The sequence below is a fragment of the Biomphalaria glabrata genome, chromosome 2, assembly GCF_947242115.1.
Source record: "Biomphalaria glabrata chromosome 2, xgBioGlab47.1, whole genome shotgun sequence".
Taxonomy (NCBI): Eukaryota; Metazoa; Mollusca; class Gastropoda; family Planorbidae; genus Biomphalaria; species Biomphalaria glabrata.
The window spans coordinates 46,709,600-46,771,116 of record NC_074712.1 but is presented as its reverse complement, the minus strand read 5'-3'; the positions used below and the strand labels follow the sequence as shown (position 1 = coordinate 46,771,116).

The window sequence follows — 61,517 nt, the reverse complement described above, 5'->3', positions numbered from 1 at the left end:
CAAACCAGTAATACAATCACCAATAGACATATTGAGGAAACAGGCTTCATATGGTAATTACGTGTGCTCAAACCTTGCAACCTCCTCCGAATACCGCTAACTCAGGCCACTTCCATTACGTCATGTGAGAGATCATTCTCAAAGCTCAAGTTCATCAAAAGCTATCTCAGGAGCACAATGACACAAGAAAGGCTTATCATGGCTTTAATGTCAGTGAAGTCACCAATACTAGAAAGTATCGATGTAGTTGATGTTATAGATGTCTTTGCTGCACAGAATGCACGACGTGAAGCGATATCAATTGAGATTTGTCACTTGTGCATTATTTAACTAATAAACAAGGCTTTTATTCATTAAAAGAGTCTTGATTACTTTTTGTTAAGTTTACTGATATACTGAACCAATTTGATTTGGGGCTTATATATTTTTGCGTACATTATTCCATGTCATATGTTGAATGTCAAAATGCAAGGGGCCCCCAAAGAGGTCAATCCCCCCGGGCCCCCAAATCCCTAGTTACGCCCCTGTAACAAATATATTTGATAATAAATATGTTGTCAAGGTGTCTACTACGGAACTAGGCTATAGTCATAAATTGATCCCAGTGTACCTACAGTTTAGCTACCGTAGTGTTGTTGTTTTATATTATACTAAAAATTAAATAAATCTAAACAGGTAGGAATGAATCCAGTGGCTACATACATTTAAAATATAAAAAAGATTACATCGGATTGGATGAGCTGGTCTCTGTAAAGAAGAAAAAAGATATCTAGTAAGGGGATGAAAACGAAATGACATTTACAACCGAACACTAATCAGCTTATTAGATTGGTGGTCGTTTCCCAATCGCCCATTTTCATCATTAAAAAAAATGTTTCCAAAATGAGTTCTGTTAAACATCTTTTCCAAATCATTCAACCGAGCGAGGTACCTGGTACTAATTTTCTAATGATAGGCCTTTATATCTTAACCTGGATAAAGATGCGCGAATGAACATTCATAATTGAATAATATAATGCCTACAAGCGGAAATATCCGAAGACTTAGTGAGATTCATAACAAACGAATATTCACATTTGACTAGAGTAACACCTTTAGTAAAATCACTAAATTTAGAAAGCCTTCAGGACAGAAGGCTCAAAAGTAAAGTAGCAATCATTCATAAAACACTGAACCATAATCTTCAAATACAAAATTTAATAAAATACTCTGAAAGACACAAAGATAAAGGCACATTCCTCATCCCATATGCTAGGACAAATTTGTACAAATACTCCTTCTTCCCTAGTGCTATTAGAGCATGGAATGGGTTGCCTGAGCTAGCCAGGAAAACCAGTGACTTGGCAGAATTTAAGTCATTGGTTAATATGCATGACTAAATGCATGACGCGTAGGACGTAATCATCTTCTTTTTTGAAGTAACGTCTGTATTATATAAGATAAGATAAGACCAACGAGGCGAGTCATTATTTTCCCAACGATATACATCAACTGTCAAATTTCTAAGAAAATCGTTAGAGCCGTTTTCAATATCCGTGTCCATGTTTTTTCCCACCTGAAGGTTCTACGAAGGTACAAGTTATAAAGAGGTATTGGAATAAAAGTTGATCATAAACGAAAGAGCTTAGAAAATTTGATTCTGAAGTGGAAAAAAAAAGTGCACATAAATTATCATATAACTTTTTAAAAAACAAAGCTTATCAACATTAGCTTTATTCTGTACACCAGATACACCGCCAGAGATGAAAATCTAAAACTTTTCCTTTTGTTATTGTGGTAATTGCTATTGTTCGCATTGCACTTCACTTGTATAAAATGAAACGCTACTTATTAATTATTGTTTTGAAATTATATTCGACATATATGCATACTAAATAATTTTTTATCTTTAAAAAAAAGGATAGGCCTACATTTTGTTTAAAATGTAAGTAGCTTATAGTATAACAAAAAGTATCTAATTTAGTAAAAAAAAAAAAAATTGTTGACACAAAAAATCTAAAGCCGTAGTCATAAATGTGTTCAAAATATGCTAAATAATCTTCTGCCTTATCAAATAGTTCCCGTGCTGCTTATTGTTGTTTTGTTTTTTTAAGTGGCCCCCGAAAGGGGAAAAGACGTTATTAGTTTTGTGTAGCCTGTCTGTCCGTCCGTCCCGTTTAGATTTCAGAAACTAGAAAAGAAAATGAAAATCAGACATCATGATATTTTAGATCATTCAAAGTTCTGATGCAACGGCTACTTTTTCTTTTCAGAAAGCGACAAATCTAATTTTTAAAGCAATTATGCAAGCAGTTTTTTTTTTCATAAAAATGCACCCATTTTTACAACTATTCACTATTAATAGTAACAAACACTGGATGCGTTTTACCAAGGGAGACTGATATTTAACATTTTTCTAACACATTTATGCAAATGGTTTTAGATTTTTTATAAAAAAAATAATTTTTTTTCCATTGTATTGCTAAGTTATGTAAGTTCTGTCATACTAAATACACAATTCTACTTCTAGAACTCGAGCCTACTGGTAACTTTCTACGCCTAACTTTCGAGACAGAAGACTTCGCAAGTAAGGGCTACTACATCCCTAAATATCACATACGCCTTTATGAACAGGAAATGGAAACTAGAGTGTCGTTGACTGGTGGGATTAGCATTTTTTAAAAGCTTTGACAAGCGTACGTTTGTTTTTCTTAAAGTTCCAAAACTATTAAGAATCCCATAATGTAAATTACTGTATTTAAAGATTTAATGATGTCCTAATATTTCAATTTTGTTATTGGTCTGGATGAATTAAAGAGACCAGCAATGGCAATAATTATGGTACCAGTATACTAAATACGAGCCAAACAAATTATTTTATTTGTCTTCCTAAAGCCCTGGACAAAAACCTGGCGGCTAGAATACATGTCAAGAGCACGTAACTTCTAAGACATGTCGAAACAAGATTCAGCAAGTGTGGGACAGTTTTAAAGACAATGAATGAAACGCGGTTTCTTCTTCCTAACCGCAGCGGGGGCACCGTGAGACAAAGTTGGACAAGAATCGTGCTAAGTATGAACTAACTGGTCGACGGCCTGTCCTGCACTGTGATATTAAGCTTGTTCGGGCCTGTGTAGCCTCCATCACGGTTTGGGCGCCTCATGAACTCCCAAACTCCAATGGCTTTTTTAGACTTGTTTCAGCACTCAAACCATTTTCTTTCTTATTTCTATAGCCTGGATCGTTGATAGCACGTGATGGAAACTCGCAGGCTGCTTAATGGGTGGAATAAGTCAGACACTCCTATGTGACTCGGTACCTTCTGCATTTTTACCAGGGTGCCGTAGCGTTGGCTTTTACTGTGTGACTTTAAAAAAAAAAAAAGGGGGGGGGGGGGGTCGCAAGATTTGGAGCTTTGTTGGACGGATTTCGAGTCAGTGATTCTGATTCTCCGTGTTGCCATCAAGCGCTCCTCGTCAGTGATTTGAATGGCTGACTGATGGCTATGGTTTCTGTCTCAAAACTGTATCGCATTTCTATGTCATCTCCCGTGCGGCGTCTCTTAGCTTGTGCCAGCAACTAGTGACGAGACGATGTAAATGTTTAAAAACATTCTAATTTATGATGCAGTAGGGATGAATTAACAATATTTTGCATAAATACAGTGACCTTTAAAGTCAATACCAAGACACATTGTCATAGAATGTATTTAAACATTTGGGCTAATGAGAAAAAAAAACGCGCTATTGTCATTGCAGTGTACACGATTTATGTAATCTTCATGATCTGTGTAGCTTGGTTTCCATTTCCCTACAAAACGAACAAAGCGATCACTAGTGGAGAAGTAAACAGTTTGAACATTAGGAATAGAGCCCAGTATTTAAAACCTGATTTGTTGGCAAACAAAATGACTTCGCGTCTGCTGCTATTTAAATTTTTTTTTTCAGAGGATTTACTTTTAAACTGGTTTTACAAAAAGGTATCCGGTCAATATTTACTTCGTATCACTTCGATACAGGTCAGCGATCGATAAGCAAACGAACAAAACGGGGTCAAACATTCGATTTTATGGATTTCTTTGCACTAGTTTCCAATTTATTGATTTATCGGTTATGGTTTTGAGAGAATAAATGGAGTAGTTTTGTATTCTCGTTATTTCCTTGGTAAGGGAGAAAATGCTGTAATTAGATGGCTGAATAAAAAAACATGGGTTGCCTAACTTTAATCAAAAGAGGCGCACGACAATAACACCTCATAATAAGAAGAGAGTCTAGTGTAGCTTTGATTGAAAATTAGTAATGAAAAGCACTACCGGTACTTGAACAAAGTTTTGAAATGCAATTCTCAATAGAACCCAATTTGTCATTGTCTACATTCTTGTAACTCTAGGCAAACGAAAGTTCCTTTCCGTCGACCTGTCTTCACAGTTGTTCTGTCTGGGATGGACCCAACTAAATGCAAATAGATCACATCCCTATTTCCAGTGGCTCGAAACCCCAAGACTACAAGCGCTGGCACACCGCCGCCTCGAACGATTGTTTCCATCAGAGCGCCATTGTTACGCTATGTAGCGTAGCCCGGAGGTCAAAAGAACCTAACAAGAACATAGTTTTTCAATGCTGAGAATCAATAACAAGTACCGTACCACTACTGACATCATTTGAACCTTTCTTTTATTACAATGGCAGACCTGCCTACCAAAAAAAGTCCAAATGCGTAACACTTACGGTCAAAATGCGTATTTTGGAACCAGAATGCGTAACACTTACGTGATCCTCTATTTTGTCATATATATATATATATATATATATATATATATATATATATATATATATATATATATATATATATATATATATATATAATATTAGATGTCATGATTAGATCTACAATCTAAATATAGATCAATAGAGATGATATCTAGACTAGATCTGGATCTATGTCTATATAATGAATATAATCTACTCTAGATCTGGGCTCAAAAGTGTTACCGATGCCGTGGATCCGCTAGATCCAAACTTTCGTAGGCCTACCTTCATACTTGATCTATTCTATACTAAGACTAAGAATCTAGTCTAGATCTAGACTAGATGATAGTAGATGTTATCGATCTAGATCTAGTCAATCTAAATTCTAAATCATACTAGATCTATAACTAGTTTGTAGGGTAATGTAGAGAATCATAACGTAATGACTAGCTAGACTCGAGCTAGATCTATTCCTGTATAACAAGTTATCTAGATTCTAGATCTAGAATCCTGATCTAGATCTAGACTAGATATCTACAATGTCACTCAATGTGTTTTTAATCGATAGCTGTTCGATTTTTTTTTCTATACAAATGAATATAAGAATCAGGAATGCACCAACATAATTAATTTCTACTCATGAACTTACAAAAAAAAAAAGTCACGTTGGTCAGCTAACTGACAGTACCAACCTGGTACCAACCCGCCACTTCCTCACTCTCGCGTTCTTTATTTCTAGACATCTAATTGTTAAGTACCAATCAACGTATAGATCTGGGCACATTGTGTTCACCCCACCTTTTCTGTTTCGCCCCTCTCCCCACAGGTGGGCTTAGCGTGACCTCGGTGACCGCTTGTAAGCTAGTCTAGAGAGGAGAAAAAAAAAGCATACGAAATGCGTAACGCGACGGGTTAAATGCGTATTTGCGTACTGGCGGTCATTTTTGGGAGATTTTGCGTAACGAATACGCATTTTGCGTAACGGTAGGCAGGTCTGCAATGGCCCTCATTCACCAAACGTAAACAAACAACATTTTAGCCACGTGACAATATAAATAAAACGGAAAAAACACGTGGCTTAATGTTTGTTTACGATTGGTGAATGAGGTCCATTGATTTAGCTAATGTATATCTAATGCTGGATTGAATTGTATTGCGAAGGCGTTTTGACGATACGCGAAAACCAGAGCCCTTCATTTAGAAGCTACTCCCAGCTTACTTTCAAGAGACAACTTAGTCCAATGCTTCAATTTGCCTAGTTGGCGTTCTGTCTCAAGAATTTTTGTCAGAGCTCAGTCTCTGTACCTCAAGGGATTTTCTTAGTGTTGAACCGGCAAGTTTTTAGCCATGTAGATGCGGTACAACCGGAATTGTACAAGTTTGGCCTAGTTAGATGCGAAAACTAAATATATACCTATTTTTTGTTATGCGTACGGTATTGCACATAATTACGTTATTAGCTTTATTTTCGGGAAAAAAAAGGTGGAATAATTTCTTCTATCGGTATATACTGATATTCTTTTTGATGCTTTAACTTCATTTCCTAACAATATAGATTAGGGTATCAAATATTCTAATAGTTTTATAATAATCATTGGAGTTGATATGTATTTCAACACCTCTTATGCATGGTGCGCTTTTAACAACACTGTATCTCTGGGTTACATTTGCAAGTTTACTTTACAGTTTAAATTGATTTCTTAACTGAACTAACATTTGTACATAGAATATTATTTTACAATGGAAAAATAAAAATCAACACAAAAAAATCACAAGGACACCATTTAATGAATAAAAAAAATTCATTCTTTCAACATTTATCTTCACTATGAAATATTTTTTGTTTTGTTTTCAGCTTTGTTGTCATTGTATACATCAAGAACATTAAGAATTCACCAAAAATATGATGATAGTGTGCCCTCTGATCTAGTGTTAATAGACCTTCTGTTCTTGGCGCTGAACAGCCGTGCGGGAGTGGTTCTTCATTAGGTAGTCTGTAAACTCCTGGTATGGGGCCTTAGTAAACACAGTTTCTTTCCAAAGGTCAGGGGTCAAATATGAATAAGTCTTTGCAATTGCAGAATAAGTTGCCTTAGCTAGAAAAACAAAAAGGAAAATGCACTGACATTAACTGAACAAAGTAGTTAAAACATTTAACACCATAAACTAAATGTATCGTTTCTACATTCAAAACCTTATAATTAACTTATTAGCTACTAATGGGACCAAATGCGCCGCCACAGCACACACACAGCATGACTTGCGTAGCTCTCGTTTTTCTGCGCGATGGGTTGTGTTATTTTGAGCTGGCTGTTTTTTTTTAAAAGTAGAAATATAGATACTTCGTAAAAAAAAAATGATGTTTTTACGTCTTTTGCTTCAGTTTCTATGGGCCTTCAAAGTTTGGTGATTTTTTTCTTTCTCGATTTTCCATAGCTGCCCAGGCCTTTCATTTTTAGACCCATTATCGCAAATAATACACTAAATACAGCTAATAATGAACTTGATATTGACCAAAACATTGATCATTAGAATTTAGCGCTACATTTAGACTTAGATCTACTCCGATTCAGAGAGAGGGTGAAGTAAGCATTAGATCTACCATCTAGTCTAGATCTAGCGTCAATGAATCTTCAACTTCTTTGACTGATATTTTTAACAGTGAATCTTCAACTTCTTTGACTGATATTTTTAACAGTTTTTATTTTCCACATGAAAACTTTTGATGAAATAAATCTAGTTGGGGGTGTTCACAATGTTGGTTTGGACAATGATTTGATTAATTTTACTTTGGTATGCTAGAAGCAGACCTGCCTACCAAAAAAAGTCCAAATGCGTAACGCGGATGGTCAAAATGCGTATTTTGGCACCAGAATGCGTACCACGCGATCCACTATTTTGTCTTATATAATATAATATTAAATCTAGATGTCATGATTAGATCTACAATCTAAATCTAGATCTGGATCTATGTCAATATAATGAATATAATCTACTCTAGGTCCGGGCTTAAGAGTGTTACCGATGCTGTGGATCCGCTACAAACGTAGTAATCATGACATAACGTATGTCTAGCTAGATCTATTCCTGTATAACAAGTTATCTAGATTCTAGATATAGAATCCAGATCTAGTCTAGACTTGATATCTACAATGTCACTCAATGTGTTTTGAATCGATAGCACTTCGATATTTTTTTCTAAAAGTCATGTTGGTGTATCAGCTAACTGAGCGGTACCAGCCCGTCACTCCCTCACTCGTGACCTCCATGACCGCTCGTAAGCTAGTAAAGAGGGGTAAAAAAAAGGATATGAAATGCGTAACGTGACGGGTTAAATGCGTATTTGCGTACTGACAGTCATTTTTGGGAGATTTTGCGTAACGGTAGGCAGGTCTGTAGAAGTAATGAAATCTGAGACACATGCAGAACCACATCAGCATGAGGCCATGATCAGGCAACTAAGGGCCTCACACACTCAAGACATACACAGATAATATATATATAAGCATTATGTTTATTATATAGGCCTACTAAATTCCTACTTATAAACATTACTGGTCTTTGGGTAAATGTTAAAGGTTACCAAAAATTACAGATGTTTTTGGAGTTACCTCCCTTTGCTTAGTATTTAGAGAGATGCTGCGTAGGTATGGGCTTAGTAGCTAATGAGTTAAATTAAGATTTCCTACTAGCTATTGTATGAATGAGTTTTTTTTTTCTCCACTAATTTAACAACATACCAAAGTTTCCAAGAGTTGAGGTAGCCCCACTGGCAGAGGTGTAACAATCTTCAATACCAGCCATGGTAAGTAACTTTTTAGGTACAGGAGCACTTACAATACCTGTTCCTCTAGGAGCAGGTATCAAACGTACCAAAACACTTCCACACTTCCCTGTCACCTAAACAAATAACACAAAAATTTAATAAGAAAAAAAACAACTTTCAAATCAACATTATTATTATGCAATTAATTCTATTTAATTACCTTGCAGGGAACAGTGTGAGGTTTGCCGATCTTATTACCCCAATATCCTCTTCTAACTGGAATAACTGACAACTTGGCCAGAATGATAGCTCCTCGGATGGCAGTGGCCACTTCTTTAGAGCACTTAACACCCAAACCCACATGGCCATTGTAGTCGCCAACAGCTACAAAAGCCTATGAAGCAAAAAACATGCGAAAAATGATTACATACTGGTACATAATTGATTGTCTATCGTATAGATCTTTAACAAACAGCATTTTGATATTGGTACCTTGAACCTGGTTCTCTGACCAGCACGTGTCTGTTTCTGGACAGGCATTATCTTAAGAACTTCATCCTTCAGTGTACCAGGAACAAGGAAGAAATCAATGATTTCACACTCCTGAAAAACAAGTTCATAGTTATAGTACTTTGGAAAAATAATATATATATATATACAGTACACTCAAGGGAAACTACCATGATTTGAAGTTCTGCCTAGGCCTACAACCTAGACTAAGTTTGGCAAAGCAAAAAAAAACCATCTGGAATGTCTTGGCCCACTTTCTGAAGAGATTTGGACACATTTTTACCATTCCAACCATCATAATTACGAGACCTTAAATAAATTACCTCCACTTCTTCTTGTACAATGATTTATGATTTCAACACAATAGGTTTTTATTAAAATTGTTATTGAACTACAGGTACCTAAATAAAATTTAAAAAAAAAAAAACTTTAATAGAGGGAATCACTTCTAGCCTACGCCACTGTAAGCCTACATATTAACATACCAATTATGAATTTTTATGCTTCTAAGCTCCTACCCTGCCAGTTGCAGAGTGGCTTAGTTTAATAATTAACCATTTCACAACTAGTAGCAGCTACTGGCATCCAACTGAGTCACCGGCAATTTCACATTTTGTTTACGCACTCTATTTAAATAATTATTTATACATTTACAAACTCTGTCCTACAAGAGGGATAGCGAATTTCAGTTTTTGATGTTTATTCTGTATCTACTACATTTTTATGATTTTTTGAAAATTAACTTTTTTTTTTGGCTAACCTACAAAAAATGGAACACATTTAGATCTAGTAAATGTTAGGGCTTTAAATGAATATGATTTTATTATTATTATAGCTTTTATTTAGCGCTACTTTCATGCTTATAGCATGCTCAGAGCGCTTCTGGTCCAATCTCATTTGTGGACCAGTGGGGGGAGGGGGTATCTAGGAGTTGGTTTTCCATGCTGCCTTTAGGCGCTCAGTAAACACAACTCTGCCCGAGTCGGGTGTCGAACCTCGAGCCCCCCTTCTAGGTAGCCAAGCCAAGTTCAAGTGCACTTGGCCTCTTGACCACGCTTTCCATATTTAAACACGAATATTAATGTTTCAGCTATAAAACAAGGAAATGATTAGGGTAAGCAATTTAGATTTTAGAGCCATTAGTGACTTGACAGTAGTGAAAGTTAAAAGAATTGCTGCGACATCCAGTATTAATTATGTTAGAGTTAGATCTAGTCAAATTGGAGATTGGAATGCAACTAAATCTGACTTTCTGACAACTGCTTAGTTAGGTACTTCAATAAACTGACCTAGATCCATTTGTTTTCTCCCAAAAAAATGGCTGAAAAGTGTGTCAGCACATTTTACCCCTTTTTTAGGAGTGGATTCATTTCCATCAAAGTTTTAGCATATTGTATTTGATTTGAGGACTAATTATGATTACTTTTTGTAAACATAAGATATCAGATCATTTTTATTTGCTTTTGAAGCCAATCTGTTAAATTTTTCTCAACAAAAGTTTATGTGAAAGTTGACATTTTTACAACTTTTTTCCTATAAAAGTTACAACAATGCTGTTTGCTACAATAATTTATCATATTATGAAATGTGTATATTTCAAATTTCATTAAATTCTCTTAGCGCACTTTAAAGATATTTGATATTAAAATTAACAAAGACAAAGAAGGGTAAAATTTTCTTTTTTAAATAAAATAAAAGTGTTTATGGTTACAACAATCTCACTAATTCTATTGAATTTAGCATGTTAATATATATATGTGTGCTAAGTTTGAACTTTGTGGCTTGGCACACTCTTTAGATATTAATTTTCAAAGTTGATGGTTAAAATCTATTTTTAGTAACAACCAACACTGATTTACTGGAAATGGTCAATTTCTGTCTATCACGAGCTATTTTTAGAAGCACACATTGGAATTTTTCATTTAGATTAACTTTTATAGTGTTTGAATGCTAGATTATGGAGAGGGAATGTGTCTTTATTATAATGACTTTGTAATCTGCAAATTTTAAAGTAAAAGTTTAATTACTTTAAAAAATAATATTAAATATAAAAATTTTTTTTTCATATTTTTAGCTCAGCGAACTAATATTTTTTTTTTCTGTGTGTTGTTTTTTTCTATTAATGTACATGTAAATTATTAGTTAATAAATGAGTACATTATATTTTTAAAATGATGAGCTATTATTGCACAAAAATTCAAGTAAAAAAATCTTTTAATAACTTCTAAAAAAATCGCAAGGTTTCTTTTTTATTTTATTGTCCAAGCAAGAAATTTTTCATTTACAATCTAATTTTTAAAGCATTTAAATTAAGGCATTTTAAAATGATTAATTGCCAGTGCTCTACAAAAAGGTTAAAACTGTTTTTTTATGAAATTTATGAAACTTATAGTCATTAATTTTAGGAACTATTTTTCTGCGCAGTGCTATTTTCATTTATAATTTACAATAATTATCTATCTGATGCATATAAATAGCTATTTAAATATAGTAGAATTATAATTAAACAAAATAAAACACAAAACAGATCTCTGATTTGTTTTATTTGTGATTTTTGGGCTCATATGATGACAAAATCACATATATTTTTATTTTTTGTCGAAGGCTTTTTTTTATATATTAATTAACTTTTTTTCAAAGATTTTATTGCTTGGTCTAATTTTTTAAATTTATTTGAACAGAATACTGGTTAATGCAAAAGAGTGTGAAGTTTCAACCCCATATCTTTAAGACTTTTTATAATACAGTTAATTTAAGTTCAACTGTCAGTTGTTTCGGTCACAGATTTTTTTTTTATTTACAAAGGCTAAAGAAGGCTCATTTTTGGCCACTAAAAATTTAATAGCTTCCCTCACAATTAACTCAACTATATAAAATTGGTATCATTGGAAAGCATTTCTCAAGCTCTATCTAACTAAATAGGTTCCATTGCATTGTGATCATTTTGAAATTTTTATCGAAGTACCTAGCTTAGTGGAAAAGGATAAATTTTAAAACAATAACTATAGCTATTAACCATTAACTCCTGCAGTTAGAAACGTTTTCCTGTTTTTGTCCTAAACCGCTGTAGAATGTTTCTAAAATCCCCTATTCAATATACCAGTACTTGCTTTAAACTTTTTAAAAAGATTTCTTCTACTCTCATTTTGAAGATTACCATTTCTATTTTTAATAAAAATCAGGAATATTTTTATTGTTAAAATAGTTTTTCAGACGTACAGGCCCATAGCCCCAGTATATAAGCCCCCAGGTGGGAAAATGGGTATGTTTTTTTTTAACCTTTTTTATATTCTAATGGTATTAAAATAATTAAAAGTATATATTTTATAAAAAATTGACATCATTTTATTTTTTTAATTATTTTGTTTAATTGTAATAGATCTTAAATTTGATTATTTTTTTCAAAAAATTATTTTTAGATTTTAAATTCGGAGTTATCCCTCTTTGCTTAGGGCATCAGAAGGGTTTTCTTAACCGGAAATAGGAGCTATTGCCAACTATTAGTATTGGGTTAAAACAAAACCACTGTAATATGATACTATTCTATAGAAATTGTAAATCTAACTCATTTGACTAAACCTAATTTTATTTAGGTAGTTCGATAAAAAATTCTAACTCACAATATACTAATAAAACATATGGTTGAAAAGGGCTTGAAAAAATATTTCCAACCATACTAAATTTATCATTGTATGACAAGTGGAAGGGGAGATATTAATTTTTATTTGAGAGGGGAAAATTCATGTTTTTTTAGATCCATGTCATTTCTGTTCACTACCGGAAGTTGAATCAAACTGGGAAATAGGTCAAGAGTATTTTTTTTATTGTGCTGCCAATTGAGCTAATTTTGTAACAAGAATGAACCTCATATTTTTTTTAATTTATTTTTTGAGTTTCCTTTTATTGCATGTAACATGGAATTTATTTTGAATGTATGGATAGGATTATTAATTATATTTAAAGAAAAAAAAGTGAATATATAATAAAACACTTTTTGGATTTGAAAAATTACTTAAGTTTGTTAAAAAGTCATTTTTTAAATTTAAATCTTAAAAGAGAAATAAATAATGTTATTTTAGTGTCTGGTATCTATACTTTTAAAGTATGAATTAATTATTATGCTGAAAATATTATAAAAAAAAATGAAAAGTAATGCTTTGATTTCAAGTAATTTTTGATGCATGAAAATGTAAATAATTTTTACATCTATATCAATTCTATATAAAATCTGCAACACTATTTAATGAAGAACATAATGGGTATCATCAAAATATTAAATACATTCTAAATATTAATGTCTAATGCATGAATATATTTTTTAAAAATGTCTAAGTATTCTATTTTATAGGTTGATTATTAATTAATGTAGATTTATTTTTTGATTCCAACAAATGTTTTTTTTTAATAAACTTTACAATTATCACTCATTAGCAAATCAATCAAATAAAATTAAAATACAATTAGAGAGATGTAAAATAGTATCACAATTAAAGAATAAATATAATCCCAGCATCATCCTCATATTTTTCCCAATAAGATATTGCAAATTTCACAGATTTTGTAAACAATATATTTTCTTCGATCAAAACATGTGTTTGAGGATTTTGCACACCATTGTCTTTCAAAGCAGCTTTTATTTCATTTGCCATTTCATTTCTTTCTCATCTGTCCACTCTCAATTAATTTGAGTTTGATTTAAAAATTGAGTGGAGTTTACTAATAGTATTTATCATGGTTTAATAATTAATTAGAGGACAACCAAAAGCATTATATCAGAGAGGTAAATAGCAACTCTTGCGAATCTAGCAATTTTTAATGGAATGTAAAGGTCCTTGATATCTTTCACCTAAATATGACAAAATTATCATAGTATTGCCTTTAAAATTTAATTAAATTTATTATATTTTTGTATAAAACAATAATAGCTATATAGTATTGTTAATAAAAAAATCTTTAAATTAATAGTATAAAATATAATAATAATAGTAAAATAATTATAATAACTTATCTAGAGTAGTTGATCATTATGTGATGAAAACCAAGATTAAATTATATGAATATTACTAGTGGCACAAACTAATTTAAAAGATAACTAAGAATTTTTGTTTAAAATTATACAGAACTACCCTAATAGATAACATCAAATCCTATATTGTATTGAATTGGAATAATTAGAAAAATATTTAACCTTATGTAAAAATAATTAATTTTATATGTAGATTAATCAATTGCTTTTAAAAAGAAAATATTCAAATCATAGATGGTTATAAATAGGGGGCCGATTGAGAAGGATTTAAATATGTACTGACAGTGAATGATGTATATATGTTCTAACAAAGCTCTTGATTTCATGGATAAAAATATTTCTGCCAACTCTGTCATAAAATATAGTGTTCAGTGCTGAAAATGTCAACTATCGATAATTGGTCACAAATTTGAGTGAATCGAGAGGACTTCACTGTATGTCGTTTTTTTAATTGAATAAGGTCGATAATACGGTTCTAATTTATTAATTATGCATTTTTAAGCAAATGTCCAAATGCCTCTTTTTTCAAAAGCTTGCCTTGTGGACTAATTCATATGACAAACATAAAAACAAAAATATGCAGTCATTTGATCTTCAAACAAATAAAAACAAGCCAACACTGGCGTAATCGGGACATTCCTTTTAAAAATATCAACATTCCAGGTCACATTGAGCACACATTTTGTACAAAAAATTAAGAAATTTTAATTTTACTATGAAATTCAAAATACCATCGTTTTGGACCTAGGCAGACTTTCAAAGGAAAAATGGAATACTACTTCCGGTGTTTATATGCGGATATCGAACTACCTACATTACTATTGATTATTATTATTAAAGACTTTACAAAATACAATAGTTACAATAACATAAAGTGCCTAACTAATCATGATCAGATAATTTAGTTGGACAATTACTGCCTCAGCCTTACCTTAATTGGAAGTGAAAATAAGTAAATTTCTTCTAAAGATTTAATCTTGCCATCCTTAACAAGACGACCAAGTTTAGTTACTGGTACCCATTCCTTGTCTCCTTCCTTAGCGCCACGTCCACGTCCTCTGCCACGTCCGCGGCCTCTACCCCGGCCACGTCCACGGCCTCGTTCTCCAAAGCCACCACGGAATCCACCCCTTGGGCTATCACCGGCTGGTGCTGCTGCTGCGTCCGCCATTGCTGTGAAATAATAGAGAAAAGACAATTTTAAGTAAATTCATTTCAGACTAGATTCTTGAGTATTTAAAATTTAAAATCATCAATAAAAAAAAAATTAGTCGTACAATATTTATTTAAGGATTCGTAATTTTACAACTTTTGTGGTAGTATATTCTAATCTTTAGATAGGCATAGTTAATATTTCTTATATCACGACTCTCACTCTAGCTAGACTAGATAAAATAAAAATCATTAAAAATGGTCGATCTTCGTCGATGGCTGATTCCTTTGAAGTTTGCCATTTGCATTTTTGCCTGATCGAGATCCAACAAATTCTAGATCTAATATAAAAAAGCAGATAATGCTATACCATTTTAGATTTCTATATTTTAACATTTCTAAGAATGCTTTAAAACCTATTAGTTGATGTCTAGCTCAGTAGCTTGCTAGTCAAATTTATATTAAAAATGAAATATCAATGCAACATTTATCTTCACACATTAAAATGAACTAATATACTTATTATTAACGTAATATAATAATGTTCGATCGATGCATATGCTAAACTTATAAATAATTGTTATATTTATTGTTGATTAGTGAAACATTTACGAGGATGAGGTGGATTTAATCAACGCTGAAAAATAATAACGGCCTTACGTGATTGTTAAAGCGATCAAAGAGACTAACTTCCGGTTTTAAAATGATCACGTGACATTACGTTAAAACTACCCAAAATTATAAAAGAGTGAAGATTTCGTTTCCTATTCACAGACCTATATAATATATGTCTATGCTACTATCGATGCGCAGAAGTGCGGTAGAGAATAGGTCAGACCTGTGGCAAGGCTCTGTAAACATGTGGACGAGGAAAAAATCGTTGTATTAGGAATTTGATAGGATTTAACTTTTTCCCCATATGTTCTTAGGTTGCCAACATTGACTCTTTAATTACAAAACTTTACTTTATATCTATAGCTTACGCTGTTCTCAGCGATAGAGAAAGTTATTTAAAAAAAAAAGAGAGAGAGAGATAAAAAGCAAAAATGTCTGAAATAGTCTCCAGGGAATGTGTCAATGTTACTGATTACTTCGCCAGTTTGGTACCAACATTTCAGGAACCTTGTTGAATCTCGTGATAATTTTCACGAAGGATCATTCACAACTCCATTTACTCCCGAGATCATGCCACGTTAGACGACGCAGAGACACATTTCCACAAACGATGCACACTTAAACACTCTAATTCCTGGATGTACATGTGCACCTTCAACTTCGAATGTCTTTTAAAAATTCAGTGTCTCTAAATGTGATCGTGAAACAGTATGAGACAGATAGGGTCATGACGTTGACTTACCCGAGTATACATTAGCATGACCAATTTACGACACGAATTGATGATTAGAAATATGGCACTAGGAATATAAGGACGATGTGGAGATGATTTAGTGAGATAGCAAAGAGTTCTGTCTTGTAATAACTGTCCCAAATGGTATTAATGAATTGAGGATAATGAATTTGAAAAGGGTGGAGGGTAGAAATCATCAGCTATGTTTTTTGAGCTACTTCTTATGCTGTATAATTCATTAGGCTATATTATTATATATATCTCCTCCTTAGTGATCGAAGATGAGCACATTTCTTATGCCCTATGAACTAGAAAAAAAAAAAGCAGGCCGCATACGTGGCATGGGTACTAATCCTGTCATGTACCAGGTTGGTGTAGAGTGTAGAGTCTACTATAAAATGTCTTTTAATCTGAAGTAGTTTTTATTTCCCAAAACTTTTAAGTCAGAATAAGTCTTCTAACATGGCATTCAGCATTTACTGAATCGTGCTGTTGCAAACAAACAGCCTGACTTCACGACAACTTATGCAAAGGGGGAGAGCAAGAGTTTTGTAGAGACCCCTACCATCTTTACCATCTTTAGAAAAAAAACGTAATTATTGAAGAAAGAGAACGTAAACCAACCACCGACGGACTCTGTGGTTATGTCTACGCTAGATGTAGCAAAATGTAGGCCTAGATCACAGCTAGGACTGTGTAGCCACATGACATACTGCACTGCTACTTCGGACTCGAAGACAACTAGGGGCTTATTACTATTTTACTAGAAACGTAGTAATATTCATTCTCAGTCACTGCTAGGGTCGAGATTCGTTAAAGAGAAACAAAAGTCGTTGTAGTCCCTTTTAATACTGAGAAATTTTCTGGTGATGTGTCAAATTAGTTTCCTACAAGACAGGAGTGGGTGCACGGTTCTTGATATTCCCAGCATTGAAGTGACCAGTTATGTGGCGTATTCCTCGCACCAGGGAACGGGCTAGCTAGAGAAGAGGCAGTCGGAGCCGCAGATAACATCCGCCGATTTATTGGAGCTGTCATTTTTTATGCAGAGGACGCCCTCGCATTGCGGCGTAAGGGGCAATGAGGAGGCCGACGTCCTCGCAAGAGAGGTCGCGTTGGCAGCTACGTATCTCGAAGCATCAAGCACGTTTCTACAGTAAACGGCAGAAATCCAAGCACTCATTTATGACAACTGGTTAAAGTCCTGAGAGGTGTCTGGCAGCATATGCGTCACCCAGTTCGAGACAATCCGTGGTGGCGGTTGAGGAGGTCAAGCAATCATTGCGCAGTGTAGAACAGAACACTATCCTGCTGGGGCATACTTTGCCCGGTTCCATACGAACTATGACTCCCGATGCCGTTACTGTGGAGAGAGCGTCGAAACAATGTCGCATATCTTGTACGAGTGTCCCCAGCTCCGAGAGCTAAGGGGGCACGTGTGTGAATAGTCACTCGACTTGCATGTTGAATAGACTTTTTTTTTTCTTCTTATAGTTATCTATTGATATTGATATACACAAGTCTTATCCCCCTTTAGCTAGTTCTGTCTCTAAAAAAAAAACGAAATCCATTAATTATGACTGATGGATTTAATAATTTTTCGATTAATTCATTTTTTGTTAGGGTCAATAAATAATTGATTCGAAAATGGCCTAATATGTACAAGATTTTATTCAGAGATCTACCGTTTTCGCAAGAGGCGTCTGCAACATATCGGCATTTCATTTCATAACACGATTCTTATCGACTTTCTTAGCTTATGACAGAACGATCGAATTTCTCTGAACTCGTCATCGTTGTATTGATGACTTTTACAACCAAAAAAATAAATAAATTGCGACGTCTTAAATTAGGATAATTACGCCCATTACAAATGTAGGCCTATGTGCGCTTCCTTTTTTTTAAACTTGGACTTCATTTGATATGCGTTTTGTGCCGCTTCACCCCTTTTTAATTAGTTTAGTCATGGAACTATACTAATGGAACACCAGCTTCGAGTTTTTTACAAAGCCAAAGAGAGTCGAAGTGCCGTCGCGCATCATTTTTGCGCATGGTGCAATGTGGAGAAATCCATGATGATGCCAAAGAAGATATTTACTCCGTCAGTCCCTTGCAATGGGTGTAAAACTTTCGTACGCTCTATTTGATTAGATGTGTAAAAACTTCATCCATTTTCTGACTATCTGATATAATAGATAAAATTTCCCTGAATAAGAGATCGTCACAAAAGTTATTTTTTTCGACCACCCTATAAAATGCCACATTTTTTCAAAAAAATAGAATCTAAATTCCGAAAATACAATCTTTCAGTGTTTCTGTGTTTGGTTTATTTACACTAAATCTGGATGAAGACCTGTCTACCGTTCCTCTAAATGCGTATTTGTTATGATATACTAAATTGCACGAAATAAAAATAAAAATAGGAGGCCTAATACAGTTTTGACACTCCAAGCTACGCATTTCTAATCGTTTTTTTTTTTATTATTATTATCGAAAGGACTAGGCTATAGGCATACACGTCTCGTGGGAAACAAAGAAAAAGTTCATCTCGGTAATATTGTAGCCTAAATAAAATGACAAAAAAAAACAAAAACAACTATAGCCTAATCTAAAATGAAATAGATCTAGAGCTAGATTTTCTTGGACGAATGATACAAAATAAGTATAAATAATAAGTCATAGTCATATGAATCTGATAGATCTAAAACAAATACTGATAGTCATTCATTAATTAATTATTAGAATTACTGGACTACCAACTGGGTATTTTTATTGCCAAAATACAATGTATTTTATGTGCATTTATTAAAAACAACAACCAAAAATTAAGCGTTCGACGCAACTAGATCTAATATTAATAATATAGATTCTGGTTCTAGATCCAGAAAGCTACTTCTCTAATTCAGTTTTCTAGTTTAATTCTAGTTAGATCTAGATGTCTAGACCAGTAGATCTAAATCTAGCTAGGGTTTTTGTCATGGAATAGATCTATAAACCTGCAGCCGCCTACTGATCACGATATGACAGATACTATTGATGAGATATTCTCTCTACTTCTTAGACTTCTATATTGAATAATATAATATATATAGATCTACATCTAGATCTAGTAGATCACAGTAAAACTCAATGTGTACTTCAAGCTCAACAAGTCTACTCCAAAGTATACTAGTAAAGTCACAAAGTGTAAAGGATCATTATATATTCAAATAAAAAATTTATAGGCCTAAATGAATCGAATAATCAGTCACTGATTTGACTAATCTAAATTGTTATTTTTTAAATGGCAAGTGTTATTGATGACTTCTGACTTGTAAACGAGTTGCAGAGATTCTAGCTTTTATTTTTATGACATGTTACGATATATCAATGATATTTAGATAAATGCAAGTACCTAGAGGAACAGAGAGAAGGACCATTTAATATAAGGCAAAGAAGTAAGATGTTTATAATCCATCAAACTCACAGAGGACTTGTGTCGGCATTTCATGCATTTACAGAAGCTACAAACTATGCTACAAAAATGATAGGCTTGTCTTTGATTCCTAAGACTTATGAGGAATGCTGTTTCCAGAGGCTACTCAGCCCCAGCTGTGACCTACATATTATGCCACACTGAGCACAGGCATAACCATTGTCCACCTGTGGTAGAATCAGTTGTTTTTTTTTTGCCATCTACCCTCGGCAATTAATTTTCATTGGTGTATACCACACCTTTGTAAGTGACCTCCTGCTGTCTCGTTCTGAAGCTGTATGCAACCAGGTGCTCTCTTATTCTATGTCAGTTAAAGTAAGTTGGCGCCTAAGCATTTCTGTGGTACCTCTTTACGTGCATATGACATGTTAGGCAAATGGTTTAGCCTATCGGAATGCCATTTCGGAAAGTATAGGTGCTTAAAATGAAACTCCAAATATCTGGACTTCCAGTTACCAAGAAAATAAGCTTAGGTTTCAAAGAGACGACACTGGCATTTCAGCTAAGACGATCAGTGAAATTAATAGCAACTTTAATTGAAGTCCACCAAACAAGATAAAAAAAAAACAAGTGTGGCTTCAATAGCATTGATGATATTAAATTTACTTTTATCTCATTTACTAGTATTACTATTTCATTGACTATGGTTTTTTATTGTCAAATAGGCATAAGTACATGTAGTAGTTCCTGCAATTTGATGAAAAATAATAATTAAATTGTGTATAGTCTATATACAAATGTTTATAAGAGATCACAGCTTAGCTTAATTTACGTAATATTTTAAAACTATGATTTTGTGTTCTGACTCTACTCTAAATAAATTATATTTTATTTTAAGAATGCAAAATTGGAAATTCTGTTCTGATGAAAAAAAATTATTAAACTAAAGTAGATGTTTATGGTTCTTTTGTATTTATTTTTAAATTATTTATTCATTAAAAATTAATTGCTCATTAACATTTACTTGAAGTAAAGATCAAAAACACAAATTCAATACATGATCCGCTCCCAATTCAAGCAGATCACAGCCCATCACTTAAATGTATTTACTGTCAATTCTACAGACTATTCATTTCAAAATGTTGCTTTAAATTGTTATATGACACAATCAAAGTACTGGTACCTCACATTGATGTAGGACTAAAGCAGCTGAAATAATGACAAATTTTCATTCACTAACTTGTACTGTCATTTATTATCAGACGTGTTAAAACTAATGACCTGTATATATAATTGATTAAGCAGGAGCATCAACAAATCTTGAACAATAATTGTCTACAGAAAAACTTTATTCTTATCCATACAGTATACATTTACAATGTATTTAAACAAGTTAATTTATACAAATCTGTATGGCCTAAAGATTATGGTGTATTTTGAGCATTGTGTGAATACCAAGTTAATTATTACATGAAAATAGTGTACTCATTTTTTAAATATTCTGGGTAATAAAAATTAACAACTAATATGATACAATAAAATTGAAGCATTAGTCAAATAAAAAAAAAAATTCACTCAAGATCTATGTGAACTCTATGCTTGAAAAAAATCATTTTGAAATTAATTTAAAAAAAAATAAATTATGGTTCTTTAGTCAATGGAATGATAGCAGCAATTATTTTACAATTTCATGATTATCCATTAATCTCAATATACTTATAACGGAAAAATAATTCATAAGGTTTAGATACAACCATTGGAAATAATAATTATAATTTTTTTCTTAATTTGCTTAATTCAAATCTAATATAAACAAGATTTCCTCTGTCAAGAAAATTATGAGGGAACAACATGCATGTTCTTCTCAGTAAGTTTTGCAAAGGGAATTAAGAATATATGATGTTGCTTTTTTAGCCAACATTTTAAACCTTCGCACCAGGTTTTAGTTTTAAGGAGAATGCACCATATTTTATGTTTACTTTTGATAGATTCTTATTTTAATTTTAAAAAAGTAAAATTTCCCTTACATATCTTGCAATCTATATAAAGTTTATCAGTTTCTGTGCCCCATGGTTAGCGAGGGTGTCATGTACCCAGCACAACAACCAACCACCTTTTGAAAAAAAATCCCATTTCAGACGTCACAATCTATAGGGCAGATGATGTTAAGGTCATTTGATTCTTTGACCAGTGCATCATGTGGCCAGCACAACAACCAACCATCTTTACTTTCCAAAACAAAAGTCAGCTACCCATTAGAGTTAGGTGGACTCAGGGGCACCCAAAAATCTAAAAAAATTTTAACCCGAGTCTTCACAGAGATTCAAACCCATGACTTAACCATTCAGCCATGGATCCCCAAACTGCCTTTACTTATTCCTTACTATTGCCATGTATCCCTAGCCTTTTGAATTCTGAAATTGAAAACCCCAGTCTTAATTGAACCCAGGAACCCTCAGTTCAGAAGCCAAGTGCTTTACCACTCATTCACTGCACTCCTAATTGTTTTAATGGGGCTCAGATTAATAGTTTTCAAGTACAATATCAAACAGATTTAAAGAAATACTAAATCCAAACCTGTTGGCTGAATGACAGGATATACATAAATATGTATAGAGCTTACAGTATAATATATATATCTTAATTAAAATTGGTCCAAGACTTTTATTTTGCAACATGATGGGATTTTCCTTTCTGGTGGTGCTATGCAGGAGTCCAAGAATCTCATCTTTTCTCATAACAGAAAGTTATCTAGTTATAAAAATAAATAAAAGGATTTTAAAAAAATAAAAATATGTGTGACATATGTGTTGACCATGCTAAATGTATATATGTTATTAAGTATAATTATATAATTTTGCTATTCTAAAAATAGTCTGTACCTAAAAGGAGCTACTGTGTTAATGTGTAGACATGGCCCTGACCTTAATAGTTATGAATTATTACTAAAGGTGAAGGCAGATATTCAGTTAATTTGATGGACATTGCACTCATCTAAAAGCAATTATAACATATATTATGATTTACATTTTCATGGAGAACTAGTTTTTCAAAAATACAAGTACTTCAGCTTATGAGAAAAGTGCATAGGGAAAAATTGCAGTACCTTACCTTTAAGAGGTGCAACCAATCATTGACTTGTCAGGAATGCATGCCTTTTTCTTGCATTTCCAAACATAACTGTAATTATACAATTAGGCATAATGGCTAATTTCTTTTGAAAACATTAAAATTAAAAAATAATATTATTAAATTGAATACATTGTTGTATCAAACATACAAATTATCAGACATAATTTTGCCTAATTTCATCTAACAGTTTATTGTAAAAGAATGGCCTGCACAACAGCCAAGTGTATTAGGCATTCATGAAAGATGAATTTGCTTAAGAGTGTTATAAAAAAAAAACTAGAGAAAAATGTTAAATTCCATCCCCGATATTTGGATGTTGCTTGACCATGAAAATCACACTTCATAAAACATCTTTTAGATAACTAAAATAAAAATTGTATAGTAGTACTTACAATAAATATTGAATGGATGCCAATATTATTAATGTCTGCCCAGAGAGTAGAAATAGTATAAGTATGATCCTTGAGCCATTCTGGTACATCATCAGAACTGGTTGGCATGGTTCTACTTGTTAATAACTGAAACATTACAAACATTTTTTTAAATTTATAATTTATCACAGACTAGAATAGAAATGTTGCCAGGAAAAATACCAATGGTTAGAATGCACCTGATGATACTTTTGTATCCTTAAAATGCACCAAAACTTCATTCATTAAATCTGATAAGAAACATATATGTATCACACAAGTCCAAGTTGATCAGAGTGTCATAGCAAATAATTAACTAGATATGAGAGTTTTATATTAAAGTGCTGAATTTCAGGGGATAGATCCAACTTGACACCACATCATTTATTATTTCATGAACTCATGGGTCTGGGCATGGCATGGAATGGGAACTATTATTTAATGTATGGGGTGTAGGCGAGGCATGGATTGTATAGATTAGATTGGGTAAAACTTCCCATCGAAGGTAACTTTTACTGATAGATCTGGATCAATTATAAATTTATGGGATCTAGGCCTGCATAAATTTTATCTTTTATTTATATATTTTATGTACATAAATAACTAGTCTAGATTCTATAATTATATCTTAATAATAATTTTTGTAGATGTCATATAATATCTAAAATATTAAGTATAGATCAGTAGATTTAGAATTTTAGCTAGTAAATATTTTTATATTCCAAATCTAAACTGGATCTATATATTGTATATCTATCTAGAATTTAGATCAGTAGATTTAGTATTTTAGCTAGTAAAATACTTTTATATTCTAAATCTAAACTGGATCTAGATCTAATTATTCTAGAAGCTTAGATCTAGAAGACTAGTTGTCAAGATTTGACTACACTATGGCTAAGGCTAATGCACTAGCTAAGATAGGCCTACTAGATAGATCAAGAGACAGAGTACTAATAGTAATAGACTCTTGCCTCGTTGGGCCTCTCAAATCAGCTACAGAGGAGACAATTTAGAAGGTGAATTTCGATCCAATTCCAAGATCTACAAACTACAGGTTAGAGTCTAGCTAGAGATGCTAGATTATCTAGTCTAGAAGGCTGATCAATTAAAAATAAAATCAATCATTTCTAAAGTTTGTAAAATTATATTTTATAGATCTAATCTATCTATTTATAATATAGAAATCTATGTCTACTATTTTAATATTTAAAATGATATATGGCTGATGATATTAATTATTTTAATAGAGACATTGACATACTAATCTAGATTATTATTCGAGATGACCTGAGATGATGATAATCAACTGGTAGAGCTATAAGTCAGTATAAACTATAATATAATCACTGCATTCGTTTCATTCACTGTCTGTATCAATAATCATGTGATGTGAAAGTGAAGTCTAGATTTAGATCTAGATTAGATAGAATTGATAGATTATAAATCTACTTTCTACTATTAAAAAGTATTATTATTATAGATCTACATCTACTAATATTAGTACAGGTACTAAATCTACAGGCAATACACTATTGATTATAGTGACTATAATTACCGTCACTATACACTAATATAATACTAGTAAAACAGTTACAGTATAATACATACACTATACAGTCTATAGACTATATAGATAGTCTATAGTCAACTATAGTCATGATCGATAGATCTAGAGTTCTAGACGTAGACTAGATCTATAAACATTCATATTGACCTCATGTATGGTCTAGATCTAGAGAAAATAGAGTGGAAATCATGACTTTATTAGATCTGTTGAGTTATTTTTTAAAAAATATCGGTAATAGATATAAGAGATCTATAGATAAGTTCGGTTTTTTAAAAATGCGCATTCGAAATTTAAAATACCCAGATTTAAGTATTAATATACCCATATTGGTAGGGCCGCGTTAATCATTTATTAGATCTATTAAAGCATGTCTATATAAAAGATATTATTATTTAAAAAATATATTATTATATAAAAGATATAGTTGTGAATATTTACTAAAAAAATTAAAATAATGAATTTTTTACTTTTGCCAATTAACACTCTGGCTGGCAAAAAGGATGACTCCTCAATACTGTGAAAAGACGATATATAACTGCATGAGTTGGTTTGGAATAGTATTTTGTAAGACTAACTTTAAAAAAAAATATCCTTTAAGAGAATAAACGAAAAAAGGTTTGTCAGAAGAAAAGCTGGCTGGACTACGCAAATAATGGACCAGCCTCTCTCTCTTGTTAAGAACATTGGTGACCTGGAAAAGTGGAGGATTTAGTTACGCGGGACAGTTGATAATGATTTAATGTACATAAAATAAAATCCAGATTTTGTGTAAAATACCCAAATGTGAAAGTACTGAAAATAGCTATTTTAATGGGGTGGCCTTCAAAAAATAACTTTTGTGACGATCCCTTATTCAGGAAAATTTTATAAATCACAAAACATTGTGAGAAAATGGATGAAGTTTTTAGAGATCTAATAAAATAAAGCGTAGGAAAGTTTTACTCTCATTGAAGGTCAGTCCAAGTGACTGGAGGAGTAAATTTCTTCTTTTGCATCCTCATGAATTTCTCCATATTGCACCATGCGTGAAAATGATGCGCGACGGCACTCCCCTAGTAAAAACTAGGAGCTGTTGTTCCATTAGTATAGTTCCATGGTTTAGTCATGGAACTATACTAATGGAACACCAGCTTCGAGATTTTATGATCAGAGTGCCGTCGCGCATCTTTTCCGCGCACCATACCAATTTGAAAAATCGATGAGCATGCCAAAGAAGAAATTTACTCCGAGAGCCACTTGGATAGACCTTCATTGAGAGTAAAACTTCCCCACACTATATTTTATTAGATCTGTAAAAACTTTATCCATTTTCTGACTATCTGATAAAATAGATAAAATTCCCCTGAATAAGAGATCGTCACAAAAGATTTTTTTTTAAGGCCACTTCGTTAAAATAGGTGTTTCCAGTACTTCCTCATTTGGGTATTTTACACAAAATCTGGATTTTTTTTTATGTACATGTCATTATTATCATCTGTCCCGCGCAACCAAACCATCCACTTTTCCCGGTCACCAAAGTTCTTAACAAGATATCAAGAGAGAGAGGCTGGTCCATTATTTGAGTAGTCCAATCAGCTTTTTTTGACAACCTTTTTTCGTTCTCTCTCATGAAGGATATTTTTTAAAAATTAGTCTTACAAAATACAATTCCAAACCAACTCATGCAGTTATCGTCTTTTCACAGTATTGAGGAGTCATTCTTTTTGCTAGCCAGAGTGTTAATTGGCAAAAGTAAAAAAATTCATTTGTTTAATTTTTTAAAGTAAATATTGATAACTATATCTTTTATATAATAATATATTTTTAAAATAATAATATCTTTTATACAGACATGCTTTAATAGATCTAATAAATGATTAACTCGGACCTACCAATATGGGTATATTAATACTTAAATCTGGGTATTTAAAATTTCGAATGCGAATTTTTAAAAAACCGAACTTATATATAGATCTAGATCTCTTGTATAATATCTAGAATAATCTAGATCTACAACACCTCTAGACTAAGGTCTAGATTTATTTAACGATTTTTTAAAAAAATCAATAGATCTAATATAGTCTAGTCATGAGATCCATTCTATTTTCTCTAGATCTAGACCATACATGAGATCAATATGAATATTTATATATCTAGATCTAATCTAATCTATCGATCATCTACTAGTATTTTATAGTCTATAGTATAGTACTCTATAGAAATAGAACTATAGTGACTATTCAGTATTATTCAGTATAGTCTAAAGTATAGGATAGCTATACTGTATACAGTATACTGGCTATAGTTAGTATAGTTAATACTTATTAATAGTAGATCTATAATAAGTAATAATACTTTTTAATAGTAGATCTAATTCTATAATCTATCAATTCTATTCTATCTAAATCTAGACTTCATTTTCACATCACATTCACACGATTATTGATACAGACAGTGAATGAAACAAATGCAGTGGTTATACTGATTAAATACTTATAGTGACGATACTACTTATAGATCTACCAGTTGATAATCATCATAGATAATAATCTACATCTATAATCATAGTACCCTTTTTTTAGTCAATATAGTCAAGTCAAGATAGTGGAACGTAAACTCGAAGGTTTAATATAATACGGTATAAGTAGAGTCTATGAGTCTATAAGATCTGATTATTTTGTTACTTAGTATGTGACAGTATGTCAATGTCTCAATTAAAATAAATATCATTTTAAATATTTAAAAAGTAGACATAGATTTTTATTATATTATAAATAGATAGATTAGATCTATATATAATTTTACAAACTTTAGAAATGATTGATTTTATTTTTAATTGATCAGCCTTCTAGACTAGATCTAGCATCTCTAGCTAGACTCTAACATAGTCTATAATAGTACATATTTTGCTATACCCCGTGTTGTCTGTCTTGTCAGTTTATATTGTTCTCTTTCCGCCGTGCACCTATGTCTTTGGCAGTAGATTCCTTTTTTTTTCTCATACCGTATGTTTATGCCTACCGTAGTTTTGTTTTTTTTTTTTGGGGGGGGGGGGGGGGGAATCCAACTATTTTGTTGGGAAGCCGCCTGCAGCCAAAATCTCGCTAATATTTCAGTTAAATTAAGATGACGTTTAAGCTGATATTTAAGGCGCAGTCTTGCCATTGTATGCCCATGATGGAGCGCAGACATATTTTTTTTGAAATATAAAATTGGAATACTTTAATCGATTCACTCAATTATTAAAATAAAAGTTGTCATCAAGTCCGAATCTCAAGAAGGAAAGCAGTTTTTCACGTGAATACGCAGTCTCCGGTGCGACATAAAGTAGCCTACTTAGACACACACATTCAATGGATTTATACAGTGCTTTTTTTGTAAATAAATAGGTGCCGGTATCCAGTGAAGAATTGCCTATTTTTTAACTATTAATAAATGAATAATAAACTTTAAAATACTAGAAAAGTAATTTTTTTTCCCACATTGAAAAAGGTGCCGGTACGCCATACCGGTGCGTACAGTCCCAAAATAAAAGCAATGGATTTATAATAGGCTACCATAATTAAAAAGCAACTACTAGATCTAGATCTACTCTAGATCCTAGGTAGGCCTATGTTAAATATAATACTTAAATTTCTAATTCTGTTTTTACAATAACCGAACTGTAGACTATAGATCTAGTTGATGTCTGGTTTATATGATAGATCTTATTTAAATGGCCTATAATATATATAGATCTATATCTACACTTTCTTAGTTTCTAACTAATTAAACTAATTGCATCTTCTAACTATCTGGATTGTTCAGTTGAATATATGTTAGACAATTTACAATGTAGACATTCCACATTACTTTTCTTGACAACACTTCATATCTGATATAGTATACCAGTTAGATCTATTTAAAAATTACTTGTACTGTTTCAGTTGTTAACAAGTCCAGAACAATGGCAACTTGTTCTAATGATGTACCAGAATTGCTTGTGGATTATGAATCTCCTATTTGGGAAGACTTTGAAAATATTGAAATAGATTCAATGTTTGATTTACCAGTAAGCAAAGTTTACTTCTTTAAGCACAAAAATTGACATTATTACTCTTGTTAAAATTAAAATGTCAAAAAACACATTAAATTGAATATAATAAATGTACTTGTTGAAAATGATTCAGAAAAGAGTGAAAGTTGTTCCCTCACAAATGTTCTTAATAGAGGTAGCCTTATTCACATTAGATCTGATCTAAGTACTTTTTTTGTAAAAATAGAATCAATATTTAGAATTATTTTCCCCAACCCTGTTGAATCATTTTTCAGTTTAGAAAGCTTTATAAAAAGGTGTTTAGACACTAATGATATTGTAAAATGCTTTTTTGATTCCTGCAACCATTCACTTGCTGAACATTCAGAAAAAATGTTTATTTTAAAATTAATTTTAAAACTTTTCTTCAAGATTAGAGTTCACAGAAAGTGCAAATTGTTTTTAGAGAAATATAGAAAACAAAAACAAATATCATCCAAAGAAAAGGGTTTGAGAAAAAAGCTAAAACAAGTGAAAAAATAAGAAACCAGAATGATTCAACATGTTTTTTCATACTTTTATCCTGATGCTAGAGATCTAAACTATTGAGCTATTAAATGTATAAATCAAGATATAACAATTTAAATGTTCACTCTGATATTGTGATTTTTAATTTATTATCAAACTAAGTTAATTTTCATTGTTCAGTGTGTAAAAACTAAGGTCTAAATGGTGGATAATGGCTGTGTCTGCATGTAATGTATAAAAATATACATATCACAAGTGGGTTTGCATAATTATGCCATTATTATTATTATAAATGAAGAAGATCTTTATTTTTTACTACTATTATTTGGCATTGTTGTGGGTGAAAATGATTGTTCATTTTTTATTCCTAGTTATTTCATTCATCAATATTTTCTTTGTTCAATTAATTTCAATCATCTGCAAATGTTATAAATTTGTCCCTTAAATAATGCTTATATGCTTAATGTTTTCCTGCTACATGCACACTATTATTATTAATATTTTTTTTTTATTTTTCTTAATTAATACAATTTAGAGCTAGTAAAATTAGTAACTTATCTAACTGATAAATTGTAAATTAAAACTGTCAATGTCCTTTATGCTTTTGGTGTTTTGAAATGATTGTTAAAACGTTTATTAGGGAATGTATGATGTATGCTTTTTGATGAATCTCATCTTTTTTACTGTAAGAGTATGTACTTTGTTGCCTGCCAATATTAATTAATATTGTTACATTTTTGAGACCTGGTTATAGTATATTCTGGTTATCTTTTATAATGACAGTAAATCAATAAATTGATGGGCTATGATTAGTTAAAATGTATAAATTTTTGTACTAAAATTTGCTTGAGTTTAATCCTTAGTGTACTTTTAATTTTTGTTATAACAAATAATATTAAACAAATTCAAAATTTAACCAAAAAAAAAAAAAAGAAATTGCAAATAAATTTTGATCAGGAAAAATAAACATCTGTCTTGCTCAATTATACTTTTTTTTTAATTACTTGTCATCACACATAATATCAAACTGTGTGTTCTTATTAAAGACAATAACTTTAATTTATAGTTTTGGCACAATCACAAAACCATAGTTAATAATATTAATTTAAACATCAGCTCGACTGATATCTTTTACATGTGAACATAACATTTTTTATATTTCTACTATTAAGAATTTATACATAGTGTCAAGAACTAGTGCATGTACTTGTATGCCAATGTGAAAAAAGAAAACCATATTTAGTCATATAAAATTTAAAGCTAATGTTATATAGGATATGGTATCAGAGAATCTTTTGTATATAAATAAATTTATAGATTATTTTTCTGAAACACAAAAAAGATAAAGAGATACAATTATACTGAAAATCAGTTTGAGTGGTTGCAACTCTGACAAATGTGCATGGGAAAAAAATATGTGTAATGCTTAATGCATATATGGAATTTACTATTTCAACTGATCAAAGTATAATTTTCTGTTCAACCTAATACAAAATCACAGATTATACTATACTGAATTTAAAAATATTTAATTTAAATCGCAATTTATTTTTTTTTCTTTTTTAGTGGACTGCAACTTATGTGGCTATTCATTTCATTGTGGTGGGATTGAACATTTCCTCTTGGCTGAAAAGCCAGTGTAAAGTTTCTCTGAAGCCTAAGTTTATTTTCTTGATATCCAAATGTCCACAGATTTGGATTTTCATTAGTGTGGCCTAAACACCGGTGTCTTCCAAAATGCTCTTCAAGAGGATCCTGACAAAATCTGTTACTCAGAACATATTTGACCCCATTCTCTAAAAGATATCTAGTAGCTTCTGTGAAAGAATTTATAGTCATCACAAGACCCTTGTACGTTTGATGACTAAGAAACATTTTATTTCTCTGACTGGTATTAAATTGTCCTTCTCTCTTCTCTACACAGCTTTTCCACTTATTTAAATAATCCATAAATTCATTGTTTAAAAAATCAAATCTAGGATCATTACAATTTGTATAAGGTAGAAGGTCTGGCTTATGTACAGAATGAGCTTCAGATAGTGATCTGCTATTCATGCAGTCAAAAAACCTATCCATCAATAAAATAAACTTTGCTGTTTCTTGACTTTCTTTTGAGCCATATGCTTGCATAACTGAGCCTACACTTTTGCTAAGAACCTGTGCTGCAAGTTGAACATTCATAATGGAGTGTGATGTTAGATTTATGTGATCTGATGTCAAATGTGTTCTAAATAGTTCTGATGATATATCTCTATTGTACAAGTCAACAATATGGCTCCATAAAATGTGATTTCCGTTGTTCCATAGCAGTCTAGATTTGCCAAAACCTGATTTGAAAATGTTATTTCGAACTGTTTTGAGTAAGTGTGGCACGTCAGATATAAAATAGATAAACCTGTCAGTTGCACAATGATTAATTGTTTTGAAGCAAATATTACTATCAAATTGATTACTATGTAATTGATGTAGTTTAACATTGGCAGAAGCTTTATCACATGTAGAAACAATAACTTTTAGTCCACAATGATTTTCTAAATTTTGGACAGCTTTCCAATAGCAAGTATATAGATCCGAGGGTGTTACAGACTCTGTTCCAAAATAACATAAACTCATTTTAAAAGTGGTACTAATCCCTACAATGTAAAATAAAAGTACATGGGTAGCAAGTTGGTATGATGAGCCGTCTTTTATTTGGTCACTGTTGACAAATCCTACAACTTCTCCACTTCGCTGATCATACACCAGATCACTTTTTATGGCCATTTCGTCATGAAGTAATACAATATAGCGCTCATGTTCAGTAAAATCTTTAGTTGCTTGATTAATTTCATCAATAACATCAGAATTAAAACCAGTTTGAGGTTGAATGGAGTTTGTATAGTCTCTAAGTGTTGCTTCACCTGGTAGTTTGAGTAGACCTGTTTTTCTCAATGTTTGGTAAGCTGTTGGGCTCCTACTATGCAATAAAATTGCCAGTCTTAACATAGTTGGATGCCAACGCATGCCATATGCTTTAGAGTCGAACGCTTTCTTTTGTTCTTCCCAGAATAATTTAGATAATGGATCTGTGATGGCAGCATTGTCCAAAAAATTTTTAATGCCTGAATGTACATCTTCTCTAAGTTCAATGTAATTTTTTTTAAGGCTTTCATTAAAGAATTGTAATTTTTTTGCCAAAATTTTATTTTCTTTCCTACTACTTTTTAGTGTATCTTTTAATTTTGTAGGGCATGTAGAGTTCATAGAACTATTCAACTTCAGTGGAGTTTTCTTGCTTAGCTCTGCTCTAGTCCACTTTTTATGTAGTAAACGCCCAGAATCTTTGCACTTTGTGCAAGCGCCATCAGAAAGGAGCAAACAATGCCGAGATCGGATAGTTGAGAAGTGATAAAAGTTGTTTGTTCCATAATCTGTCTTGTTTAGAATATGCCTAAAATAACTTGTTTGATCTGTTTTTTCCGGAAGACTAGCAAACCCTTGCAAATGTTTTTGCCTTACACCAGGACAAACAGATTTTGATAAAAGAAAATTGAGATATGTTTTTATTTTTACTCCCTCATAACTTTGTGAGAGATGTGGGGCAGGGATACCATAAATATGAACATCTATAACAAAATTATTTTTAAAAAAAACTTTAAATTTTAAAATAGATGTATCATTTTCAATTAGTCCAAATACAACTGAGTTTTCGGAATTCTCTATTAGGCACCATGGAAGAGTTATGACGGTTGCATCTCTTTTTACGTCGGAAAAGGAGTAATATGCAACTCTATTGGCGACGGCAGGTGCTGGGCGCTCCACCTACAATAACATAATAAATCTTGCGTTCAATTTTAATTTCAAACGGAATCATGACAAAAAAAAAAATTTACTCTTATTAAATTTGTATTTTATGGGGAAACAGTGAATGAGTTATCAAATGTCCCCATAATTGGTCTTTCACAAAAGTTAACACATCAATTAAGATTTATGATCAGCTCTTTTAATGCCACACCAAATACACACTAATCGATACAGACATTACAACACATAAGTTCAAAACACTTAACAAATATATGGGATATATGTTTAATACATCTAATGACAGTACTATAATATTTTAACTTTTAAACATATGAACATAAAATACAAACATTTTACATGGAAGTTGACTGATACACACATGTACATCCTGCAACCCTAAACTTAACTGAAAGGACAAACTAATATATGTTTAACATATGTTTAACCTCTCCCTAATCCATTCGCCAGTAACATATATATATATAATAAATTTATAATAACAGGCATGTGTGTAGCCATGTTTTTTGTTGGGAGGGCGGGAGCAAATGAGGGGGGGGGGTTACTTAAAAAAAAAAAAAAAACTTTTGTGCACACACACACAATACAATTTATTATTTTCTTTTTTTTTTCTTTAATTAAAGAGGGGTTTTTTAAACCCAATTCTATCTATAGAATTTTTTAAACTGAAAACCCCACTTACCCCTATACTCATTGGATTTGGTGACTATCTTGCCTTTGTTTTTTTTTGTTTTTTGTAACACATATAATTGAATTTGTGTTCTAGCCTCAATATCCCATCCCCTGGAGGGATTGAGGAAGGTTTTAGACTGGCGGGTTAAATTGAAATACGCTCATGGTTTATCTCACAATTCCATTTGCAATGCTAGGGCAAGTGATAATTAACATTAAAATCTCCCTTCCAATTAAATGAATTTCAACAAAATAATTCACTAATCCCCTTACACTCACATGTCCTTTTTGGTGGGTGAGGTTGAACTCCAAAAAACCCATTCCCCTGTCTATACCAATGAGTAAAAACATTTAGAAGAGACCTTTAAATATTTCTTAACATGGAAGTAACCTATTTTGAAGCCAGTATTGTAAAAAAATAAATAATGTATTTACTGGTGGATTCCTGTGACTGTTTTTCGTATTTGGCAGTGCAATGGTAGGCATCAACTCAGTCGGTATACTCCCAGGTAATAAGAATCTTTTTCCTGTGGTGCCTGTGAAAAGTAGGCTACATTAAAATATAATTAAATAAGTAAATTATGCAAAATGTGGAAATGAAAAAAAACAACAGATCTAGAATACCCAAGGTCAAACATCTTTATTTTGGTTCAAATAATATAAATATTAAACAATTAGAATTACCTGTTCTAATGCAAGACGGTTGAAAATGTAGTGAGCAAATCCTAGCCTTGTTGGGATCAAATTTCTTGTCAGATCTATTTATTGATAATACTAACTGCTTTGCCCATTTATCTCTTTCTATTCCTTTACCCAACTTAGGTAACTTGAAAAACGACACACCTTTGCATCTACTTCTAGTGGAAGAGCAGCCAAGAATAGCACATTTATCACCACCCATTACAAGAGATTCATTTTCAAAACTACTTTAATCTGAAAATTGAAAAAGAAAACAGAAAAAACATTGAAATCAAACATTCAAATAATACTTAGATCAGGATGATACTGAATATCTAGATATCTTATATAGTTGTTTAAATCATAATTATACATGTTTAATGATATTCAGATGGTAGTCTAAAGCCTACAAGCACACACAAAAATAAACTTAATGTGTTAATAGTGTAACTAAACATGAATAATTTGCAGTACATTTGTATAAATAAAATTTAAACCCATCAGCATGAAAATATAACCACATAGTTTGGTATACCCAATTATATACTAAATATATATATCATATAGGCTATTATTACTATTAATTTACGATTAAAGATGTCAAAGATGCACTATTAAAAACAAAATTGATTTACAGTGACTAATTTATAGAATAATATATAACTAGATAAGTTTCATATTATTTATTAAATATTATTCTATCCTTATTATTATGTATACATTAAAGTGTATTTACAACAAGGATGTGTCCTGGGCCCAACCCTCTTTGGAATACTATTAGCACGAAGAAAACAATGTTATGGGACCACCTGCTACAGCACCACCCTCCATCCTCATAGACGATAACAAGCTGGACGCCATTATACACGAATTATGCTATCTGTAATAATACATTCAACCTCAAATCAGTGAACATCAATACTGACAATAGGGAAGACATAGCTCTAGACTGCAACTGATGGAGAGAGACCTAGAAAGCTATGGACTGTGAAAGTACATGGGTCTCAGCTCAGGAAGAAAAACGTACAATCTGAAAAAGGCCAGCTCCTCTACCAACAAAGAAAAAGCCACCTTAATCTGCGCTATCTATGGAGGGGAGTGTCTCTCCAAAATAGGGCTCACAGCCACATGAGGAAATGTGCTATGAGATGAACCATAGTCGTTCTACGACTGAAGGAGACGAATGATTATTCTATCATTATTTTTATGTGTATACATTAAAGTGTATTACAACAATTTGGATTATTTATAATTTACTATAATGATAATTAATCATAAACTAAAACTAATATATATATATGAGGCATCTAATAGGTAATACTAGTAATAGCCTAATTAATAGGGATACTTACTAGATCTATAAACTTATTAAACACTTCAAATTCAATTGTCACTAATTTGTGACAAAAAAGACATATAAGTCTAGATAGAATCTAGAAGTAAGTAGATCTAGATCTCTACTTGAAACTACTTCTACTTCAGTACTTGTGTTGTAACTAAATAAGTTGTTACAATGAACTCAGAATGATGAGAATGTTGCACTTTCATGACTTTTGTCTTTTACTTTTAGTGTTTAAAATCAATAATTATAATATTAAATAATATCATTAAATATCATCATAAGAAGATGATAAATCAATTACACTATTTAGTATTTACACTTGTACGACGTACTAAGTCGTACTATAATGATAATCTAGATCTAGATCTAGATCTATATATAATCTAGATTAGATTAAGAAATGTATATCTCCAAGGACATATACTTTATTAGGTAAATAATTATAAGTCATTTATTAAGTGTAAGTCTAATTGAAAAACAAATATTACATAGATCTAGATTAATCTATAATCTAGATCTAGATCTACACTTCTATATTATCTACATCTATATACAAGTCATAACAATAACACTCGTTGCGTTAAGAACTTTTCGCTTTCGGTTATTGTTTTTTATAAACGCACAGAATATTCAATGTATATTTTGGCATAAAAAATACCTAGATATATTAAATAAAACAATTGGCCTATGCACATATACAAGACTAGATTACTAGATAACCATATCATAAAGCCGCATATATATTTATAAGGTATATTTAGGTCCATAGCCGGATAGAAAACAAAACTGAAGACATTTAATTACATTCTTGTAGATGCACATATAAGCCTAGAAATCTATATGTGGATCTAGTCCTAGACCTAGACCAAATCTATTTTTAGTCCTAAAATAAACAAATTACTGATATCTTCATTTATAATAGATGTAGAATAAAAAAATTAGTATATAAAGCACAGTAAAGAAGTTTATAATATAGGAAAAAAAACTACAATAATAAATGCGTAACGTGGAGGGTCAAAGCTATAATTTATGTGTACTGGCGGTCTTTTTCTAGCGAATTTGAATAAGCAACTACGCATTTATCGGAACGTTAGACATGTCTGCATCCAGATTTAGTGTAAATAAACCAAACAAAAAAACACTGAAAGATTGTATTTTCGGAATTTAGATTCTATTTTTTGGAAAAAAAGTGGCATTTTATAGGGTGATCCAAAAAAATAACTTTTGTGACGATCTCTTATTCAGGGGAATTTTATCTATTTTATCAGATAGTCAGAAAATGGATAAAGTTTTTACAGATCTAATAAAATATAGTGTGGGGAAGTTTTACTCTCAATGAAGGTCAATCCAAGTGGCTCTCGGAGTAAATTTCTTCTTTGGCATGCTCATCGATTTTTCAAATTGGTATGGTGCGCGGAAAAGATGCGCGACGGCACTTCGACTCTCTTTGTCTTTGTAAAAAACTCGAAGCTGGTGTTCCAATGGTTTAGTTTTTGACATGAAAAACGCTTGTCTATGTGTGCAGTGAAAAACTGGAAATTTGTGTTATAAATCAAGTATCTGTATTTTTATTTTTCATTGCATCTTTAAAACACTTCCAGACTCCACTGTGTGAGCTTACAGCGCTTCCCAAGTCCCCAGCTAGTTAAAGGGCAGGGTCGGCCTTAGGCAAACTAGAGGGCCGCCTAGGGACTCTGATTGGTAGGTGCCCGCACAGGACTTATAACAATTTTTTTAAAAGAAGAAATAGTGAAACTTAACCCAATGTTAATGTTAGAGTGCACTAGGTTTTAAAATAAAATGCGTAATTTATTTTCAGCTGTTTAGTTGTTTTTGTTTATTTCAATCGGGCCACCAAATTCAATTCGCCTCCAATTATTTAAGACCAGCCCCGCAATAGGGATGGCGAACGTTTTTTTGGGGAGGGGGGTATAGTAAAGTTTGAGAAAGAGGTCGTTAGAGTATGATTAGAAAATAGAATGGGTATATTGAATCGACAAAGCAGAGGTTAAATATCTAATTAACATGAACGACTAGGTTAACACACTGATACACTTAGGACTATATTTAGGCTACTATATTATGAAATATTATCTGTATAAGATAAGATTCGACAAAGGAGTTAGTCATAATACTGCATAAGCGGATCCAGAACTTTGGAGTGGGGGGGGGGGGCGATTTTTTTCCAAACCCTAACCCTAACGCCCAGTAAACCCTAACCCTACGCATAAACGTGCATACAGAGCGCGCGCGCGCACACAAACACACACGCGCGCACACACACACACACACACGCGCGCGCGCGCGCGCACACACACACACATATATATATGTATATATATATATATAAATATGAGAATAAAAAAAGCAGCATTTCTCAACCTTCGGCGAAAAACAAAACAACTGGGGCAGCGCTATAAGGTTCTCTGGTGAAGTTCGGGGCGAAGCCCCGACGCCATAAGCGTTTTCTTGCTTTTTTCACTGCAGAAACGCATTCTCCTGACAAGTACAGCTCATTATTCATCAATGGAGTTCGGGGCGAAGCCCCGACGCCAAAAGCGTTTTCTTGCTTTTTTCACTGCAGAAACGCACTCTCCTGACAAGTACAGCCCATTATTCATCAATGGAGTACGGGGCGAAGCCCCGACGCCAAAAGCGTTTTCTTGCATTCTTCATTGCAGAAACGCATTCTCCTGACATCTACAACTCATTACCCATAAATGAAGTTCGGGGCGAAGCCCCGACGCCAAAAGCCTTGTCTTGCATTATTCTCTGCACAAACGCATTCTCCTGACATCTACAACTCATTAACCATAAATGAAGTTCGGGGCGAAGCCCCGACGCCAAAAGCGTTTTCTTGCATTCTTCTCTGCAGAAACGCATTCTCATGACATCTACAACTCATTACCCATAAATGAAGTTCGGGGCGAAGCCCCGACGCCAAAAGCGTTTTCTTGCATTATTCATTGCAGAAACGCATTCTCCTGACCTGAAGCTCATTATTCATACTATTAAAAAACGACCTTTTGAATAATGTTGGACTTGAAAAATATTCTAATTTGAATTTATAGGCCCATAATACATTGCAAATAAAACCGATTTGTTCCTTGAAAAGATAGGATACCCCACGTATTTAGATTTTTGCTTTGAGGATCGCCGCCGAAAAAAAAACTTATTCGATAAATAGTATTCATGAAGACTACAGTATAAATTGTGAGTTATAGTCCCAAATTTTTTTAGCAAGAAAAATATCAGATTGAGTAAAGGTTGGGAAAAGGTGACTATGAAAACGTTATTTGAGTTTAGAACTCATCTCAATCATGACTCTTATACTGAAAAATTTCGTTTGAATTCTAACTTTTCCAATGCAAAGTCTTTCTTAAAATACTTATGATAACTTCATGTGAAATTACAAAAACTCTGTCTGGAAATGGGAATGGCGGTAGAGTGAAAACGATTAATCCTCGTTCCTTTACTAATTTCTGCTAAAGATTGCATTTGGCATTAAAGAATAGGTATGGGGCGACTCGATATAAGAATTTAATTTATAGTATATATAAATTATATTAGTGACAGATTTTTTAAATTTTGTAATTTCTTAACTATAATACAAAAAGAAAAAGTATTGATTTGTCCGATGGGGGAAATGCGATTGCATGTATCGCCCCTCCCACCTGGTACAACCCTTTTTCATTTAAATTTACTAATGATACAATTTGAGATTAGAGTGTGGTACGACACATGGGCGTAGACAGGATTTTTTTTCGGGGGGGGGGGGGGGTTTGGGGGGGGTGGATTTTTTTTCTTCCCCCCCCCCCCCCGCGAAAACAAAAATTATATGTATTTATGTGTGTGTGTGTGTACATAATTTTTATTACATTCTGACCCTTCATTCTTTCGGAAGACGTTTATTGTGACCTAGAATAGGTTCTTCCATGAGTGGAAAAATTGTAGATTCCCCGCCATTACTAGCAAAGGGGACTGGGGGAGCGCTAGGAGCTCCCCCAGCGCGGGGCGTAGCCCCGCCCCCAAGCACTATTTCTGGTATTGAAAGCCAACAAAATGCATATTCTGAGGTATCTACACTGCATTTTCCTGCTATTAAAAAATTTTATTTCAAAAACCTAATGTCCTATTCTTACTGCGCCGTTCAGAGCATTTGACGTCAAGCTGTTTCCATAAAAATCTGTCACTGGTAATGTTTGAAGCCTCTTCCCACCTGCCATGAGGACCTCCATGAATGAGTGGCGTCAAGTTGTACTTGGATATCATTGCAACTCTTCTTATGCGTAATTTATTTTGTCGAAGAACATGTCCCGCAAACCTCATGCATCGCTCTCTCACAATCTTACTAATGGGTCGACTCCCAGTTCGGCATAGGATTTCCTTGATTTAGACCCGATCTCTATAACTGACTCCTAAAATCTGTCTTAGCCATCTTTGTTGAGCCACATTTTGTGTTTTTCAATTTCGGCAGATGACTATTCCCTGCAGTTTATTAATGGAGCCCTGCCACTGGTAAAAATGTGTAACCTCTCTTGAATACGCTCTTGGCATTAAGTGACTGTAGTTTGCTTTAGATTTTATATCGAAAATAGAAGTTGGGGGTTTTCCACCTCAAAATGCTCTGTAGGAGGATCTTAAACTCAAAACCATCTGGAGGGGTTTTAAACTTTAAAAAAAAGCCATCTGTGGAAGAGGGGTTTAAACACAAAACCCCCAATTGGATTGGCTACGCTCAAATAATTTTAGTGTGTAATTTGCTTTTTTTTTTATATTGAAGAGGTATTTTTAGCATCAATCCCCTCTGAATGGGGGTTTAAACTCAAACCCCCTTTTGGCAATGCTCATAGCATTTTGAGTCCGTAATTTGCTTTTTTTCTTACACTGAAGATGTATTTTTTATCCTCAAACCCCCCTGGCGGGGGGTTTAAACTCAAATCCCTTTTGGCAACGCTCATAGATTTTAGAGTGAGTAATTTGCTTTTATTTATATTCAAGAGGTACTTTTTAGCTTCAAACTCTACTGGAGGGGAGTTTAAACTCAAAACCCCTTTGACTACACTCATAACATTTTGAGTGTATAATTGGCTTTGTTTTTATTATTAAAGAGGTATTTTTTTACCTTCAAACCCCGCTGAAGTGGGGTTTAAACTCAAATCTGAGTCAAAATCCATTTAGCTACGCTCATAACATTTTGAGTGCGTAATTAGCTTTTTTTTATATTGAAGAGGGGGTTTATCGTAAATTTTATAGGGGGTTTTAAAATCAAAATCTTCCTTAACTGTGCTCTTGGAATTAGTGGATTTTTGTTTGCATTTTTTTTGTTTTGTTTTATAGAAGAGGGGGAGTTAACTGCAAAAAACCCAGGTAGAGGGTTTAAAACTCAAAACCCCTGGTAGGGGGGTTTTAAACTCAAAACCCCTGGTAGGGGTTTTTAAACTCGAACCCCTCTGGTAGGGGTTTTAAACTCGAACCCCCTGGTAGGGGTTTTTAAACTTGAACCCCCCTGGTAGGGGGTTTTAAACTCAAAACCCCTGTTAGGGGGTTTTAAACTCAAAACCCCTTTGTTTGTGCTGGGGCAAGTGATGGTTTAGTATTAAAAACTCACCTAAAATAAACAAAATCAAAGCAAAAAATCAGTCATTAAATTTCGACTCCCCCCCTTCGGGGGGGGATTTCATTTCGGGGGGGGGGGGGGTTTGAACCCCAACCCCCCCCCCCTGGCTACGCCCATGGTACGACATATTTACAATGGGTCACATATCAATACGTAGTTTATATTATATAGATATTCAACTAATTTTATTCAAAAACTATGATTCTCCACAAAAATAGGACCGCCCCCCCCAGCATTCAGAGGGCTAGAGTGGGGAGGGCAGTACATGCAATCGCCCCCCCCCACCCCACCAGAAAGGGAGCGACATAATATAAAATTTATATATTAATTCAACTAATTTTGTTCACAAACTATGATTTCTCCATAAAAACGGACCGCCCCCCCCACTCAAAGGGTTTAGGTGGGAAGGGCAGAAGAGGTATTCGTCCCCCCCCCCCACACCAATCGGCAAACAAGGAACGACATAATATAAAGATCGGTTAAAATATCAATAACAAGTTACAAGGATATAGATATTTGATTGATTTGTTAGCAGGCTGTGATTTCTACCAATAAATTGGACCGCCCCCCCCACTCGAAAGTGTAGGGGGGGGCGGGATTGATACCATCGCCCCCTCCCAACCCCACCAAATCGGCCAACATACTAGAGGGGGGGGGGGCGAAATGATCTAAAAATAGGTTGAAATATAAATAATTAGTATATATTTTTAACATAAGTAATAAATTCGTATACAAATTGTGTGAATCCTATACTAAAGTTCGTCCGCCCCCCTTCGGGGGGGGGGGTCGTCCGAGTGGGGGGGGGCGATCGCCCCTACCGCCCCCCCCCCCCCCCTGGATCCGCCAGTGTAATACTGTTGGTTCATTTTCTTAAATTTTATAGATCAAGATTAGATCTAGATCTATTAGTCTTTAGGCCTAAAGATCTAGACCTATAATCTATATGTGAGCTTTCATCCACCACAATCTTCTCAAGAAAGGTAAACCATGGAACTAATAGATCTAGAACCTACATCTAGATCTAGGCCAGTGTTTACTAGTACGCTTGTAGATTGGGAAACACTTGCCTATGCCTATAGTCTGAATGCATTCTGGGATACTAAGTAAGGGGGGAGTACTCGAAGATAAAAGACGCTAGAGTAGTTCTTCCTGATAGATCTACGTCCCTTTGTCTCCCTTCGTTTATAATCATGGCGTATGTTATGAGAAATACGGGCCGCAAGGTATTGTAATAAAAGTACTAGTCAATATAAAGATAATAATGACTTCTTGAATGTTTTTATAATAAAAGTGGTGCACTGTTATATATGATATGGTATTAATTTTACTAAAAATAGTAAGTGCATCAACATTGCAATAGGGTTCTTTGATGAAGGTGTCGAGAAGGTCAAAATTAAAATTATTAAAAATATAGCAGCTTAGCCATAGTATACGGTGATACGCCGCTATTTTGAGAGGGCGGTCTTAGGCCACTGCAACCTACGTTTTTTTTACCTATGTGACCGTAGTGGGCCCCTCACTCATAGAACCAGCGCTAATTCAAGGTGTATAAATTCTTAAATTAAACCATTTTTAATTTTATAACTTAAAACATTTCCCGTGCCCTCCTGTCAATTTACCAGCAGCAGCTCCTGGAAATCTCCAAAAATTGCAAAATATACGAAAAAGTTTTAAAATATACGGAAATATATAAATATATTATATAGACAAAAATTGTCATTTTGGGGTGTCATTCAATTTGGAAAACACCAATCCTACGCGCGATAAATAAAAACGGCATTATGCATTAGCCGTAATTGTCACTAGATCTAATTGTGTAATCTGGTGAAAGAAGCTTTTCACGCCTCAAAATAATGAAGAATTACTTGAGGTCAACAATTCTCAAAGATAAATTGAAACATTTGGTAATTCTTGCTATTGAGTGTGATCTATCAATCTATGTAGGAAACAGAATTATTATCATTATTATGATATACTGTATGACTTTGCTACATGCACGGCTCGTAAAGTAATTCTGTACGTAGTAAAGAATGAATAAAATGCATAGACAAATCTATTTTCTAATACTAACTCTTAATTTCACTTATTATCCCGCTTCCCTACCCAAACTTGGCCCCGTGAAATCCGTTTCGCATAGGCCAGGGCCCCTCAATTGTTAAGTCCGTCCGGCTATTTAGTGGCCTGTAAATATACATAGTAGATTACTTGTCCTCTTTCCATGACTTCTTGGTCACAGTGGTTAAGTCCGGTGCTGCTATTTAGTGTTTGTAAAATGTTTTACGTGTTGTTTCAGATGTTCCTTCAGAGTTGACGATAGTTTACTTTCTAGTCCAACCCTCCCGCAGGACGAAGGGGGATGGAAAACGCCAATCCTACTCAGCATTTATTTATTTACGTGAAGTAGAAATAAAAAAGAGTGATTTATTTTTAGAATAGAAATGCCACACACTCTTTTTCTTTTAAATAGTCATATTGACTCATATTTTCATATTGATATTCAAACATAACTTACTGTGGGCAATGTGAATGACTGAATGTGGGAATTTTTTTTTTTTTTTTTTTTTTTTTTTTTTTTTTTTTTTTTTTTTTGTTCAACTGATTCAACTGCTTATAGGTCTAGAATCTAGATCTACTTATATTATTTGTCATGTATCAATTTATAAACCTAAGTCTAGTATGGAAATACCGCACATGCATGCAAGTGTCGAAATTTCCTATGATGTCATCAAATCCAGTGACATCTTGACAGCTGGCACGGAGTAATTTGATTGGTTTAAGGCAACCGTCTAGAGGAGGGGGCTAAGGAAAAGTGGGATTGAGATTTAGTTGTGGAAAAAATTTCATGGAGATAAGACATATTTTAGTTTTGAGTTGTAACTTGCAGTGATTATATTTGTCTAGTAAACAGCTATTTATACAGAACATTTCGTAAAAACTCAAACTCTATATTTTTATTTTACTTTTTTTTTCACCTTTTCATTTTAAGCTCTTATCACTCATTAATGAATTAAATTTATTCAGCATTTATTAACAGTATACTACAAACTAATATGCGCAGATAGATAGACAGACATCTGGTCATAGAGATGTAGTTAAAGAATATAAAATTTTAACACTATGTAACTATGCTAACTAACCCACTTAAAGGTCAAGACAAACAAAGTAAAAAATGTACTGGCCATGCTGTATGTATGTAATGTGCATTTTTAATGTCAAGTTTTATTTCTATTTATATTAACATGCATTGTCTTTGTAATAAAAGATTAATAAAAGATATTTGGTGTATATATATTCATATATTTTTAGCACATTATTTTGTTTTAAAAATAAAGTTGTGTACATTCCATGACAGACACTTAATTGAACCACATCCACTTAATACATATTAATAGAAATGTAGGTACTACAGTGTGCATTTTAATATCAGGCCAACTATCCTCTACATCTCTAAATATATAATATAGAATAATTAACAATAGATTTATGCTTAGTTTAGTTTAGTAGGTTGTACTTGTGTCTATAATGTAATTTTTGTACAATTACATTATACCTGTAATACTTAGAGGTCAAAGATGATAAGTGGCTATCATAACTGCTGTTCATTAGCCCAATGCATTACCACAATTAACTAATCAGGTCTCATTAAACAAAAAACTGTACTTTCAACTTAAAGTAAGTGACATGAAGGTATATCATTTTAGATCTGATTTAAAATAGATCTAGTGAACATATTAGAAAAGTCTACAATAAGAAAAATATTACTTTAATGGTTTAAATATTGAAATGTATTCTGTGATTGTATGATTGTCAGGTCACGTCTGTAGGTTGCTAAAAGAAATTTTATTAATCTAGATCCTGAAAATCATTCTGTTAAAGACTACAAGTCATTGTGTACAAAATATATTCATTATCTAGAGGAAGTTGTACATAGATGATGTACAAATCATATCAAAGAGGTTTCACTTTTCTTTTTTTTTTTGTTGATTTTAACAAGCACTCCTCATTTAAATTTTTTAAAAAATTTAAGCCATTCAACTTTTTCTTCTAGGGCCTTGAAATACTTGGCTATGGATCATTTCGGCATCTACATGCAACAGCTTTCGCAGCAGCCAAAACGGTTAGTAATCTTTCTTATGTATTTTTTAAAGATTTTACAACATTAATGAAGGAAATGCATAACTAAATGATTTATTTTTTTTATTATTGTGAAAAAAAACAACAATTTTTTGTGTATTCAGGATGACAAAGTTTTATTGTCATCGTATATCAAAATCTAGAGGTAATGTTGGCCTGGATGTCTTGTCTCACTGACTGTTTTCCTTTTAATATATAGTTATCTGTCTTTCCAAAAAAAAAAAAGGTGTATGGTATTGTGTAAGTGACTTTCACAGGAAGGAAAAGTATGTAAAAATTAGTGATTCATTCAAGAATAGAATCTAATTGTTTTTAATGAATTGTCATACCATAGAAATTTATATTATCAGAATAAGGTAATGACCAATAAACCATTGAATAAAAGATACATAATAAAAATAACAATTATAGATTAACAATACTTTTTATTTGCTTAACAGAAATATTAAAAGGAACATATGTATACATTGTTCCAACCATATGTTCTTATGCAATTGTATTGGTAAAAAAACACCCTCACATTCATTTGGAAGCTTATTGACATCATATCCATCATTTCCAAACTCTTTTTTTTTTTTTTTGAACATTTACATTGCTTAAAAAATTCAACTTTTTACATTCTTTTAGGCACCAATGAGTCGTTTTGAACCTGATCAGTCAATCGACTATGACAAACTTAAGCACAAAGTTCAAATTGTCAAAAACAAGTATGTATCCTCACAAATTATTGCAATAGATTTTTCTTTCATTCTCAAGAATGTTACACAAAAAACAAAAATCTATGATTGGTTTAGAAACAGAAGAGTTGTGCCTAGTACTAAATCATATTCTCTTGTTGATTATTATAGATTGGGAAGGCCACTAACTCTCTCTGAAAAAGTTTTATATGGACATCTTGATGATCCTAAAAACCAGGTGAATATTTTTTCGATTAAATTAAATTGAGGTTATAAACATGCTTTTTTTTTTATTTAAGTTTCAAATATATGTATATACAGATCTACATTATACTTATAAATATATATTTATTTGATTGTAGGACATCAAAAGAGGAGAAAGTTACCTAAAGTTAAGGCCTGATCGAGTGGCTATGCAAGATGCTACAGCTCAGGTAAAACATTTTACCATTTCAAGTTTTTATTGTTTTTTTTTTTTTAGAAATAAATAATTTTCAATAAAAAAGTGATACTTAGGTTCATCTCTTTCTGTAGCTCAGGTCATTTTTATAAACAGGACAGCAACTTATATTTGACCTTTTTGTTGTACCTTTTAAAGTTTAGTGGTCTACAGAATATCAATTAATTCATGCTAGAAATCTGAATTGGGGACTATTACTCTTGGCCTATCACTCAGCTATGTGCCTAGATTTAGAACTTATACTAGGAGATATATTTTTTCTTTTGGGCTTCTATATGTATAAAGATATTTGGTATTGAAGCATGTATTAATACATTCTCGAACATTTTCATATAGATCTATTATTATAATATGAATTGATCGAATCTACACCTTATTTCCATAATATGTTAACTGGAATGTGAAACAACAGAAAAAAGGTGATGTTATATTTCATAAGGGGTCAGCAACCTGAGAATTAAAAAAAATTCAACTCTTAAATCTAAAATTCTATGTATTTTGAGTTATATAAAAGCTATTGATTTGATTAAAAATCTAGAAATAGAAACCTCATTTTTTTGTAGACCTACTTATAGCTGTCTGATGTTAAAAATTATGAAATTAAAAATTATGAAAAAATTGTATGCATTTTAAATGATTTTAACTTTTCAATTCAGTATGTTCAAAAATGTTTTTACAAATCTCATTTTATAGATAGAGTAAATATTTAAAAAAGAAAGAAATTGGTTTCAAATTTTACTTTACCTTCATTGTTCTTTACAATTCATAATTATTTCTAAATCAAACCCAATTAGATATTCTATATAGGAGGAACATAAGGATAATTACAGGATTGAAACTTGTTTCAACTAATTGATTAAAAGAAATTATTACATAACACAAATACTTTTTAGCAGGGGGAAAGAATGTTTGTCTCATGAGACAGGACAGGATAAATACTGGTAGCACACTCCTTCTCTTTGACATTTACACATTTTACAAATTAAAATTCATTTGCTTTTGCCTTTTGTAGACTGCTTCATCCTCTGATTTAAAATGGGGAGGGAACAACACTATTTACGAATAGATAAAAAATGTAGATATGTAGTTAATAACCTTTCTTTTATAAACTTTATTGATTTAAATTTTTACAAACCAGTCACCATTCTCTTTTAAAAATGGTGATACTATTTCATGTTTGTATGTATCTTTTTGTATGCAGATGGCCATGCTTCAGTTCATATCAAGTGGTCTCCCTAAAGTGGCTGTGCCTTCAACAATTCACTGTGATCATCTCATTGAAGCCCAGCTTGGAGGAGACAAGGATCTGAACAGGGCAAAAGTGTGTACCTAGCTATGTTCACTTTGTCATTGGTTGTAACTGGAAGTCTAGACTCCTCAGTGAGCTAGTAATTCAACACGATGTAGACCCTACTTCCAATTTTAAATCATTTTACAACCTAAATAAACAAACGTACAGTCAACAGGTGTGGGCGATTAGAAGCTATCTGCTCATGTATTTGACTGCACACATTTTTCTTAGATGTTAATTGAACCTTTTTATTTAAAAATGTTTTACTAGTCACAAGTTCTTGTAATGTTTAGCATTGATATATAATTGCTGTAAAACCTGCTAAGTTGTTTAGGGTGACTAAATGTATACTGCTTCTTTAGCTTTTGAATTTCTCAATCATGTTTGTTGGCCCTCTTCAGTGGTATACCAATATACTTAATTTTATTTTAATCTAGAGGTATTCTATGAATTTAAATCCACTTTGTGTTGTTTGAAAACTACAAAAAAATAAAGGTTTCTTGTTTCTCCTAAAGGAAATAAACAAAGAAGTGTATGACTTTCTAGCCACAGCAAGTGCTAAATTTGGTGTTGGGTTTTGGAAACCAGGCAGTGGCATTATTCACCAGGTACCATAACAAAAAATTTTAGCTTGTTTGCTTATTTATTGTTTGTATTATTTGTGTAGAAGAAAAGTTTTGTACATACTTTTTCAATTAAGTTGAATTTGGTTCTCTTTTTATTCCAAAGATTGTTCTAGAAAACTATGGCTACCCAGGTGTTTTATTGATTGGAACTGACAGCCACACACCAAATGGAGGTAACTTAGAAGTGTTTATTGACTATACCATTTGTTTGTCATTTTCTGTCAGTCATGTACATCAGGTGACATTGTCAATTTTTGTGTCTCTCTCTTAGGTGGTTTGGGTGGCTTGTGTATTGGTGTTGGTGGAGCTGATGCTGTGGATGTAATGGCCAACATTCCCTGGGAACTCAAGTGCCCTAAGGTATGAATGAAGCTCATTAGTACAGAAAGTGCCCCATCATAACCAACCCTACATATAATAATGGCTGAAATGCTTTTCAGTCAGAAAGCTTTCCACTGAAGGAAGGTTCTGTGTGAGCCCCTCTTGGTTTACCATAGTAATGATTTCTTAAGTATAATAATAAAAAAAAAAAAAAAAAGATACTGTTCAGAGATTTCTGTGAACATTCCAGGCTCACTTAGGTCTCACCAGCCACATGAAAAGGCACAGAACCCCAGTGCTAAGCCCTCAGCCCCCTGGATGACAAAAGTGGTCATCATCGAACCATGATGGACGAACTATATATTAGGACTAAGTTGATGGTCTTAATGAGCAATAGTATATATATTGTTACGAATCTCACTATGCAGGCTCTCTGCAAACTGCACCATACACCACCAACGTAAAGAACTTGACAACTCAGGGCTCCAGAGTAACGTAACACTTTAATAGTTGAATAACAGCCAATACTGTACAATTGGCAACACGTACACTGTACAAATATCTCTCCGATAACACCGTACCGCCGTATCAACTCTTGCACTGGCTTCTCCGTCTCGTTCCGGGCTTGCACTGGGTTCAACAGTTCGGGACTGACTTCACACACTAGGCTCATTGTGTCGGACTCGATCACAGACCAAGATCAAGACGCCAGTCGTCTCATCTGTACTTGACGGTACTCCGCACTGAACCCTCGTAATGCTCCGTACAGAACCACACCGCTGAACTGTGCTGTAGTCGACCGGACTGTAGTGAACCGGGCTCTGAACCTTGCTGTATTGAGCCCCTTTTCTCGACCGTCTTCACTGCGACACCTCCTCTCTTATATAGGGTCCCTACTGGCCTTCTCGAACCGGACAGAACGCCGCTCGATGTTTCTAGGTGGTCAGATGACTACAACTCTCGTGACGCTCCTGAGCTCTGTTCACGACGGCGATCCTTCCGAACCGTCCTGTTGATATTCGACTCTGCTGACCGTCGTAGCTCGTCACGGTTGACCGCTCGTCTAGCGCTGGCCTGGGGCGATTTGCGTCGGCTGACTACACACACCACTACCCCTCTCTGTGCCACCACCAGGTTTATAACAATATATATATAACTTCTTGTGTCTCACAAGACATTGGAAGTGCCCAAATGAATTACTGGTTTTGGTTTCTTCTCTTTGAATGGTTACAGAATCTTCTGTGTCTTATGAGCCATTTTCTTGAGCTGCCAACTTTACCACAGCTTGTGCATGTTTTAGACCTTTCAGGTGCTTTCTTTTGTCTAAGGTCCCTTCAGTCCTTTGTGATTCTCTCTTCAAGCCATTATGTGTAGTTTTAGTTTGTCTCTATGTAGTCCAATCTTGATCTATTTCTTTTTACAGACTTCTATTAAAAGCTGTAGTCTTGAGGTCACTATCACAAACATCTCTTTAGGTTTGTCTTGAGTGCCTCTTGTGATTCCCTCTTCAAGCTTTACATTGCTTTGGGAATTTTCTATCTGACATGTTCCAGATAATGTAGTCTTATCTGTGTCATTAGTGTGTAGACATTGTGCTTATTGACCAATTTCAAAACTTCCTAATTGCACACATGATGCCTTCAAAGGATGCATATTGCATTACCAATGATTTAAATGTAACACAATATATAAAAACAAAAGTTGATTAGATTTAGTGAACAATTCTTCATTAGTGGTTAAACTTGCAAAACAATGACAATGTGAAAGTTTGGGATAAGGTTTATCTATTTATTGTGTAAGTCTTACGTTTTTTGTATTCACTTCCAACATGTTCCAACATATTGATACTTCTTGGAATGACATTGATTAGGTATTAGATTAATACAACCTTATGTAAATAACTTGGCTACTTACTCACTTATTTAAACACTCGGACTACAAAATGCACCCCAAAATAAACAGGATTAGATGTTTAACTGTGGATATCTTGTTAGCTAGATTTTTTAACCTGAATATGAGTATTAGTATTTAACAGATATGTTTGAATTTTTTTAAAAGCTTCCTACAAAATATTTCCTTGTTTCTAGGTCATTGGTGTTAAGCTAACAGGTCAATTATCAGGATGGACATCAGCCAAAGATGTCATTCTTAAATTAGCTGGTATACTGACAGTCAAAGGAGGAACAGGAGCCATAGTGGAGTATTTTGGACCGGGTGTTGACTCCATCTCCTGTACAGGTGTGTTTTAGGGCCTAAATACAAAATACTCAAATAAGTGAATGCAATATTCAACATTAAAAACAAACTAAATGCTGGTTTTATCCTTACCATCATAATGCTGCTAGTTCATCAATTACAAAAATAGGTACACAACTTTTTCTTTCACTTGGAGATATATTTTAAAATAGAACTTTACTTTTGTATTCCCCACTTTGTTATTGTAATATCTAATATAGTTGTGTTGATATATTAAGTATTGTTGAATTTCTGTGTACACTTGCTATTAAAATGTTATTATGTTTAGTGAGGTTTCTTATTAGTATTGATAGTAACATTCTGTACATCATTTTGCCAGGCATGGGTACTATCTGTAACATGGGAGCTGAGATTGGGGCAACCACATCTATATTTCCATACAATCACCGAATGCAAGATTATCTCAAGGCAACCAATAGAGAAGGTTTGTACCTCTTCTTAAATAGAAGCTGTTGTTTTTTTTTGCCTGTTTTGTTAAACTGTGATTAATTGAATCTCATAGACCTTCAAGAAACCATGCATCTGTTCAAATTGAATTTGTAAAGACCAATTGACTATTGATAGTTTTTGTGTTCAAATCTCTTCATGAAATGGTTCTTTTAATTGAATTCTACATTTTTTTCCATTATTCAGCTATAGCCAGCCTTGCCAATGAGTACAAAGACCTTCTTTCTTCAGATGCCAATGCTCAGTATGATCAGTTGATAGAAATCAATCTCAGTGAAGTATGTTGGACTGTTAGAAAAAAAAATGATCTCTACTTTTTATACACTTAGCACTTGTCTTATATGAGCATTAGCTAGAACACAATGTCCCCTCTCTAACAAGGTAGCTCTTTTTTTTTTTTTTTTTTCAAATTAAAAAATAAGTTTTTTTAATTAAATAAAAATATCAACAATAAATAGTATTTTTTATGTTGTTCCTTTTTTTTTATTATTACTATTATTTTACAGTTTTTTAACTCCTAATGCAAAATAGAAAATATTAAAAATGTAACAAAAGTTGATTAGCTTTAGTGAACAATTCTTCATTAGTAGTTTAACTAGCAAAACAATGACAATGTGAAAGTTTGGGATAAGGTTTATCTATTTATTGTGTAAGTCTTACGTTTTTTTGTATTTACTTCCAAGTTGAACATACAAAAATATTTAAATAAGATACATCAGTGTATCCAATTATTATTTCATTTCAGCTTGAACCCCATGTTAATGGACCATTTACTCCAGATCTGGCAACTCCTATCAGTAAACTTGGTCAGGTGGCTAAAGAGAAAGGTTGGCCACTGGATGTTAAAGTTGGTAAGTATTTGATATCTAAATAATAATATATTCTTTGCATTTAGAAGAATACACTTGGGGAGCCTATTAAATGTTTTATTTCTTCCTCAGGTTTAATTGGAAGTTGTACCAACAGCAGTTATGAAGATATGGGCAGATCTGCAAGTATTGCTAAGCAAGCACTTGACCATGGAGTGAAAGCTAAAGCTGCTTTCACTATTACTCCAGGCTCTGAACAGATTAGAGCAACTATTGAAAGGGATAGCTATGTAAGATTTGGTCTACTATATTCATTACTGCAGGGTTCATAGCGCTCCTAAAATCTCCTACAAAATAGAAAGTCTCCTAAAATTCTCTTAAAAATTGCCAGAATTCTCCTAAAATTTTTATCGAGTCTCCTAAAAATTTTTGCCCAATATTTAAAAAAAAATATAATTTGTTAATTTTTTGCTAAAAATGTGGGGGGAAAAAACAGCGTAACCAGGGGCCACTTTTCCGGAATAACCCAGAAATCAGGGTTTTGAGGGGTCCGATTTTCCCCCCTCTGGGCTTGCCTTCTACAATTTTGTTAAAATCCTGTTTTTAGTTGATTTAGTTTTTTGAAATTTCTTATCATTTTCCCCGTTAATTTTAGTTTGCTAGTTCCGATCGCGCGAGCCGCCATTTTAAAACAAAATCGACCAGTCTCATATCTCGTGATTCGCGAGACTTTCACTTTGCATGCGCACTAAGCCTTATTTACCGATACATTATTTTGCTTTAAAGTGTAAACATTCTATAGATCTAGAATTTTTAGATCTACGGAAAGCGCCTGGAATCGGCTCGATTTAGAGTTTAGATCTATTTCTATGATCAATCTAGATCTGATCTAGACTGTAAAGTATAGTATTTAGTATAGGTATAGTCTAGATTAATGCGAGGTCTAGTCTAGATCTACTCGCGTACCTAGTACTAGATCTAGAAATAGAAAGAAAAAAATTCACGAGTGCAAAATTTTTTTTTTCTTTCCGTGTTTTATATTTTAATATTTGTATAGGTTCCATATAGACATAGAGCCTTAGCCTATGTCTAGACCTATATTGGTCTAGAGTATTATAGAGGTAGGATTTAGATTTAGGATGGACTAGATAACCATATTTACATCGTTTTTAGATCAGAACTAGAATCAATGATTGAAGAATTAAATTAATTAAGTTTGCATTTGCCTGAAGACCTAGAGTCTAGACCAGTGTTTCTCAAAACTTTTTTGTCTGGCGGCACAGTAAAAAAACTACAAAAATTTCGCTGCACACCATGAAAAGCATCAGTTGTTTTAAAATAAAAAGAAAAAAAAAAGATTTTACCCGTTTTTAAGTATTACATTTAATGTGAAGTGTGCGCCTATTTTTGAGAGCAAATCCGATCTAATGAGGCTCCAAAGTCGACAAACAAACTCGCATTTCATCGTCTATTGTAAGAAGTCTCTCTCTTTTCTTAGATTTTATTTCAGTCAGTGCTAAAAATCTAAACTCACAAAACCATCAAGATGCAAATGGAAGAATTATTTTGATTGCTTTTAAACTGATTGCAGGATATAACTTGTTGATTGAAATCCAAAACAGGCTTTTCTCAGCAAAACTTGACTTAAGAACTGCATCGTTTTTTAAATCAATGAGCTGCTCTGCTTCTCAGTTGTCAGATTTGTAGCTTCATTGTTTCCAAATGGATAGCTGAATCCATACTCATTACTTCCAACTGTTGGAAAGTAATACTGCAATGCTGACTGCAGGTGTGTCAAAGTGTACAGAATTTTGGGGGTGCTTTCTTTATTTGAAGCACATTCATTGTAAGTAGAAAAGCAGTCGAAGACTCCTTTCGAGATCTTACTTTGCTACAAAGACAATTTTTCACCAAATGACTTCAGTTTTGATGATGCAGTGATGATGGTTTCTGACGGTCCTTGAAGACTTAAATTCAATAAATTTAATTTCTCAAATAAATCAGAGAGAAATGTCACCTCAACCCACCAGATCTCATCATAAATAGAAAATCCAAAGCCTTTTTTTTTCAGCCTACAAGAATGAAATCAGCTCAGCCTTGAGTTGGACGACACGCTTTATATTAACACTTTTCCCCCGGAGAGCCAACGAACGTTGGTGTGATACAGGAGACATTTGTAGTCTGAATCCATTGCTTCACAAAGCTCTGAGAAAAGTCAGGATGCAAGCGATCGAAATTTGATGAAGTGTACAACTTCAATCACTTGATCCAGAGCAGACATCAAATCTTTCGGTAAAGATTTGAAGGCAAGAGCTTCTCTGTGGATCATGCAGTGAACAATTAATACATTTGGATTTTGTTGACGCACAAGAGTGACGAATCCCTTTCTAATTCCCTGCATGGAAGGACAGCCATCGGTGCAAACGCTGACATAGTTTTTCCACTGTAGTTTGAAGAGCAAAATGTTTTCGTTCACCACTTTGAAAATATCTTCACCTTTGGTCGTAGTTGGTAAGTCTTTGCAAACTAAGAATTCGTTGACACATTTTTCATCCTTTATGAACCGAATAATAGCTAGCAGCTGGGCTTTGCCGCTAATGTCAGTGGATTCATCAGCTTGAAGAGATCACAGAAGAGATACTTCATCGTCAGTCACGTCGAAGTGTTCGCAGATTTGATCTTGTAAATCTGAGGATAAGTCTTCAATTCTGCGCAAGATAGTATCATTTGACAAAGGAACTTTTTTAATTTTTTTTGCGGCATCGGGTCCAAGGATAGTTTCAGCAACTATTGCTAAAGCTGTTGCAATGATTGATTCAGCCTCTGTGTGTGCTTTCTTGCGTTTTGCATTGTAGATCAGACAGAATGGCAATGGAGCATCTTCAGGTCCAGAAGATATGAAACCATATCCGATGTAATCTTCTTTGTACCTTCGTTTGGTTCCTTGCTTTTCATTTAACGCTTTCGCAGTTTCATTCTTGCTAACGTATTTCTCCATGGATAACAATGAATAAGGCTTATTGATAATTTGTTATTATTAGCATACACCTAACAAATTTACATGAAACACATCGCTTATTATTATCGTTACCAATTCAAGAACTGCTGTGCGCCTGCTAAGGCGGTCTACATTTTAGTCATTATAATAATATATGTATAGTGGACAATTCCATAACCTGAAAAGCTAACACCCCTTTCCGTCAATATGGAGCGATCCACTACTATTACTGGTCGTTGTAAGTGGGGATGTCATCGCAACATAAAATAAAAATAATTTAATAGTAAAAACTCCTGCGGCAAACCTGCAAATTTTCGGCGGCACACTAGTGTGCTGCGGCACACAGTTTGAGAAACACTGGTCTAGAGGCTAGAAAAAATAGATCGATAGGTCATTTTCTTCTTATTGAAATTTACTTAAAATTTTGTTTTGGTTGAGAGAAAACTTGTGCATCTTTCAAAAAATTGTAGTTTGTATTTATTCTGTGTCATTTATTTAAATATTAGTAAATATAACCTTTTTCTATGACAGGCCACTGTTCTCAGACAAATAGGGGGTGTTGTCTTAGCTAATGCTTGTGGGCCATGCATTGGTCAGTGGGATAGAAGAGATGTCAAGAAGGGAGTCAAGAACACCATTGTATCATCCTATAACCGCAACTTTACAGGCCGCAATGATGCCAACCCAGCTACCCATGCCTTTGTCACATCTCCAGAGCTTGTCACAGCCCTGGCTATTGCTGGTGACTTAAGTTTCAATCCTCTAACAGACAGTCTGACTGGTCAGAATGGTAAGTAGATTGGACGGTGATACTTTTATTTTATATAAGTACCCTGCAAAGTAAGAGATATTAATGACTTATGAATTAAAGATAATCTATGTTATGTTGCCTAAATGCATTTGTCAGGTACTTACATTAGATACGTAAACTCCAGAGACATTCTATAAATGCTTAAAAAAAATAATTTAAGATTTTAATATTGTAATGTTAGTCTCTGTATTTATTGTCCAAACTTTTTTTTTTGCCTTGCATAGTGAATTTTTAAAAATTTTCCAGGAGAAAAGTTTAAACTACAATGTCCAACAGCAGAGGAGCTTCCAAAAGCTGGTTTTGACCCTGGGGAGGATACCTACCAAGCTCCACCTACTGATAGCAGCTCTGTGAATGTAGTAGTTGCCCCTGATAGCAAACGCTTACAATTGTTAACACCTTTTGATAAATGGGATGGAAAAGATTTGGAGGATTTGATTATCTTAATAAAGGTAATACAAGAGGTTTAAAAGGCTAATTGATAACCCCTAACACTTTGAATAATTAGAGAAAAAAATATTCATTAGATGAATTGCTTTCATTTTAGGCCAAAGGAAAGTGCACAACTGACCACATCAGTGCAGCTGGTCAGTGGCTCAAGTACAGGGGTCATCTAGACAATATCTCCAACAATCTGCTCATTGGGTAAAATATTACTCTATTAAAGCAATTTTTATTTTTTTTTATTGATACAGCTTTTTAATTTCCATGAAATTTTATTTCTTTAGCGCTGTAAACATAGAAAATAATGAAATGAATAAGGTGACGAACCAACTGACAGGAGATTCTGGTGCTGTGCCAGATACCGCTCGGTATTACAAGGTTGGTACAAACTTTGTTGACCTACATTTTGTTAATCTTGTTTTTAATACTAGCAGTACCAGTACATATTTGGTTCAACCATTTGAATCTTATTCATCTATTGATCATCAAAACTAGATTTAAATAGTTAAATTGAAGGATTACAATAATAACACAGGCATGACATGGCCTAAATTGTGCCGATGTGCCTAAAATCAAAATCAAATCAAAATCAAACAATAATAACTACATTTTCTTTATCACATTAAAAAAAATATATATTCATTCATGAAACATATTAAACATAATTCAACCCTACTTGGGTTACTAAACTAATATTCATGAAAAATATTAAACGTAATTCAACACTTAGTGAGTTACTAAACTACAAATGCCATGATGGCAAAAAATAAAGTTGTTTTGTTTTTAAATGTGGAGTATCAAACTTATATCTATGTAAAAGTTTCTTATAAGAGGACATTTTGTTTTCTCTGAAAGAGATTCAAAACCATTTTTTTAAAATCTTCATCATGAAATCACTTGCCTTTAAGGTTTTTCCCATCTTAAATTTACATTGTTTCAAATTATTGTTATGTTTAAATGTCCAGGTTTTTGCTAATAACAACGGAAGTTATTTTTCGAGAACTCACAAGTAAAGTAAAAAATAGCGTATAAAAATCCAGAGGTTTACATTCTTTCAGATTCTTTTCATCCTAAAACTTCAAGAAGCTACTAGGATAAAGGAATATGAAAATGGCAAACGTTTGGGGAATCAGTTGTACATTAGTGTTCAGTAGTTTCACTGCAGATTCATTTATCACACAAATTTGAAAAAACAGGGCTTGTTACCTCTGACCTTGTGTCATTCTATTTGAAGAATTCATTGAAAATTTGCCTGGTCGTGCGGCTTGCACGCTGGACTGTCGTTCAGATTTATCGATGGTCCCGGGTTCAAACCCTGCCTGCTCCCATCCCCGTCGTCCTGCGGGAGGTTTGGACTAGGAAGTAATTATCTTCAACTCTGAAGGAACATCCGAAACATGTAAAACATTTTACAAACAAACATTTCTCTGCATGCTGTTTAAGTGGATTTAAAATCACTAATTTTCAATCAATTTTTTCTTCTTTGATTAATAAATGACTTCTATATGTTCAAGTTAAAGGGCCTCTACTTATTTCTGTAGTAAATGATAAAAAAAAAAGTTTAAATTTAACACAAAATTTAGATTTGTTTAAAACTGTGCATAAAATGGTGTATTCTCAGCTAGTTGTTATATGCACTCGTATTTGGCAAAGGCATTATTTCAAAAATTGTTTTTCTCCTCAAGGCTAACAAACAAGGCTGGGTTGTGATAGGGGATGAAAATTATGGTGAAGGCAGCAGCAGGGAGCATGCTGCATTGGAACCCAGGCATCTTGGAGGCAGGGCCATTATTGTCAAGAGCTTTGCTCGCATTCATGGTAAGTTTTAACATAAAGATCTGTTCAGGTGGAGGTGGTATATAATAGCTGACATTCTGGGGGAGTTTTCAAGATTGACTGAGGTTTTGGAACCCACTTTCTTTTAGACAAACGCTTAACTGCTTTCAAGAATATTAAAACCTAACTGTTCACATTTTTGCTTGATAAAAATGAATATTCATGAATATTTTTCCCCTTTGATTTTACAGTTTTTATTATCTATTTAGAAAACTCATTTTTGTTATTGATACAAATCTTGTTTTATGGTCTTTCATCTTTCCACAAATTTTGCTTTCTTCACTTTTCAGAAACTAATTTGAAAAAACAGGGCTTGTTACCTCTGACCTTTTCAAATCCAGCTGACTATGATAAGATTCAACCATCTGACAGAATTTCTTTGGTGGGACTCAAAGACCTTGCCGCTGGAAAGGTACTAGCCAATATTTTCTTCTTGACATTTTTAGTTTTATGCCAACGTATAAAGACAAAAACTAACTCTTCTACCTTGAACAATCCATTTCCAGCCAGTTGAATGTCACATAAAACACAAGGATGGAAGCGTGGACAAAATTCAACTGAAACACACAATGAATGCTGGACAGATAGAGTGGTTTAGAGCAGGTAGTGCTCTCAACAGAATGGCTGAAATAGCCAAACAGAAGTAACATTGGTTTTCTTATAGAAATAGTTACCCCTAATACGTTAGTACTATCTCATTGTGACTGTTACAGCCATCAATTAATTTGATCTTAGACCTGACTCAATAAAATTTTTTCTACTTATATTATCATTGATAGTTTACTATCGTAGAATTTTACATCATTTATGAATTTTTTTTACATTATTTTAGAAAAGTGTTTCTTAAACTCTCGGATTTACCAAACTCTATCACAGTTCAAGCTTAATTAAAATAGTCCTCATAAGTACTGGAAATAAAACGTAAGATAAAATAAGATTGTTGAAACTACTTTATTTCCATTTGTATCAAATATCATCTATTCTGTTAAATGGGTCTATTTTTTTTTCTCTATTTATGACAAACCTTAACTTCACTTTACTTGCAAAACTCATTTATAATCAGAAATGGTAATACTTCACTCAAATGTGCTTTCTGGCATTGTCTTTTGTTATTCAAGTGCTTGGTACATCTGAATGGGGGAAGTTTTTCTTGTCTATATTATGCCAACAGCAGTACAATCTATTATAGATGATAAATTATTCTCTAAGAATGAGAGAAAACAAAAGAAATTGCTAAGAGAGTACAATCAAATTTTAAAAGTTTAGAAATCAATTTCGTTAGCATTATAAGGTTTCACTGACTAAACAATTTTATCAAAAACATCAGATTTATTTACCCTGAGCATATTTGAATGTCATCTCTTGTCAATAGATGGGCTAGTCCTTTAGAATATTAAGTAGAAGAATTGTTTTTTTTTTTTTTTCTTTATACATTTCACAATCAATAGAAGAGCTTTTCAAAGGTTGCATTGTATTATTGAGATTTGTATACATATGTAAATGAGTAGATATCAAGTATTGTACTAGACATGATCACCCTGTATTAGTGACTGTTAAGTTCAAATAATGCTGTAGGATAATGTCCATAGTTGTTAAGAATCATTACTTGTGTGAGAATGATAACCTAAAATAGTTTTTAAGATAATCTGAACACATGCATGAATCTTTAACATTGCTGGGCTGAGTCAGATGTTTTTATATTAGCTCCGGTGAATGTTTTTTTTCTTTTAAATATTTATTTCTTGACGAGAGACACTTTGATCACTAGAAACATATGATTTGTGTAATTTCTCGGATTAAAATTGTATATTCACAAAAACTGATTGATTACATTAGATGTAGAATGATTTAATGATTGATTTGTAAATAGATAAAATGATAGATGACATGTTTATTTCTAAACATCTTGTTCCATCATTACCTATATAAAATGGCCCAGATCAGAATAAATAAACATAAACTGTGATACTGTTTACTTGGTGTGTTTGAAGTTGTTCTCAAAAAACTTGCGGAATATAAAGTTTGAAGTGTGTGTGTGTGGTGCTAGAAGTGTTTTAGTTTATAATGTTTCAGTGAAACTTGACTCTTTTTTTTAAAAGACTAAGACTGCTTTATTGATCCTTATGGAAATTTGTTGTGATTACAAGGACTCTTTTCTCATATAAAGTCAACACAACAGAAACATACACATAAATAGAACAGACACAGTTCATTCAGTGACTACACACAGGCATCTTGGTCCTTTTCATGTTTCTTGATCAACGAGTGGCGTTGATAAAGTCTGACCGAATAAGGATTTTTGTAGCTCTCTGTTCTTGTCATGATTGACAAAAGTTGCCCACTTCGCAACGACTTGATGCATTTATGACTTTGTAAATGACCAGTTTTAACCATTACAGCAAATTGAAAACACATGAAAAAAGAAAATTCCAAGCGATGGCCACCACATTTCTAACTAAAGCTCTATGTTCTCCTTGCTTTAGGACACATTTTAATTGGATAATTATACGGTAAAAAAAGCACAAATAGTTACCGGTAGTATGAAATCAACTTATTAAATCCAGCTACAACATGACTGATACCTCCTGTACACAATATTCGTTTTTTAGTTTTAAATTGAAAGGTACCATTATAGAATATTTAACGGGTCATCACCAATGACAAGTTTTTTATTTTTTTATATATTTTTTATAATGCTTAATTATTGTCTTTTTGTTTT

At 33.0% G+C, this 61,517-nt stretch overlaps 3 protein-coding genes and 1 long non-coding RNA gene across 6 annotated transcripts; 1 reads left to right on the top strand and 3 right to left on the bottom strand.

Moving 5' to 3' along the window:
* Window positions 1-6,496: 6,496 nt before the first annotated feature.
* Window positions 6,497-15,928, bottom strand: LOC106053503 (40S ribosomal protein S2). The gene is made up of 6 exons (XM_013209064.2): window positions 15,842-15,928; window positions 14,961-15,202; window positions 8,986-9,096; window positions 8,714-8,887; window positions 8,468-8,627; window positions 6,497-6,823 (listed from the first exon to the last, which is right to left on the bottom strand). The coding sequence occupies exons 2-6, from the start codon at window positions 15,198-15,200 to the stop codon at window positions 6,660-6,662; spliced, it is 849 nt and encodes a 282-aa protein (XP_013064518.1). The 5' UTR covers window positions 15,201-15,202; window positions 15,842-15,928; the 3' UTR covers window positions 6,497-6,659.
* Window positions 15,929-21,275: 5,347 nt separating this feature from the next.
* Window positions 21,276-25,504, bottom strand: LOC129924628 (uncharacterized). 2 transcript variants are annotated; one of them, XR_008776643.1, is made up of 4 exons: window positions 25,201-25,504; window positions 23,469-24,900; window positions 23,056-23,124; window positions 21,276-22,695 (listed from the first exon to the last, which is right to left on the bottom strand). It is a non-coding gene; the product is annotated as an uncharacterized LOC129924628 (long non-coding RNA). The 2 variants fall into 2 exon arrangements; XR_008776642.1 differs by lacking the exon at window positions 25,201-25,504 and having other exon boundaries at window positions 23,469-25,040.
* A 5,607-nt stretch (window positions 25,505-31,111) lies between these two features.
* LOC106058534 (uncharacterized) lies at window positions 31,112-36,987 on the bottom strand. Of its 2 annotated transcripts, none has more exons than XM_056020895.1 (4): window positions 36,613-36,987; window positions 34,733-34,981; window positions 34,484-34,584; window positions 31,112-33,376 (listed from the first exon to the last, which is right to left on the bottom strand). In XM_056020895.1, exons 2-4 carry the CDS (start codon window positions 34,947-34,949, stop codon window positions 31,121-31,123), a joined length of 2,574 nt encoding a protein of 857 aa, XP_055876870.1. In that variant the 5' UTR covers window positions 34,950-34,981; window positions 36,613-36,987; the 3' UTR covers window positions 31,112-31,120. The 2 variants fall into 2 exon arrangements, with proteins under 2 accessions (XP_055876870.1, XP_055876869.1); XM_056020894.1 differs by lacking the exon at window positions 36,613-36,987 and adding an exon at window positions 36,079-36,606.
* Window positions 36,988-42,780: 5,793 nt separating this feature from the next.
* Window positions 42,781-60,773, top strand: LOC106053501 (aconitate hydratase, mitochondrial-like). Its single transcript, XM_013209062.2, has 21 exons — window positions 42,781-42,911; window positions 45,737-45,805; window positions 46,450-46,529; window positions 46,671-46,737; window positions 46,862-46,933; window positions 48,161-48,280; window positions 48,766-48,858; window positions 48,980-49,049; window positions 49,148-49,236; window positions 51,285-51,435; window positions 51,773-51,877; window positions 52,087-52,178; window positions 52,646-52,751; window positions 52,842-52,999; window positions 56,239-56,497; window positions 56,765-56,970; window positions 57,066-57,163; window positions 57,247-57,340; window positions 58,648-58,780; window positions 59,089-59,210; window positions 59,305-60,773. Exons 1-21 carry the CDS (start codon window positions 42,879-42,881, stop codon window positions 59,443-59,445), a joined length of 2,358 nt encoding a protein of 785 aa, XP_013064516.1. The 5' UTR covers window positions 42,781-42,878; the 3' UTR covers window positions 59,446-60,773.
* The last annotated feature ends 744 nt before the right edge of the window (window positions 60,774-61,517 follow it).

Coding starts and splice junctions, on each gene's coding strand:
- LOC106053503 (XM_013209064.2), bottom strand. CDS start 15,200: ATGGCGGACGCAGCAGCAGCACCAGCCGGTGATAGCCCAAGGGGTGGA. Junction 9,097..14,960: donor TATTTTCACTTCCAATTAAG/GTAAGGCTGAGG, acceptor CTTGTTTTTCAG/GAGTGTGAAATCATTGATTT. Junction 8,628..8,713: donor CTCACACTGTTCCCTGCAAG/GTAATTAAATAG, acceptor TTATTTGTTTAG/GTGACAGGGAAGTGTGGAAG.
- LOC106058534 (XM_056020895.1), bottom strand. CDS start 34,949: ATGGGTGGTGATAAATGTGCTATTCTTGGCTGCTCTTCCACTAGAAGT. Junction 34,585..34,732: donor ACCGTCTTGCATTAGAACAG/GTAATTCTAATT, acceptor TACTTTTCACAG/GCACCACAGGAAAAAGATTC. Junction 33,377..34,483: donor ACAGTCACAGGAATCCACCA/GTAAATACATTA, acceptor ATGTTATTGTAG/GTGGAGCGCCCAGCACCTGC.
- LOC106053501 (XM_013209062.2), top strand. CDS start 42,879: ATGGCGTATGTTATGAGAAATACGGGCCGCAAG. Junction 49,237..51,284: donor GGGAACTCAAGTGCCCTAAG/GTATGAATGAAG, acceptor CCTTGTTTCTAG/GTCATTGGTGTTAAGCTAAC. Junction 52,752..52,841: donor GCCACTGGATGTTAAAGTTG/GTAAGTATTTGA, acceptor TTTCTTCCTCAG/GTTTAATTGGAAGTTGTACC.